This window comes from Mytilus galloprovincialis, chromosome 4, assembly GCF_965363235.1.
Source record: "Mytilus galloprovincialis chromosome 4, xbMytGall1.hap1.1, whole genome shotgun sequence".
Classification (NCBI taxonomy): Eukaryota; Metazoa; Mollusca; class Bivalvia; order Mytilida; family Mytilidae; genus Mytilus; species Mytilus galloprovincialis.
In genome coordinates, this window is record NC_134841.1 from 11385090 (window position 1) to 11457178 (window position 72089).

Genomic DNA, 72089 nt, shown 5'->3' on the forward strand with positions numbered 1-72089 from the left:
GGGTATTTACTTACCTTTTCATTTGATTGATTGATTGCTGTTTAATATCCAGTGGCAGGTGTTGAATGCATATTCAGGATAAAAAATTAAGTTAAAATGACTTGAAAATAGTAGAAATGAGAACAAAGATTCAGCTACAAAAACATACAGTATTTTAAAATCAAACAGGAGATTTGAAAAATGACTTCTAATAAATGACCTTTACAAATGAAAATTGTTTTGTTTTTAAAAAAAAATCTTCATAGATATGTACCTTACTAGGTGGGATAATTGTATCTGTGAATATATTGTGTTTTGATGATAGAGTCTAATGTTGGGTTTTTTTCGGCAGGGAAATTCCGGACACTAGATAAACGATGCCCTATCTAAATAATTCTGAGTAGTGATAAACATATCACAGTATCCACAGTTAAAGATGTTTACCTCTTCATTGGAAGAGAACTAGAACTCAGGGATATTAGTTTGAAGTTATCAGACACGACATTTTCAGATTAACAATTCCAATCGTTTATAATTCGTTAGGACAAATGTTCAAAACGAATTGATGAATTACATCGAGGCTTTATAAGTTGAAAACTGTGTTCATGAGTTATGGAAGTCAAAACAGGAATGGCCCCAGGAATTGTTTATCTTGAAATTCTTTCAATTTCTGGAATGTTTGAGCCATGTCGCCACGATTTCTACTATGTGCTAATTTAGGTAACTTTAAAGATTACAACCTATTTTCAAAATTCAAAATATAACTACAAAAATGTCATTTCGCAAGTTTCTGCTTAAAATCCAGTCTAAACTAATATATTCCTCTATGCAGGTAAAACACCATAAAGAGGGTTTGTTCCTGTTAATGGAAAAATGAAATACTACATAATTATTTTTATAAATGCTTAAGGCATGATGAAAAACAGCTGTTATAAAAAAAAAAAACACTACAATTTAATTAAAGTTACAAACAACAACAAAAAACGATTAGTTCCCTATCCGTTCCTAATATTTTGCGAAGCTTAAAAGTTTTCAATACATTGAATGAACTGAAAATATTTTTGTCATCCTTTTCTCCGCAACATCTGAATTACTTTTTGTTTTGTCTGCAGCTTGACAGTGATGAGTTGTCATGTGTCAGCACATTTGAAATCCATCGGTTACCATGTTCCTCATCACCAATTATAGGTTTAACCAAAAATTAAATTTTGTCACACATTTCTTTTGTTGTATGAAGAGTGGAAAATGGAGGCTTGATCAGCAAATAGATCTAGCAAATGACATTGAAATTTGTTTCCTTCTTCTCGACCAAGTCGACTTTCACCTTGTACGATACGGAAAAAATCAATGGAAAAAAGATAATACCCCTGCTAATAATGTTATAAAAGGACTAAACTCAAGACGCGAAAAATGACGCTATCCAAATTAACTTGATCTGATTTTAGTGGTTATAAGCATTGTGTTTATGTTTCATACAATTTGTTTGAGGTAAACTTACATTAAAACCAGAAACGAAAAATTCTCCAATTTTCCCATTTGTAAAGGAGCATTACTGTAGAATGGTAAATGTGCGCCCAAAAAATCCAACTGGATCTGTTTTTGAGGTAATTAGTATCGTGTAAAAGATATTTTCTAACTTAAAATCTTAATCTTCTAACTTATTAAAATCTTAATTTTCTAACTTATTAAAAATTTTACTTATTAAACGTCTTTTGAGAGTGAAGTTATTCATTTTTGTGTTTACAGTTTATTATCTGGTCAATGTCCCATCTTTTACTGATCTAATCTTATTACATTTTTGAATGTAATAAAAGCTGTCAATAGGATTTAAACAGTTGTCACAAATAAAATTAACAATCAGATATTTTAGCCAGTTTCGGGGGGGGGGGGGTTGTCTAATACTAATGGCTCTACATTTTTGAATTTTTTTCTCTAGATGTACTTTGCTAGCTCACAATCATTCCTTGCACCAATAATAGCTGACCTTTTGCTGATATTATCTGAGAAACAAACAAAACCGTGAAAACTTAACATTGACCTATTTAACATGAATAAAAGATTACAGTCAAATGAAACAAGACAGAAGACATGTAACTCTTACAACCATTACATATGCTAGATGTACGGTTTCGATAGGAACATAATTAGAGTATAAGTTTCTCTTGGCTGTCGTTTTAGAAGGGAAAATGGTTTGATTTTTATAACTGACTAACTTACGTCAGAAAACAGAAACGAAAAATTCTCCAATTTCCCATTTGTAAAGGAGCATTACTTTAGAACGGTAAATGTGCGCCACAAGAAATCCGACTGATCCTGTTTTTGTGGTAATTAGCATTGTGTAAAAGATTCATTACATTCGGTTGAGGCAAACTAAAGTTGAAGAACTGAAACGTAAAAATTCTGCAATTTCCTCATTTGTAAAGGAGTATAACTCTAGCAAGGTAAAACTGGTGCCACACAAACTCAAAGTTGATCTGTGTGTTGTAGTAATAAGCATTTTGTATGAGATTTATAGCATTTCGTTGAGTCAGACTTAAGTTAGAGAACAGAAGGTAAATACAGCATTTTTTTTTTTTATTTGAAGAAGGGCATAACTCTAGAAAGGTAAAAATGACACCACCCAAATCAAACATTATCTATGTTTTGTGGTAGGTATCATTGTGTATAAGTGTCATAACATTTGGTTCGGTCAAACTAAAAGGAGAGAGCTAAAACCAATTTGGGACGGACAAAACGTATGGACGGACGCACAGGCGAGAAGGGGTAAAACCTAATGGTCCCTCTGCTACGGCATTTGGATCAAAACAACTGTTATCTGAAGTCTAATAATCAATATTTCATGTTGAATTTGACTGTTTTATGAACAGATCATGCACATAGGCCTTCAACATAGCAACATAAACTGTTATCACAGATATATGTCTCCCTTTCTTGTAATTGCGATAATGCAAATGTTGAAATTAAAATAGAAACACTTTAACATGTAAGTTTTGCATATATTCAAAGTCAATGAACCCTGACTGAAGGTACATGGCTAAACTATCTCAATGGAAATGAGATGTGTAAATGCTGATAAAACTGCATACCAAATACTATAGACTTGTCATAAGTTGTTCCCTTTAAAGAAACCTAAACACAAACTAATATACAATGTATGTACACTAAGCAAAATCTCAAAGTCAATAAACCATGACTGAGGGGGCGGTGTCAAATAATCTCAATGGAAATGAGGTGTCCTAATGCTTATACAACTGCATAACAACTATCATCAATTTTCGATTTATGAGTTTGACTGTCCCTCTGGTATCTTTCGTCCCTCTTTTATCACTAATGGTTCCATATAAACTGACCTAATCACAAACTAATCCATGAAAACATAGCAATAATTTCAAAGTCAATAGACCAACACTGATGGGGCGTGGCCAAATAATATCCAAGGTAGTGAGATGTGCCGATACTAATACAACTGCATACCGAATATTTTTGACTTACCACTAGTGGTTCACCATAAAGTAGACCTAATCACAAATAATACATCGTTGACGCCGCCGCCGCTGTCGCCGTCGCCGACGCCGGAAACAACATACCTTTATCTAGCTCTTTGACTCCGTCAAGCGAGACAAACTAGAAGCTCTAAAGAGCCTGTGTCGCTCACCTGTATTTTCTAATGCTTTGGAAATCATGTAAAATAAGGTTAAAATCATAATTTATAGTATAAGATATCATTAGATATTGTAATAATATCTAAGATAATAGCAAAAAACTGCAAAGTTTCCATAAAATAACTAACTCAGGGGGAGAAACCCAACAACTGGTTGTCGAATTTGTCTGAAAATTTCAGGGCAGATGATGATTGTGTACAAGTTTGGTTACATTTTGTCTTAGTAGTTTCAGAGGAGAAGATTTTTGTAAAAGATTACAAAAATTTACGAAAAATTGGTAAAATTTACTATAAAGGGCAATAACTCCTGAAGGGGTCAACTGACCATTTTGGTCATTTGACTTATTTGTAGATCTTACTTTGCTTAACATTATTGCTGTTTTACAGTTTATATCTATCTATTATAATATTCAAGATAATAACCAAAAACGGCAAAATTTCCTTAAAATTACCAATTAAGGGGTAGCAACCCAACAATGGGTTGTCCGATTCATCTGAAAATTTCAGGGCAGATAGACCTTGACTTGATAAGCAATTTTAACTCTGTCAGATTTGCTCTAAATGCTTTGGTTTCAGAGTTATAAGCCAAAATCTAAATTTTACTACATACCCTAATGATGATTGTGGACAAATTTGGTTAAATTTGCCTCAGTAGTTTCAGAGGAGAAGATTTTTGTAAAAGATAACAAAATTTATGAAAAATTGTAAAAAAATGACTATAAAGGGCAATCACTCCTTAATGACTTATTTGTAGATCTTACTTTGCTGAACATTATTTCTGTTTACAGTTTACCTCTATCTATGATAATATTCAAGATAATAACCAAAAAACGGCAAAATTTCCTTAAAATTACCAATTTAGAGGCAACAACCCAACAACGGGTTGTCCGATTCATCTTAAAATTTAAGATCAGATAGATCTTGACCTGATAAACAATTTTACCTCATGTCAGATTTACTCTAAATGCTTTGGTTTCAGAGAAATAAGCCAAAATCTACATTTTACCCCTATGTTCTATTTTTAGCCATGGCGGCCATCTTGGTTGGTTGGCCGGGTCACCGGACACATTTTTAAAACTAGATACCCCAATAATGATTGTGGCCAAGTTTGGTTTAATTTGGCCCAGTAGTTTCAGAGGAGGAGATTTTTGTATAAGTTAACCGTAACGACGACGACAACGACAACGACGGACGACGACGGACGACGGACGCAAAGTGGTGAGAAAAGCTAACTTGGCCCTTCGAGCCAGGTGAGCTAAAAAGGGAAGTTACACTTCTTCAAATTGTGTCGATGAAAACCGATCTATAGCTGACCTACTACTCATAAAATTTGAGAACCAAACTTAACAGCAAAAAAATTGATCACTTATTCCTGGCATGAGATTAAAATCCTATTTTCATAAGTCAGTTGCTTAGATAAACTGATGATACACATACATAGCTCTCTTGTGTGTAATTTTGGTGGTGAAATGGTAAAACTTTGTAACATGTAAACTATGCAAAACTCTAAAATTATGACTGAAGGTGCCGGGGCATATAACATCCATGGAAGAGAGATTTCAAATTCTTATACAACTGCATACCAAATATCATTGACATATTATAAGCTGAGCCAAATAATTTCCATAGATATGAGATGATCTAATGCTGATACAACTGCATACCATATACTAATCATGAGTGGTTTTCCTTTCACTGACCTATTGTGAAGTATTTGGAACTTTATTTCAGCGTAAATATATATCGTTGCTGATCTGACTAAATTTAGAAAGATAAGGGTTCTGCCTTTAGGGTTGGAATTGAACCCATAATTCCAATCTTTCCATAATCAGTAAACTTAAAAATAAAGATTTAGCAACAGGCCTACAGAGAGGTCAAAGGTCTTGTACCACTAGTTGTAAATTTTGTGTTGTCGATTCAAAGATATTCAAGTTAATACCTGGTGATATGTAGTATAAGTCTGTTGTCATTATGTAATAAATTATTTCTATTGTATAAATTCTTTCTTGTAATTGAGAAACTAAACTGGAATTATCAAGTTCAAAAACTTCATAACCAATATCAATGTGGAGACCAACTACATGTGCGACACTTTTAGTATGAGCTTGCAGTTTCAATGAACAAATTGACTGATAATGGCCACTAGTTAATCTAACGTGCCTTACAAACTAACATGTAAAATATCCAAAAGTTTCGAAATAGTATAAATGGAAAAATTATATGTCAAGGCTATTACAAGTTGAATTTCATTGAGAAGCTTTTTTTTAATTGACAAATTCGCAAACTAATAAATTGTTGACGCTGCTGACATCCAAAACACAACACCAGTCTTGCTTCAGTAATTCCGCATGCAATGCCAAAAAAAAAACCAAATAGCATTATTCCTTGTTTTAGTGACTTGCACAAAATCCCTAGATGAACAACAGATCAGAAACAATCAAAAACCAAGAAACCTTCAAGTATGTTAATATCACATGTTTTTCATTATGATTATCATAGGCAGATCTACAAGGAGGGGAGACAGAGGAATCCCCCTTTCTTTGGATTTTATTTTGCAAATTTGGTGTTATTCAATCAAATATATCAATAATGTACTTATGTGATTTTTTTTTTTTTAAATTGATACCAACAGTCAATGATCGTCAATAGTTATCAAAGGTACTAGGATTATAATTTAATACGCCAGACGCGCGTTTCGTCTCAGTACATTAGACTCATCATGACGCTCAGAATGAAATAGTAATAAAGCCAAACAAGTACAAAGCTGAAGAGCATTGTGGACCTAAAATTCCAAAAAGTTGTGCCAAGGTAAAAGTAATCTATGCCTGGGATAAGAAAATCCTTAGTTTTCGAAACATTCATAGTAATGTAAACAGGAAATTTATAAAAATGACCATTCTCAGATCCGGACATCCTGGCATTTGAATTTTTCTAGGGGTGATGCAGATAGGATTTTTCATCTATTTGAAGGTGATAACTGATTATTTATATTGTTGATTATTTTTTAACCAGAGGATATAGTATGATAAAAATCAAAATGTAGATATTATATAGTGTCTTTAACAATATTAAGTGGGTAAAATTACTAGATTCAACTGGTGTCAATATATATCAATTAAATTAATTTGCATTGAAGTCTATGGAAAATCTAGAGGATTCTTATCCGCATTACCTCTCAACATTGTTTATATAACACACATGCTAATCATTGATTGGTCAGTTACATGTTGTGATGTCACTGCAGATCTGAGAATATAATTGATATTCATGTCAACACCGAAGTGGCGACTACAGGTCTGGTGATACCCTGGGGGGCGAAACGTACACCAGCAGTGACCACAACCAAGTGGTGTAAATTGTTATAAAAGGTACCAGGATTATAATTTACATAAGACTCATCAGTGACGCTCAGACCAAAATAGTAATAAAGCCAAACAAGTACAAAGCCACAAAAGAGCATTAGTTATAAAGGAAATAATAAGCTAAAAATATTAAAAGATTATAGTGCTCCTTTTCGAGATATTAAATTTTTCAAAAATGGCTGGAATAGGCGGATTCAAGACTTTAACCTTATATTTGCATTGGTATTACTTGGGTCTCAAATTGAAAGGGAAAAAAATCTACAATCTTCTTAATTATTATGGAATAAAAGTTTCACAGATGATATTGGATATGTTTCTTGCCTCGTTACCACAACCCCTTCCCTTTTCTTGAATGTGACCTTCCGAATTAGACTATTTACTGGGTTTGTCATAGTATGAGCAACACGACTGGTGCCACATGTCGAGCAAGATCTGCTTACCCTTCGGGAGCACCTGAGATCGCCCCCAGTTTTTGGTTGGGTTCCTGTTGCTCAGTCTTCAGTTTTCTATGTTGTTTCTTGTGTACTATTACTTATCTATTAATGTTTTTCATTTTTAGCCATGGTGTTGTCAGTTTATTTTCGATTTATGAGTTGGACTGTTTCTCTGGTATCTTCCGCCCCTCTTAAAGTAAAAAACCTATTATGAGCTATTGAAGTCTTATATGAAAAGATAAACTGTTATCACAGAGATATGTCTCGCTTTTTTGTAATTCCGATAATGCAAATGTTGAAATTTAATAGCAACACTTTAACATGAAAGTTTTGCAAATGTTCAAAGACAATGAACCATAACTGAAGGAACATGGCTAAACAATCTCCAAGGAAATGAGATGTGCCCATGCTAATACAACTACATACCAAATACCATTGACTTATCAGAAATAGTTCTCTTTAATAAAACCTAAACACAAACTAATACATGAAAACTAGGCACTATCTCAATGTCAATAAACCATAACTTAGGGGTGGGGTCAAATAATCTCTATGGTACTGAGATGTGCCAATGCTAATACAACTGCATACCAAATATCATTGACCTACCACTAGTGGTTCACTATAAAATAGACCTAATCACAAACTAATACAGTGTTGACTTTGTCGTTACCGCCAACGCCGGAAACAGCATACCTATGTCTCGCTTTTTGACTATGTTAAGCGAAACAAAAAATAGGTGTTATGGAGGAAAATATTTTACACTGTATTGTAGGAACAAAACAAGGAAGTCCGAACATTTGACAAAATTCCTGAACCTCACCTAAGTTCATCGTTAGTTGAAACACAAAATGTTAGACTAGAAAATAAAACTAACATGAATTGCTAAAATAAATTCTTTATTCAGCAGAATATCACAAATATGAATCTCACACTGCTGAAATATGGTAAACATTATGCACAGTTAAAGACATTTGTAAATATTCAATGATTTATATAAGGTTTGATTTATCATGCTCTGTATGGATAGTAATTTACATCTAAAAATAACATTTGTTGTTGTAATTTACATCTAAAAATAACATTTGTTGTTGTAATTTACATCTAAAAATAACATTTGTTGTTTTAATTTACATCTAAAAATAACATTTGTTGTTGTAATTTACATCTAAAAATAACATTTGTTGTTGTAATTTACATCTAAAAATAACATTTGTTGTTTTAATTTACATCTAAAAATAACATTTGTAGTTGTAATTTACATCTAAAAATAACATTTGTTGTTGTAATTTACATCTAAAAATAACATTTGTTGTAATTTACATCTAAAAATAACATTTGTAGTTGTAATTTACATCTAAAATAACATTTGTTGTTGTAATTTACATCTAAAATAACATTTGTTGTTTTAATTTCCACCTAATGTCTGGATGTATTAGTGTTTTATTTGTAATCAAATGATATAGGCTGACCATGACTTTTAATCACTGTTGAAGCAAAAGGTTTACCTAAAAATAAAAGTAATTAAGGATGATAAGTTCTGAGGTGGACAACTTGACATGAAGAATCAGGTGGAAGATTGTAATAAATAGCATGTGGTAAAAAATAAAATAAAAACAGCAATATATGTTAGCCGTTAAACTTGCAATATTATTCCATGGTCATCACATAACTTATAATGCCAACATTTAGTGAGATTCACACTAGCTAAATTATAATTTACATAAAACATCATTGCACTGGTTTAATCAAGAATCTTAGTTTACAATATGCATAATTTATAAGGCCTACATTTCACAAAAAATCCTGTGACTAAAATTGATTGTAAGCATACTCAAACACATGCCATACCATATTGAAAACTATAATGGCAAAATTAAATAATCATAATGATGGACATCACTAAAATTAAATTAAAATCAGATGCACCTAGTTTTCAAATTTTGTAACCTCTAAAGAAGAAGTTATCTCCCTTTAATAATTAGATACTTATATAAAACCTAATCACATTGATTATCATAATATGTTATCTTACATTTAGAAATTTAAGTTAATAATGTTGAATTTCTTACAATCCATATTTAAATTAATCTAATTATTAATGAATTACTTTTTTGCTTAAACAACATGTCAGCTAGCTAAAGCATTTGATAATGATTAAACAATGGTGTTACATAAATTTGTTAACATCTAATGCATAATATTGAAAAGCATGAAAAATGATAAGCAATTCTTTCTGATAACAGATTGAAAGATTATGGCAGTATTTTAGTTTCATTATTACAAATCAGAATTTTCACCTTATTAAGACTGAAAAGACAAGTAAAAGAGGAAAACAAACAGATTTTGTGTCCTTTTCTTCATGTAATGTCCATTAAATGATTGTTCTGGTAAAACAAAGAAAGGAATCAAATACATGTACATATATTTGTATACAAATTGATATTGATGATCAATGAATGAAGGATAGCATAATTTTACAGTAGAAAACATTTAGGATGATAAAAGACATTTAAAAACTTGTAAGTTCATGTATACAATTAAATAAGATTCATGCAATTCATCTATCACAGAGCTGGTCTTAAGAATTATCAGCTAAAAATACTTTGGTGGGATATTTCAATCTAAAATCTATAAAATAATATAGAGCATTGCACACAGCTTCAAAATTGTAATTATATAGAAAACATCTATACAAAACTTGTTCTAACAACTAAGCTTAGAATAAACAATGAAACAGATTTTTTGATTTCTCTCTCATAAAAGTGTTTGATATATTTTTATATACTAATTAAAGAAGATATCCTGTATGTAAATATACCGTAAATTCAGTGATTACAAAGGGACATAACTCAAGAACTTTGGAAGTGATATGCCCTGAATATGAATTTGATCTGTGCTTGGTGGAATTTAGCATTGTGTATAAGTTTTTTAACATTTGGTTGAGGCAAAGTAAAGTTGGAGAAGGGGAACCGATTTTCGGGACATACATACAAATTGCATTGACATACAAACAGACAAATGTAAAAAATATTGTCTTTTTCACTTAGTGGCATAAAAAGATGATGTGTGAAATGTCAATGAGACAGCGACCTAACAACACAGAGAATCAAAAAGTCATCTAATGTTTAACAAATATAAAAAAAAGAAGATGTGGTATGATTGCCAATGAGACAACTGTCCACAAGAGACCGATTAACAACTATAGGTCACCCTACGGCCTTCAACAATGAGCAAAGCCCATACCCCATAGTCAGCTATAAAAGGCCCTGATAAGACAATGTAAAACAATTCAAAGGAGAAAACTAACGGCCTTATTTATATAAAAAAATTAAGTCTTTTACAATAGACATGTTGCTTGATAAAAAAAACTTCATGCAGGGTAAATGTTTATAAATTAATTATAAGGCGGATACCAATTTTGGTTCTCACTATAAGGCTATCAATGCATATAAATCTATTTGATTAAATTGGAAGCTTTTAATTTAAAAGGCTATCACACAACTCTTGACTACATGGAAGGTAAAAACAATGAAAATTAAAAGATTTCAGGAAGAAAAGACTAAAACCTATGTGACTGTATTTCTTTTAAATATGATTTATGTAAGGCACACAAATATGTACTGACAAGGTTAAAAACTATATAATAAATATTATAGTCAATGTATTCAAAATGTCATCCAATGCTTTCAGATGCTTTATTCTAATTCTTTGAATTCTTTGAATTATTTGATTAATTAGTTGATTGTTATTTGCCTATGTCATGTATGTCAAATGGTAATTATCTAATGCATATTCAGTATGTATGTCAAATGGTAATTATCTAATGCATATTCAGTATGATTTCAACAATTTAGATAGGTCAGAAGAGCAACACTACCATCAACAACTAACAATATGAAGGAAAGTTGATACTAAAATTAAATGCTATTAAAAATATACTTTCTGTAAAGGCCATGTTACAAGTTTATACAACCATACTTGGTCTACAAATTAAAATACTTTATACAATACAATACTATACATGACACAAATGCACAACATTGACTAAAACACACATACACATACACATTAAAACAATTGTATTTACAAACACACAAACATCAGATTTTTTACGCAACTATTCCAACAGACACACTTAATATTGTAAAGATATTTTAGCTTTGAATCATCATGACCATAGTGAGAATCTCTCACATCAATTTCAAATATTTTTGGTAAATTACTATTAAAATTATTCATGCCATGATGCTATGTATACAACTCATTTTTGGTGTAAAATAAGTTTTAAAACCAGTCTTTGTTTCATTAAAATATGGTTTTAAATAAATGTTTATTGTTTTAATTGGTATGTCATCAATAAACTGAAATCTAAACTTAGTCCTATCAAACTGATGCTAGAATACAGGAACATTTCTTGATTATTCAATATTTCATTGCAATTTCTGGGAAAACTGAAATGGCTTTCTTTATCCATCTCATGATTTTTACAAAGCCAAGCAGTGTACATTTTAAATGATCAATTATGTAAAATTTATACTAACTACATGTATGTCTTCTGACTCCAAGAATAGAAAAGTAAATGAAATTTATTTGTAGTTAAAATATTACATGACTGACTTTCAAGATGCAAACTATCATATAGGAGTGGATCTCATTGGGGTCTAAGCATGACGCAGGATTGCCGATTTTTTGTAAGCGTGAAACGTGAAAGTCAAATTATTGTGTCCTGAAAACGGGAAATGAGGTCTAGTGGGATCCGGGAAATGACAAAAAAAGGAGAATTGCTTACGTACATAGTGTAAGCGGGAAACGGGAATGTGACAAAACAGTAAGCGGGATCCGGGATCGGCACCCCCAATGAGACGCCCATAGGAAACTGCTCTAGTTCTAGAAAATCTACCAAACCATCATAAAGAATTTAAATTAACATGGCAATTATACAATCTAAATAAATCTTCACTGTACATACAGATTTATGTGCACCACGGGTCCCAAAATGGAAAACTAAAACGGATGGTGTGAATAATATGTAACTTTATAATTACCACACAACTATAGTGTAGTCAATCAAATAGTAAGGAGAATATCATCCAAAATATTATGACGTTGAAAAGAAATAAAATATAATGCAAATCAAATACTTGGTGAAATGATTATATAGTTCATAAGAGTTTTGATACTAGATAAAAGTTTGACTGAACTCTATCATGAGTAAGGAAAACAAGTCAATCATCTCAATGTAAATGTCTCTTTGCCTTACACTTTACAGTTGCCTACTCCTACAGTGAAATTTGGCATAGGCCCCTCTCCTTTCATGGGAAAAAAAATTGGTTGCTTAAATAGGGAATCACTGAAGCGGGACTGAATCAGGCCCCCACCCCCTTTTGGTCAGTCAGCTTACTAAGTTATGAACAATTTGAAGACGGTTGGTAAATTGTGTCTGTAAAGTCACAAATTTTAATTTCAAAAGGATAGTGTCAGCACCAAAAATAGTCTTATATCCTTCTTATAAATGACATACTATCATTTACAAACTATAAAAATATTTCAACAATTAAATAAATACAATAAAAATAATTTGGCAGCTTCGTGCATACTAACCATTATACACCACATTTGGCTATGATATAAAAATATCAACCATGACAAAAACACATGTATTTACAAAAATACTGACGTCATACAACATCATTATACACATTTTGATGGATAAAATACTGATAATGCTGGATGGTAAGTATACAATATTATAGTCATTTAAAAATACTTTTACAAAAATACATAAGCCTGTATGCATCATCACATTTTCACATATATGTTTTTTTACATAACAAAATATATTAATTGAATGTATACATGTGTGAAAAATGACAATGAAATTAAAATTGCTAAAAATCCTTAAAAAAAATAACAATAAATTTCTAATAAAACAACTCAATATTATCTCCTTCCATCTTTCTTGTCTAAAATGTTTGGTAAACTATATACAATATTAGAAAGCTGCCATTGCGATCCAAAACTAGATGCTTTTGATCCTATACACATCTGATACTGTGCATCATTCAGTTTAGCATCGCAGATGACCTGATGGAATGCATGGACTAACCGGGGATCTATGCTACGATATAACGTTAAATTACTTTCAACAAACTTTGTATAAAGGTCAACATCTTCTTTTCCCCATCCTTTGATGGAAGTGTCTAACCCACCAACAGATATAAGATCTTGTTTGTAGGTACTAACAATGCCATAACCGAAGCTTCTCCAATATCCAAGATCTGAAGTGAAATTGGTCCACTTAATGTCACATGAGTTTGAATTTGAACATATTAACGATGGATCATACTGACTAAAGACTATAGGATAATACACTTGTATATCTTTAATTGTATTAAAGCGTATTCTTAACAAGGCATCTGTATCAAATAAAATGTCTACATCTATGAAGAAAAGAAGCGAGTCCTCATTCAACTGAGACATTCCAAGATCCAACGCCCTTGCCCTGGCAAATGGACCATCAGCATAAATGACTTCAATGTCAGCACCGCCGTACCTTTTTTGATATTGACCAACAATACTGATCAGTGATTTAATTGATGATGAGTCTGACTCACTATTGAACACAACAATATGAAGCTGTGTGGCTTCTTTGGTTTTGAGACATACTTCCTCATAGTTTTGCATAAATCTTTTAAATACGGGAACTTTGCCAGCCAGTGGCAAAATGAAATGAATGATTTCTGATGATTTTCCACCTTTACCTAAACTACTAAATGTAAATGGTGAATTTGATTCTTTGTGCTCAATGTTTGAGGAAGCTGTCGAGGGATCCTCAATGAATTCTACTTCCCCAAATGTCTGATGAAGATATGCATGCCTTCTTACTGGGACTGTCATTTTTCTACCCTTATGCTTCCTGTAGGTAAGTAATAAATCTAAAATATAGTCAGCTCCATAAAGGGGACTAACTCTACGATATCCATACCATAAATCTTTATAGTCTATTGTCCTCCCTTTCTGTCGTGCATTTTTGTTCATGATTTGTAAAACTTGATTAATATTATCTTCTAAAGCATGTTTTAATGGTTTATTTATACCACGTTTAGGATTTAGATTATGATGAGACATCATAGATTTAGACAGGAAGTCCCATGTCAACACCTCATCTCTTACTTTTGGCTTATATTTAGTCAATGAAGGCATCATCCCTTGTCTTGTAATACTATCTGCAGGTTTCAAAATGCCCAAATTTTGTTCAATTTGAGTTATCTCTCTTTGTAAATAAAGCTCTTTCTGATGGAGATCTTGTATGTGAGAGGAATGAAGATAATTTTGTATTCTGTACTGGTGTTGTGGATCCTTTATAGAGTGTAGAGTTAATGCTTTTCTCACTGATTTGTCTTTAAGTGTTGTTTTAAATGATCCTTTCTCTTCTTTATAATTCTGATAAAATAAACTCTGCATCTAAAAAAGATAAACAAAAATAAACATGAAAAAAGGTTATGTGGTTAGATTGAAAATGTGACAACTATCCCTCAGATACCCAAGGACTAGGATGAGGCCCATGCATACTTTGTATACCTGTCACCTTTAATAATAAACATTATTAACAATGATTAAACACATTAAATCTGAAGTATTGTTATTTGTCAGTGAACTCTAAAAGGTATTCAAGAATTTTTGAACTATGTATTTGAAAAATGTTTATGAATAAAAGAAGATGTAAACCAATGACATTGTCATCAACAGTAAATTCTCATTATAATAGCAATCATTAAGTTATCAAAAATTCTATGTGAAAAACTATTGAGTAGTGTTTCCTTCCATCAATCTGCAGTAAACTACAAGCAGAATGCTGTGTTTTATTTCAAAGTTTTGCAAAATAAATTTTTATTCTATGCTGCATTAAGAGTTGTTAGCTATTTATATGTCAGGAATATGCTATATATCTAATATATATATATATATTTTTTTTGGTGTGTTGTATATTTACTTGCCTTTCGTTTTTGATAATGTGCTTTGTCTGTATGCCTTTTTGTTTATCTTTTTGTTGCGTCGTTTGTTTTCTCTTATTTTTGAGTGTAAATTGACATTGCGATGAGACGTGTCACGGTACTTGTCTATCCCAAATTCATGTATTTGGTTTTGATGTTATATTTGTTATTTTCGTGGGATTTTGTCTGATGCTTGGTCCGATTCTGTGTGTGTTAGTTACATTGTAGTGTTGTGTCGTTGTTCTCCTCTTATATTTATGCGTTTCCGTCAGTTTTAGTTTGTTACCCTGATTTTGTTTTTTGTCCATGGATTTATGAGTTTGAACAGCGGTATACTACTGTTGCCTTTATTTGACATGTTTGCTTGTTTTTAACATGATTAAGAATATAACATAATGCTGACTGACTGCTGTCCCCTATTTTTATCATTTTCACCTCAGAGTTTGGAATTTTTGTTATTTCACTTGTTACTAGTGTATATTTATGCTGTATTGACAAATGTAATCTGTATTTCTTGTTGTATCATCACTATGTAACATTTTCTGATGTGACCAGTATAAACCATCATTATAATACAGCTCAGTGGGAGATAAAGTTATACTAAACTATTTTCCTGAATAACACTTTCAAGCACCTGTTCATAGAAGGAGCGTGTGTTTTAATCCATGGAAAATCATTAAACAAAATATCCTTAAAATTAAAAAACTTTAGTTTTGTTTTCTAGAAATCTTATTTATGTCAGTTGATTAAGTATATTAAGACACTTGTAATGCTAGATAACAGAGGTTTATAAACTGTATTTATAATTCATTACATATTTTTTTCCCTTTCTACCATATCTATAAATAAAACATAATTTTTTGTTCACTTGTCTTTTCAGTAAAGTCTGAAACAAAACCTAAATATAGTTACAGACAGATAAATTAATAATCTTCTGTACTACATGCCCATAAATGTACAGATAACCATGAGAAGAACAGAACTGTTAACTGTTTAATTGTTGATAAATTACTGCAATGCATAATGTTTTATTAGTTGTTTACCACATAGTAAAACATACCATCAAAGTGTGAAAACCACAGGGTTCAAAGTGTCTGCTACATAGATATGTTGTTTAATTTCAATTTCATGTTAAAAAGTCTTGTTGAAAATATAATTTGTCTTCCGAATGTCATGACTGTCTGAATGTCATTAAGAACATAATTATTTTGTAAAAAAGTTATTTTTTGAAAAGCATGATTTGCCAATTCAACTGACTAGGTACTTGTATTAAAATTCTCACCCTACACACATTGTTTTTTTAACTATTACCCAACATATTGAGTAAATTATCTGGGGCCTTGTGCTGTAAATAGGGTAAACTGTTACTGCACGACTGTAGAACTCCATTAACTAATACATATTTAGTAGTTGGTAAGGTGACACCACTTATAACAGTACAAATTAGTTCTTAAGCTAGAAATCACGAGTAAACGAATTCTTCTTCCACAACTTGTAAGATAAAAGACTCTTAATCTAAGATAACTAATTTCAATTTAAATAGCTCAGCATGACATTTATGCCGAAAATATAAGTCAAATTATTTCAATAGAAGAAATTTCAAACATATAGAGCATCTTTCTGAGCCTGACTTCAGCATTGATAATGAGACATCATAGGGGAGGGAGGAGCTCCAGGTCATTTATTTGTTTTTAAAGCATTTTCTAAGTTTTAGTCTGCTAAGCCCTTCACTTGTTTTTCAGTGTGTCCCTCTTTCCACCCCATCCCCCTTTTTACATCACTGATTTTCAACTGGACATCAATAATATCTGTTCAATGTCGACTTGTATTTTAGAATGCAGAATTTAGAAAGTCTGAAATATTTTGTTTGTACAAAGTTGACTAAGGTCAAATAAGAAATTAGTTAAAGATAAGTCTTTGTTCAGATGTCCACTTTGTCAGAGCCTGATCAGTTGCTAGACATGTGACCCAGTAGCAAGGTAAAAATCCTGACAGAGAAACAAGTTGGTCAGAGTGACACAGACTACAATAGTTGCACTTTTATTGCAGTCTATTCTTAATAAGAATGCAGGTAATTGCTATAAATTGTATGAAAGTAAATATTTACATAAAATTGAATAAATAAATTAACCTTATCTTCAGATATTTGCAGGGGAGGATGGAGAAAGCATTACTAAATACCTAACAAATTATTACAAGACAAAAATGTTGTTTAGAAACCATTTATCAGATTGCTTTAAGTGTGATGGAAATAAAAATATTTTGTCCTATAATTGTCAAGTACAGAATATTAATAACATAAATCAGACAGAATACACATTAACCCAATAAGTCATAAAGTAGCACACATATTTTAAGATGAAAAGAACTAGATCTAATACTACTGTGAACATGTGCAGATCAGACAAAATTATAAGCAATAAAAATATAGTTTAGCATTAATGTGATATGTTTTTTTGATAGAGAGTAACATTTTTTCATAACAACTTAATAAACGCATTTTCATTGATTTAATGTCTAATTTATTTCATTCAATAAAATTTGTATGAATAAAAAACTAGAGGCTTATAGAAGATCACTAAGCAATCATAGCATGAGTTGCATAAATCTTATTTTAAAGAGTTTCCGCAGTCAATCAATATAATTATGTATATGACAAAAACTTTTAGATATTTTACAGTTGTATAAACAGTTCTTCAGAAGAAAAAAACACCATATATATATTGTCTCATAAATTATAATTTGTACAGTAATTTGCAATGATAGTATTTCAATTGCACCAACTCTACAAAATGCATAGGTGGATCCAGGGTGTTGGGCATGGGCCCCCTCTTTCGTGGCAAAAATTTGGTTGATTATATAGGGAATCATTGAAGCATGACTGGAGCGGGTACCCCCTTAGGAAAAGTTCTGGATCCGCCACTGAAATGTTTGCTTCCAATTAGAATTGGAAAAACATAGTTTTATTAAAAATACTCATTAATCGTTATAGCAACATATATATCAAAGTCCTTCAAATTTCTCAAATTATCATATACACATTTACTGCTGTCTTTTCTTGTCAACTATACTATTTCCCACTTTATCACAAATACAACCTTTGAATTACTTTTCAATTTTTCAATTTATCAGAATTTATTCAAACCAAAATTTGTTGAGTACAAACCTCCAGAATCAAACTCAATAATTCAATCTTATTATTGAAATCATTGTCATTGAAACTCAAAATTTCAGGGTCATATTTCATAAACATCAACATTTTTTTTATCCTAGACACAAGTGAAAATGTACAATATAAACTAACTGAGAAACTCAGGAAAAATGATACATTATGGGAAAGCACTGTTTTGGAAGGATGTGGATTGACCAAAACAATATAAAAGAATGGATTGTTGAATTTCTAAGCTGATCATTTCATAAATGATAAGCGAGTGAGTGCCAGGAAAGATAACTCTTGTACAACAATTCATTGGTTCATACATGTATGTGACATACCAGGAAAGTCATACATGTATCAGCAATTTAGAATAATATTGATCAGGTGGTTTTCAATCAACTGTTTTTGGTTTAAATAAAATCTATAATCACAATGTGCTTCTTCATTATATAGATAAAATGTGTCAGAGTGACATCAAGAATTGTCAAAATTGGTGCAAAGGGGTCATCTCGAACTTTAAACGGTTTGAGCTTTTTTGTGTTGAAGACCTCACTGTAAAATTATGGGATTTGATATCGCATATCCATTCTTTTCCAATTCTAATATAAGGAAAGTAAATTGGAGAGAATGAATCTAGAGAATATCCTATGGATTTCTTCACATGGTCCTGTGACAGATGTTAAGAATGTATGTCTTTCAGGTTAAATGTTTTCTTTGTCTAATAAATATGTACATATACTGCACTAATTAAATCAAGACTAAATGTCATTTAATCTTGAAATTAAATTACCTAACACTATGTCAAGATGAAAGCTACAAAAATCTTTCTTGGTAGATGTCAAAGGGTACATCAAAAGAAGTTAAGTAGAATTATATTAGATGTATGATCATCTATCCTAAGTCTATCAAGAAACATGGGAACCTGTCTTCCTATCATCATAGAAACTAAACCCAACACAGATCACAACATATTCTGTTTTTAATCTGTGTTTACATTCCAGTAAGTGTTATTTGTTATGATGTAAATGCACCAATTAACACCCAGACAAACTGAACACATGTTAAACAAGCATTAAATAGCGACCTGATAGTAGAGCTTTAGGGTCAACCCTCTATATAATGGCATTACCACATGACAGCTGGTGGTCTGAGAGGTCTGATATGGTCATTATACACCTGGACATCTAATTATGTAGATTATAGGAAATGAGTTATTATTGTTAAGATTTATATAAGGTTACATGTCTGTGAACTTTGAATACTATGGGTTCATGTGAAGGGTACAGCTTCTGACTATGGTTTAACCAGACCATGACAAAACATCTCATCTTACTTATCCTAATGATGATGAGGCTGTTTATCATGTAGGTAACTGACTTGTGTTACTCATGTCAAGCTTTTTTCTAAAACTGTGTGCACAGCAATCTGATGTCTTTCGGACTCTCACAGTTTCCATTAGGAACATGAGAATAAGTTACCAAGACTGTTCTCAAAAGTTATGATTTTGTTCAGGTAATTTCAACAAATGGCAACCTGTGACAATTCACCACGTGGAGAAAGGTCATTTTTATATGCAGGATTTTCAACCCACAGCAGTTTTTTTCTAATTTGACTGCCCACTACGTAATACTTGATAATTAACTGTTTTAACATTTTCTGGCAGTAAAACATAAGATATGATATAGGAATGAAGTCATTTAGATAATCGTAATTATAAATGAGAAGCTTTAAAGAGTTGGTTTACTAGGTCTAGCTAGGTGCATCTAAATCCCAAAAGAGATATGATATGGGAATGAAGTTTTGAAGATAGTCTTTACTATCTATTAGTGGCTTGACAGAGTTAATTACCTATAGGTCTAGGTGCACCTTCTACAATGACCACTCTTAAAAACGTAGACTAGACTATAATTCATGAATAAAATCTTTGTTTATTGATCTTGTATTGCTGATCATTCTATCTGTTTACATTTCCCTCTCCTATATCTTATTTAGTTCTTTTCCTAAAACACATAAAAACAGAGGTGAATTAAGAGGGGGGGGGGGGGGCAGGATTTTTTGGTTGATTACACATAGGAAATCACTGAAGCATGACTGGAGGCAATCTGTGGGCACCCCTTTTGAAAATTTCTGGATCCCCCACTCAAAAGGGTAAAAAAAAATCCCATTTAAGGGCAATAACTCTTATAAAAAGACAACTGACAATAGTGTCTATTTTAATGTTGTCAAAATAAAAGGTAAATATGCCATCCTGGTTGACTGGCGAGATCATGGCATATCTTTTAATCTAGATGCACAAGGATGATTATGGCAAAGTTTGGGTCAAATGGCCCAGTATACGTAGTTTCAGAGGAGAATTTTGTAAAACTGAAAAGTTTATGGAGGACAACGACAATGTGAGTATCTCACATGGTTATTTGGACTAGGTGAGCTTAATAGGTAGGTTCCCTGGTTGTTAGATAAAAGACATCCTAATGGAATCATACTTAATCACTAGCTACTTCCTGACAAAAACACTACATCAAACTAAAAGAAAGCAACAATACGCTTATATTCAAAGTTAACTTAAACAGGAAATTTTAAAACAAGAGAGAAAATAAACATATATTACAAAGTCCATTATAACAGACAAATGATTTAATCTTAATCTACTGGCCGTGTGCCAAGGATCAAACAATTTTAGTTACTAGATTCCTTTTTGTTCATTATGTTAATGTCAAGATGTTCAGACTAAAATTCACATCACAACAAAACATTATGTAATCTATTTGGCTTAAAAAGATAGTCAGGTGCAGCAACATGTTCAATAGCCAAATGAAACAAACAATTATGGTATGTAGTAAGCAGCGATACATCATCTTCATTCTTTGGTATCTAGTAATCCTTATCCTTCCTTCCTTCGTTCTATGGTACATCATTGTCTATATATGTTATATATAGTTGCCTCATTGGCAACAATACCACATACACTTGTTCAGATTGCACTACTTGTATATACCAAAATCAAACAAATTGGAAATAAAAGTATACAGACATTATACAGAAACAATCATCAAAAAATTATTAAAAGATCTTTGTGATGACAGCTTTAATGAAGGCAAGATTAAAGATTCAAGTAGGGTATTAAACTGCAAGTATGTTTGCAGGATACATTTAATTTTTAACAAGCAAATTAATATACATGTATAACACAATTATAATGATAATTTATATATGTAAGTAATATTCGCAAAGAGAATATTTTCCCTCTTCAACCTATGTCCACTCTATTTATGGCAACAACACTAAACAATACTGACACTAGAGAAATCCATGACACTATTTTCATTGATTCAGCTACATGTTTTACTCCCAGTCAAAAACTGCAAAGTATTCATAAGTTCTCAGCAAATTCACGATTGATCTTTTTTAATCACTGTCTTATTGTGAAATAATTGTGTAAGTATTTCTACTTAATTAGTACCTTTGGAGAGGTTTAGAGTGGAAAAGGAAAGGTCAAGAATACCATACAGTTCAGAATGCTTTGAAGTCTGACCGCATTATCACAGACACCACCTTAGTTGACCTCTAAGTTAAATCAGTGACCTGTGTAAGCAGTACAGACACAGAAAACATCAATCATCTGAGGACAGCAACCTCTTTATGTATTAAACAGGTGTTGTAGATGCAGGCAGGGAACATATGAATGAAATCATAATCATTACTATAGTTATTACTCTCTACATCGTAGAACCTTCATGGTTTTAACCACCTCTAAACAGTTTGCAGTCTTACTTATACAATTTCATAACGTAGGCAACAAAAAATCAAAATAACAACATGATTAATATAGGTAAGTACCTTTCTGGCTAGTCCTAGAGGCTATGATGCCATAGGGAAGTAATGTAAACCAGGTGCTCCGCAGGGCGCAGCTTTATACGACCGCAGAGGTCGAACCCTGAACAGTTGGGGCAAGTATGGACAAAACATTCAAGCATGATACAGCTCTGAATTTGGATTGTGATCAAATTTTTGACATTACATGGTTTTTTTTTACACAAAACAAATGCCAAGATTTTACAAATCAATTAAAGATTTCTTCTTCAAACTTTTTAAATCTAAAATTAAATAGTTGACACAGCATAGGTTTCTGACACAGAATGAATGTGGTCTAATGAACTTAAAAGGTTTTTTTTGCCTTTGAGCAAATCACTATGCTGTTGAATATTAATCCTCTCAAAAAAATGTTTGAAGAAATTTTCTTTTTATTTATGAAATCTGAAATGAGAAAAATTTAACCCCCCCCCCCCCTTTTTTTCACATCCCCGTTTCCCTTTTTCAAAACTGATATCAATTCAAATTTCTAATGGAGTTTGCAACAATAACTACTCATTTAAATACATCATAAAATATTAAGATGTAAAAAACCTGCTTGTTATCACTGAATGGTAAAGATTATTTAAATTTATCAGTTGGTAGTAAAAAGTGTATATACATTGTATATTGTATATAACAAAGATTTAAGTTGATTCTGGACAAAGAAAGATAACTCCAATTAAAAAAAATTCTTGCTATTGCACAAATAGGATATTTCTTGCTTACTATTCTGGACAAAGAAAGATAACTCTAATTAAAAAAAAATTTGCTATTTCACAATATTGTGCAATTAGATATTTCTTGCCATTGCACAATACTGTGCAATTGAAAAGACTTGCTATTGCACAATACTTAATATAATAATTTTAGATCCTGATTTGGACCAACTTGAAAACTGGGCCCATAATCAAAAATCTAAGTACATGTTTAGATTCAGCATATCAAAGAGGCCCAAGAATTCAATTTTTGTTAAAATCAAACTTAGTTTAATTTTGGACCCTTTGGACTTTAATGTAGAATTTGAAATTTGAAAACAGGACCAAAAATGAAGAATCTACATACACAGTTAGATTTGGCATATCAAAGAACCCCAAGGATTCAATTTTTGATGAAATCAAACAAAGTTTAATTTTGGACCCTTTGGACCTTAATGTAGACCAATTTGAAAACTGGACCAAAAAAACTTCAATAATCAAGAATCTAAGTACATTTTTAGATTCAACATATCAAAGAACCCAACCGATTCATTTTTTGTCAAAATCAAACTAAGTTTAATTTTGGACCCTTTGGACCTTAATGTAGACCAATTTGAAAACGGGACCAAAAGTTGAGAATCTACATATACAGTTAGATTCGGCATATCAAAGAACCCCAATTATTCAATTTTGATGAAATCAAACAAAGTTTAATTTTGGACCCTTTGGGCCCCTTATTCTGTTGGGACCAAAACTCCCAAAATCAATACCAACCTTCCTTTTATGGTCATAAACCTTGTGTTTAAATTTCATAGATTTGTATTTACTTATACTAACATTATAGTGCGAAAACCAAGAAAAATGCTTATTTGGGTCCCTTTTTGGCCCCTAATTCCTAATCTGTTGGGTCCTAAACTCCCAAAATAAATACCAACCTTCCTTTTGTGGTCATAAACATTGTGTTTAAATTTCATAGATTTCCATTTACTTAACCTAAGGTTATTGTGCAAAAACCAAGAAAAATGCTTATTTGGGCCCTTTATTGGCCCCTTATTCCTAAACTATTGAAACCAAAACTCCCAAAATCAATCCCAATCTTTCTTTTGTGGTCATAAACCTTGTGTCAAAATTTCATAGATTTCTATTAACTTAAACTAAAGTTATGGTGCGAAAACCAAGAAAATGCTTATTTGGGCCCTTTTTGGCCCCTTATTCCTAAAATGTTGGGACCAAAACTCCCAAAATCAATACCAACCTTCCTTTTATGGTCATAAACCTTGTGTTAAAATTTCATAGATTTCTATTCACTTTTACTAAAGTTAGAGTGCGAAAACTAAAAGTATTCGGACGCCGGACGCCGGACGACGACGACGACGACGACGACGACGACGACGACGACGACGACGACAACGACGCAGACGCCAACGTGATAGCAATATACGACGAAAATTTTTTCAAAATTTGCGGTCGTATAAAAATAATGTTTTCTCACAAACTTTTATCTGTAAAGTAAGCAGACACACCCACAAATATAGAACAAAGTCAGAAGGTATTAAACTATGACCTGGTTTACATTCATCCTAGTCAATATATTCCGTAAAAATGGTCAACTTTCAAGATATTTTAAACAAATTGACAGATATTACCAGAACTTGAAGTTCTCTATGTTAACATGATTAATTAACATTATTTGATTCCTTGAATTTTTCTTTACTAGAAAAAAATATTGAACTACAAAATTATCATATATATTTTTTTAATCGTTCACTCATAGATATATATGCTATTATATCTATGGTACACTTATGTTAAGATAACTCTATCCACTATGCAAATTGGCCAATAAAATGAGGTCATTATGACAGGTCATCTGACCTCAAGTACCATGGTACATAATTATCGGTCCAACGATTTACAGAAAAGAGCGACGATTTACAGAAAAGAACCGAAAAGAACCGAAAAGGACAAAAAAGAACCGAAAAGGACCGAAAAGAACCGAAAAGAGGATACATATATATTTATTAAATAAAGTTAAAACCATGTATATTCACGGATTTTTTTATATTGTTAACAATTCTTCGTAATAATAAAATTGAATGCATAATTCAAAATTTAGATTGTGCATTTATAGGGATATGTGAATTTACAAAAAAGAAACAATATAACTTGGTTTTTTTAGTAATATTTTTTTAAATATATGTATGCTTAATCATCATTTATTTTTCATCAAGGATTTTAATCTTATCATTTAAATATTTGTTTTATAGATATAAGAAGGTGTGCAAACTCCCAATCAAAGTCATAATTTGTACAAGTAAACTATTATAGGTCAAAATACGATCTTCAACAGGAAGCACACACCAAACAGCAAGTTATAAAGGGGCCCCCAAAAATGACTATTGAAAAAAACATTCAAACGGGAAAACCAACGGATTAATCAATATAAAAACGAGAAACAAGAAACACAAACCACATCAACAAACGACAACCATGCACTGAACATCAGGTTCCTAAATTAGGACAGGTGCAAATATAAATGCAGCAGGTTTAAACGTTTTAATTAGCATATTACATGTTTTTAATATTACACAGTAAAAATAAATGAAAAGCAAATATCATCGTACTACAAATGTTTTTTCCTTACATTAAAAAAAAAATATTTCCTTTGTTTATATTTAAGATGCATATTGCCGGGTGGCATTAGGTATGGTAATATAAAAAATATACATGTCAGCATCACCATTTCCTCTCGGATGTTAAATGTCAAATATACATTTGTTACATTTAATCACGATAATCGTCACTTTAACAAAAATAAAAAGGCTTGTTTCCTCACTTGTTTTCAAAATTACAAAAAATGGTGAGAGCACGTAGTTGTAAATCTCGATATCGAAACAGTACCCCTGCTGTATCTGTAGTAAGGATTGTGAATGTACAGAATCCTTCCTCTGCTTTGGGTGTGGAAAATGGGTGCACAGTGGCTGTTTCGGCAATCAGAATATTAACAAAACAATGGGCAACGAGAGGACTAAAATTTTGCTGTTTTGATCAGGAAAGTTTTGACTGCCAACAGTCCTTGTTAAGGTAAATATTTAGAAAATAGAATTATAAAATTATTGGCCGAAATTTCAAGTCCTGCTACATGTAAAACTTGCCAAACTTTGCGAGATTCTTGTTTATTTTCAATTTCTTAATTCGTATAAAACAAAGGGCTACATGGGAATAAAAGAAGATTTATTAATAAAAAAAATTGACATCAGTATTCGATCGGATTATGATACTAACTTAGTATAATAGTCCCAATTATTAGTATTTTATAATCTTTTCATTTCGTCTTTCATAGGAAATATAAATAAATGAAAAGCTCACCCGTTCTCGGTATAATTGTTAATTGTTTACCTTATAATTAGCGTATAGATAAAAGGGTGCGAAAAAGTTAATGACCTGTGGATTTCTATCTATTTTATCTAATAAACCACTTAAAACAGATATGTAGATTAGCGAAACGATGTCCGATAGTGATAAATATTGGCCTACGCTACATGTATCTATTTTAGATAAGTTTGTGCATGGAGATAACGGGATATCTTTAACGATTTCAAATCATAGACAAGTTTAACGTATCAAAGTCATAATTAATACACATTAATTTAACATGCATGTAATACACACACACAAAACACAAACAAAGGCAAACAAATAAAACAAAATACTAAAAAAAGTGTGAAGAAGTCAAAGAATTCTGTAAGGAGAAATTTCCATCATTGAAAGGCTACTTTTCAACGGTTTTGAAGCCAGTACTTAAAGGGAAAATACATGAGCCGCAAAATGCGGGAAGAATTGAAAGAGAGTGGACTAACAACAATAGTGAATCTTACAATCATGTTCTTAAGATAGCTGTTGATTGGAAGCCTCAGTCATTAGTTGACTTTGTGATAAAGATGACAGACATGGTAGAGGCTAATTATAAAGACTTACGGAGAGCAGTAATAGGGAGAGGACCTTATACGCTTAAAAAAACAAACTGTGTGTAATTCAATGTATTTATATGTGTATATATATTTCTCAGCACTAACTACTTATACTTCTTGTTTTTCTTTTTATAGGTAAAATACACTAATAAACCTGGAGCGCATAAGTCAATGTCAACACTAGTATTAATTGAATTATAGTATATTGCTATTATTTTGTTGCGTGTTTCCTGGAGTATTTTTTTTATTACTCATATTACATATCTATTGTCTGTGTATTGCATATGTTATTGTTTGTATGGCTATATGCCCTCCTAGGGGCCCTTATTTGTTGAATAAAAAAAATCTTTTCTATATTTCTATTCTATAAGATAGGCATCCAACCCTACCTGTAATTTTTCACATACATGTGGGTTAAAATTAGTCCTGTCACAGTATAAGGTTTTCAATGATTTGCAATTTGCTTATTTCCTTCGATTACAAAAAAAAGTCGATATCCTTTTCGGTTCTTTTCGGTCCTTTTCGGTTCTTTTTGGTCCTTTTCGGTCCTTTTCGGTTCTTTTCTGTAAATCGTCGCTCTTTTCTGTAAGTCGTCGAACCCCATAATTATTAGATATATGAGAATTATAATCCCTTATTATAAACCATATTGCCAATAACTAGATGAAAATGTCTTCACAAACATTTAACCCAATATTTTATCAAGTAGGTTAATAGCTTTCGTGATAAATTTACAATTATTACCCTTTTCTTCAGTTATCAATAGGTCTGAATAATCAAATAAAAAATTAAGAATAGACAGATTTAAAACAGGTGTGTTTAAATGTATAGCCTGTTATTTTTGAATGAATGTAAACATTTCAGTATTTTAATTTCTAAGTAAGGATGTCTGCTTGCAAATTCCATCTGCAACTGCCAAAAATGTACACCTTATCCAAACTGATCACTTTTTTCAGCTGTTACAATAATATGAATTGTCAAAATAGCATGTTTCTGAAATGAACAAAGCTTACAGACAGGAGTACAAATGTTAAATTCTTGTAAACTGATCAGGGGCCAGTCAAGGTTTTAACACCTCTTTCTTAAAGGTCTTCCAAAAGGTAAGCCTTATGACTAATATGCCTGATAAATATTTCTTTTTCAATACCTCAACAGTCAGCACTGACATTCTAGTCACAGTAGAATTTGATTCAAACAACATTGCCTGAGCCTAACACATCACCAGGCCATATGCTAACGGGTTGAGTTTATCTTTTTCTTAAACTTTCCTTTAATCAAATAAAGTGGGACCTCTTTAAATTCCCTTCAATCTAAAAGCAGTGGGAATTTTATAAACCTCCCTGAAATGTAAAAGCAGTGGGAAGATTTCAATTAACATTAACAGTAGTGATTTTACAGCACCAAATGCACATTTAAGTAATTAATGTCTCATCGGTGATGAGGCACAAATATTTGAAAATCTAAAACCCAACTATATGTGTTAAAGAGCTGATAAAAACACAAGTGGACCAACAGGAAGGTTAACTGGGACATTAGACATTGACTTACTAAGCCTTAGAGCGTTGCTCACTATTCCTTCTTATCAGTAAACAATAGAAGTTTGATAAATATATATATATATACCCGTAAGAACCATGTAACAAACAAAAATATTTCAACATGTGGTTATCAACAATAACAATGCATACATGTTAAAATCATCCGGAACTAGGGACTATATATGTTAATGAGTTCAATAGAGACTGGCAAAAATCTGACAAGATCAAAGTCCTTAACAGTCGAAAAGAACCACTCTAGTATTGACTTTGATATAAACAAATATATAATATAAATAAACAGACAGACAAAGTCACAAACTAGTATATACCAGCTATAGGTTCACACCATATTGGACAGTTGAATCATCTTGATATTCAAGTAGTTCAAGAGAAATGAACTTATATACATGTACCATCATGATATTTGTACTAATTATTAACCACAATTCATTAAAATATTATGTGAATGAGCATTATATATCTTGACTTCATAAAGTATACATGACCTGTATACTTTAATATTTAAGTTTTGTTTACAAATAAGTTTTAAAATAAGAGTTTACTTAAATGCCTTCTTTATAAAAAATACTTGTGAATGAGTTTTATATATTTTATTTGTGTATGTACACGTTACATGTATTACAGTTACCACATCATGATATCATAGAGTAAATGCAAAGATCTGCTAACAAAACACAAACTATACAACAAGTTATTCTTTTTTAAAACAATTTGTGAATGAACCCAAAATTTGTATATGTATAGACAGCATAAAGTACATCTCAACTGCAAACAATACTAAATAAATTACACAATAACAGACTTCAAAGATATCAAATAACTTTATGACTATGGGACATGCAATGAGAACAGAAGACATCTAAATCAAACCAAGACATCTTAATTAAACCCAAAGGTATAAAAATTGAAATGCGTAGTAAAATAGTAAAATAACAATTTTGGGTGCACAACTCAACCGAATTTCAAAGAGTGTAAATAGTTCTATGACTTTTCCTCACGTCATTTATATGAGAATTATTAATAAAAATAGTGAAATCTATTAAAAATACATAATTACACTTGAGATCAAAAACAACAAATGTTTAAAATGTACTTCAAAAAGAATATTAATCTGAAGGGATCTTATTGACCTAATTTTCAGCCGATTCTAATGATAAATTAATTACTTTCCAAAATGTACAATAACAAATAGTTGTGAAGCTGGTAAAAAAAAATCTAAAATCTGCAACCATTCAAGAAGATCACGAAGCAGACATATATATATATATATATATATATATATAAGGTTACTATGTACGTCACATGATAATCAATAGTGCATCATAATACAAAATTTCAGATCAAATGGTGCTAACATCAGCTAGAAAATATTTCAGAAATAAAAATTAAGTCAAGAAGCAATGTTTTGATTCCTGTGACTTTTTTCGTGAAATATTTGCCACTGGAATTTGTGCATAACGTCATTGTTTGTATGCTGTTTATTTTATATTTTCAAGCATGCTAAAAGTCAACTGATAATGTGAAATGTTATAAAGGCTGATGAGATTCCAGGCTAGATAAGAACATAAGGGCATTGACCTTTCTAAGTCTGAGGTTCTAATTTGAGGGAGCACATCTAAGTCAAATTCAGGAAAAATTTGAGTCGGTTGTACTTGAATAGCAGATTAGTCATTTTGAAAGACATTAAGGCAAATGCAGTATCATATAAAAGTAGAAGCATTTGAAGGAATATTGTATTAACATGGTTCTTTTCATGGGATAATTGTTTTTGTGGTGCATAAACTTTTTGCACTGAGGTAAATTTGGCTCATCGAATGAAAGTGCATTTTTTACATCAAAATTGTTGATTTGTACAAACTATTCCTTAGGGGAATTTTCCCACAGTTTATGTGTTTGTGCCAATTAATCTTTAAAAAAAATACATGCTATGTTTACAGTTGCAAAATCCACTAATACATGCATGATTTTAAATGACAATTCTATTTAGAAAATTTAAAAAAAAATTAAACATTCTAATACTAAAATTATCATTGTGAGCTTTATAGATATTAATTTCATCACAAAAAGCATAAAATATGTTATTTAAGTGTGTCAAACAGTAAAACTCCAGTTAGAAAATAAATCAATTTTCAAATATTTGCAATTTATAAGGTTTCTTGTAAAGACATCTAAGAAAATGGTCCACTTTCAACATGACTTTTGTAAATATTCAAACTACATGTTCATGTACTTAACTGTCAAAGGTTAAATAGGCAAACAAATACACATACATTTGTACATGTAACCAATTCAAATATATATATAACAATTTGTTACACTTGAAAATAAATTGTCCCAGTTCAGGAACAAGTTTCCATTATCCATACATGAGAGTACAAATATACAAGTATACATTTAAGATACATGGTCAATTAACTAAGATTGCAGCAATGCACCATAATGCATTATATATATATGTATGTCCATTGCAACTAAATGCTACAAGTAATGCAAATCAGTGTTGTAATGAACATCTTATTTTACCCCCTCCCCACTTGTTCATGCTATACATGTATGTAATACCTTCTTAAAGGTTGCCTTATCTATCTCACTAACGGACTTTTTTCAGGTCTATACTACAGCTATTAATAATAACATGACTAATTCATTCTAGAAATAAATAACATAAGGTTTTATAAGCCAATTTTGCAAAAATTTCAAAAATATACTTTGATGTTAAATGTTCTCATTTTTTATGTGTAACATTGATAGAACAATTTAATTCAAGTAAATACATGTACATCAGCAGATAATCGTCATTGCTGAATTTCTGCATTTTGTAAAGATATAAGAAGATGTGGTATGAGTGCTTATGAGACAACTCTCCATCTGAGTCACTATTTATAAAAGTAAACCATTATATATGTCAAAGTAAGGTCTTCAACATGGAGCCTAGGCTCATACCCAACAGCTTCTAAATGTCTCAGAAGAGCTTTATAATGTTTTTCATTCTCTGCTTTCCTCTTTAAATGAACATTTTTAATTGTAAGCCTGGTATATATTTGATGACTTTTATTCCTGGCTGAACCAATATCCTTCAAGTAAATCTGTGTTCCTTCTTGAGACCAATCTGACTTTTAAGGATAGGTCAGTGAAAGTTAGAAAATAAAATTAAACCAACACTTGGTGAGTAACGATGAAAAGCAAACAGGAAAAAGTGCAATGTAAACCTCGGAAAAAACTTGATTAAACATTCAAATTACAGTGCATTAATCTTACATTGAAAAGGTGAGACGTGGATCAATGTCTGTAGATTTATGTTCTATTTAACAGTAATATGACGTTTGCCTATTGTGTAGAGGTTGCTCAGTTACACTGTAATCCAATGTCATTATGACATAACAAACCAAAGAAAAAATGATAGATTTTACTTATTGCAATACCCCACTGAAATGTGCACACCTGACTCAACTTTTAAAATACAGTCTAATCAATTTCCAAATGTTTGAATGGATATAAAATGGCATGAATTGCCAGAATTTAGCAAATTAAAAACATATCTAAGTCTACATGCACAATATTTCTTCTAAGATCTTATCCATCTGGGACCTTTGTTTAATTTTGAACAGTTCTATTAATTTTGTTGTAGCAAGAAGAAGACTTGTGCCTGTCTATATATATATATATGTCTTAAGGTAGATACATGGTATACCGCCATCTTGGATTGCACAATCACAGTAAAAAATCAGTCTAGTTATTTGCCTAAATCTGCAAATTTGGAGACAGATTTACCAATTTAAAGGTTAGGCTGTTTAATAATATAAAGAAAACTTGGTAATTTTTTGTATAATTCAAAATATTTAAACAAATATCATTTTTTTGTTTGTTTTAAGAATCATTTTTTTTTTCAAATGGGCCATTTAAGGGAAGATAACTCTTTTAGTAAAAAAATTATATAAATACTGGACTGTTAGGGAATTTTTTCTTTTTACTTGTAGCAAGAAAATAAGTTCAGTGACACCATGCATTTTTTCTTTTATTTTCTTAAAATATATTACAAAAACTATCTTTTCACAATTTATTTCAAAATTCTATCTCATAGATTTTTTTTATGCACACAAATGTGCTTTTCCATGAACAATCTAACCAAATTTAGGCAATTTTCAACGACATATAGCTTGAAAAATAGCACAGTGACCCATACTTTTTATTATATTTTTGAAAAGAGCATTATAGTAAAATCTTCATTTTGGCTAAGTACAAAAAAAATTCTGTCTCAAAAAATATTTATGATCTACCTTAAGGTTTTCAGTTGGGTTACTGTTTCAATGAATTAGACCCAACCTCTCCTTTTCTTCACATCATTTATTATTATTGATTATTAAATTATTTTTCCTTTTATTTTTTATATAATTAACATTTGAAATGTGTTTTAATGGATAAAATTTTTATTAACTTCAAAATAACATGTCCTTATAAGAAGCAGAAATATCCTAATGATCTATTTTGATACAAAAATGAATTGTTTTAAAATGAATAAAAATGTTTCTTTCTGATCTGACTAACACAACAGGGTTTTTTCCACATTTGATTTATTCAGATTTTTTAATTTTTATACAAATTTCAAGAGAAAACAAAAATACGTCATTGTATGTAAGCGATTTTTTTATGGAAATATTCTATATAAAGCACAAAAATGTCAGTATTCACCTCAGAAACTAACAAAACCTTTAAATAGACTTATTAAGAAGGGATATAGTTACGATACTGTTGTCAGGTCATTAAAGATTTCATATTTTGGCGTTAATATTGATTCACTTATAGGGTCTTTGCATCGGAACTAAACACATTTATTAAAAAACCAATTATTGGCATGACACGGGTTATGTTCTTCTCATATATGTTATGATGGTATGATACTAAACCCCTAACGGGAAGGATTGTGCCTGATATTCATATGATGAAATCATAATCTTTCAATCAGTTTAATTGAAGTCTGGAGCTGGCATGTCAGTTCACTGCTAGTAGTCTGTTGATATTTACCGGTATGTATTATTGTCATTTTCTATATTTTCTTTGGTTACATCTTCTGACATCAGACTCGGACTTCTCTTGAACTGAATTTTAAATGTACGTATTGTTATGCGTTTACTTTTCTACATTGGCTAGAGGTATAGGGGGAAGGTTGAAATCTCATAAACATGTTTAACCCCGCCTCATTTTTGCGCCTGTCCCAAGTCAGGAGCCTCTGGCCTTTGTTTGTCTTGTATTATTTTAATTTTAGTTTCTTGTGTACAATTTGGAAATTAGTATGACGTTTATTATCACTGAACTAGTATATATTAGTTATGGTGCCAGCTGAGGGACGCCTCTGGGTGTGGGAATTTCTCGCTACATTGAAGACCTGTTGGTGACATTCTGCTGTTGTTTTTTCTATGGTCGGGTTGTTATCTCTTTGACACATTCCCCATTTCCATTCTCAATTTTAATTATTACATAAATCTTATTGAAATATTTACAGTGAAATCATGAAAATGATTTTTTTCGTCTTTCTATATTTTTTTATTTATTTAAAATTTCGCTTTTTTCTGGCTTTTGACTACATTCATAAAAATATTTATGCATTAATATAAGAATGTTTTATTTTATCTGACCATTAACATGCAGTAAACAAAACTATAAAACTCATGACAATTAATAATTGTCACAAATATATATTTTTCATATTGACAGATACATGTAAGCTAAAAATGTGCAGGCATGATGCTTTTTCAAAATATTAGTAACATGAACCCCCGGTAATTTTTCTTCCAGTAGTGTATCAGCTGTCAGGTTATATGAACCTACCAGACAATGCAAAGTCATCAAGCTCACAACAGCAGAAGATTTATGGGCCTGTGTAGGATTAGTTAATCCGCATTCTCAGACTATCTTATTCTTAGATCTTAATCTTCAAAAAGAGTTATGGCATTTGGATGTTATATGATCATCTTTCTTGATGTTTATCACATCCTTCAGATACCTATACAGAGAATATACATAGCATATGACAAATCACTTCTTGTTTTTTGTTGGATCATCCGATAGTCAGCAGATTAGAATATTAGGTTATAAGGTGCTTAGCAGGGACTCTTCTCTTACCTCTTACCATGCTTACAGAGAATATACATAGAACCTGTTTCTACTTGTTTTTTTATTGGATCATTCAATAGTCAGTATATCAATGTATAAGGTCATGGGAAGGGTGCTTAGCAGGGACTTTTCTCTTTCTAAGACTCATTGAGATGGCTCTACAGAGAATATACATAGAACCTGTTTCTACTTGTTTTTTATTGGATCATTGGATAGTCAGTATATCAATGTATATAAAGGTCATAGGAATGGTGCTTAGCAGGGACTTTTCTCTTTCTAAGACTCATTGAGATTGCTCTACAGAGAATATACATTGTACCTGTTTCTACTTGTTTTTTATTGGATCATTCGATAGTCAGTATATCAATGTATAAGGTCATAGGAAGGGTGCTTAGCAGGGACTCTTCTCTTTCTAAGACTCATTGAATGGCTCTACAGAGAATATACATTGTACCTGTTTCTACTTGTTTTTTATTGGATCATCCGACAGTATATCAATATATTAGGTCATAGGAAGGGTGCTTAGCAGGGAATCAGGCTCTTTCTCAGAATCATTGAGATACATCAACAGTAACTATACATTGTACTGGTTTTTACTTGTTTTTTTATTGGATCATCCGACAGTATATCAATATATTAGGTCATAGGAAGGGTGTTCAGCAGGGACTCTTCTCTTTCTCAGACTCATAGAGATGGCTCTACAGAGAATATTGTAACATTGTACCTGTCTCTACTCGTCTTTAATGGATCATCCAATAGTCAGCATATCAGTATAATAGGTTTAAAGGTGCTAAGCAGGGAATCAGGCTCTTTTTCACAAAAAATTTCAAAAGCAAAAAAAATCCTAAGTTATGAAAAATTTAGGATAACTTCTGATTAACTTAAATCATAAAAATATATTTGAAAGGAATCACTGCCCTTCTCAGATAATTCACAGAACCAATCCACCTCACTAGCACAAGTTCCAAAATGGTTTTCTGTGTCCATGTGGGATGTAGTTATGGAAAGAATTATCAAACCTTGGTGTTGGGTGGTGTGTGTGAGCAGCTATGACAGGTTTCAGTAAATATCAACATGTGATTAATTAGTGGATATTAACAGCATTAAAGTTTAGTACAATATAATTTATAAATGACTGGAAAACTTATTATATATATGTTTTTCTTTTCAGTCTTTAAATACATGAAATACATGTACAATCAAAGAACAAGAGAAGTGAACTGTTTCAGAAGCTTTATATTTCCAATGACTTATCAGGATTTGATTCTTATTTAACTGTTTCAAGGGTTGGGTTGACATAATGGCTTCTTGACAGAATTTGAACATATCAGAGATCTATTTAAAAAGGTTTGTTATAAAGAACTCTTTCTGTAATTTAATGAAGTTCTTGCCTGGACATTGTTACTTACTTATAAATAATGTACTGTAGATGTAATTACTCAGTAAATTTGTTTACTCATTCATATCCAACGATAATGAGTTGTTTTTCAAATGTGTTGTTAGATTGCTGTCCCATCAAAAATTAACATCTTTAATTTACATGTACTTCAAACCATTTCTTTCTATGATCCACTTTTTAACTCAAATTTCCGTAAATTTCTAAACTTTCAATACCATATGAATGCAGTGTCCATCAAATGACAACAACAAATAAGAAACTTTTAACCTGAAATTACTCAAGAAACAATCTGTTCCCAAAACTTTAACAATCCAGTTTTCAAATTTGAAAAAGTTGGAAATCAGACCTTTTCTAGACAAAGGTGTCAAGTTAACTTTGCAATATAATTTAACCCCTTCTTTTAAGTCAAGGTTTTAATAGTTATGGATATATGAAAAACTATATTTAATTTATCTTCGGAAATGGTCTATTGGTACAAGTAAACATAAATCCACTCAATTCTTAATGACCTCTTAATGCCCCCTGACAAAATGACACTTTTAACAATGTTTAAAATAAATAAATACTTTCATGAATATTTTCTTTAACCTGAGGATATTTTTAAGACTTCATTATCAATTCAAATCTTAGGGATGGACAAATCATTGTCCAAAGTTATTTTCACATAAAACATTGTAAAACAAGACATGTATGTATTTCAAATATATATAAAGATGGTTTATCGTGAGGAAAATACACTTTTAGCAAAATCTTTCCATTTCGGACTTATTGTTTAACTACATGTACATCCATCATTTAAACTCTGTAGGATAGTTGTCTCACTGGACATCATATCACATCTTCTTAATTTTATAAAGAGAACCTTTCTCAAAATATATATATATATAGATAAATTTGTAGATCCAGCCTTTATAATATAAACATGCTATAAGAAGTGCTGTTGGAAATTTTAATTGTCAGATCAAAACTGAAAGCATGAACTTTCAAGCCTGAGAAAGATAGCGAGACATAGACAAATAGATGTCTGACATTTCATCTCCTCAATGCACATTGCAAGACCAGACCTAATTGTAACGCAACAGTATAATGTATTTATATGCTTATACACGTATCATTTACAAATTATAAAATAATTTTAACCTAGCTGTATACCAAATTGTTAAAATTACACTTTTTTATAGATGTTAGTGTGATGTTTTATAAAATACAAATGAATTATAATAGATCAAATTCAAATTAATGCACAAAGCTTTATGATATTATGAGAAACTGACATTTAATATGCAGAAAAAGTGAAAAAATAACAATAACTGTACATCATGTGCATGTGAAAAGTGATTTACAGGTTTTCCATTGATCAAATATGCCTTAGTTTTTTTGAAGGGCTTATTCACTCTAATGAGGCACATAATCGTTCAAAAAAGTTGATCCAAACAAAGAGTAATTGCAGGTACAGTACAAACAGACAGACAGTGAGTCAGTTAACTTAAAAGAGAGGGGAAAGTTATCAAAACTCAAAAGGATATATATTCAATCTCATAAGTCAAAGATATATTCAAACTCATAAGTCAAAGACTAATTGACAGCGTAATGCCATTGCAATTGCAGTGACTGGGTGATTCAATTAAATATCACTCTTGATGGTGATTTTTGTAGTAATTGTGGGTCAGTCATTACAATATCACTCTTAAGCTTGGTGGTGATTTTTCACAGTGATAGTGAGCTGAGTCATTCAATTTAATATCATACTTGGTGGGCTATTTAACTATTTTTAAATCATGGGTTAGCAGTTCACTAGTTAAAATCAAGTGTATGTTTAATTTCTGGAAAGACATGTCTTTGAGCACCACTTCTTTCATGTTAGTGTATTACGTATCTATAAGGTTAATATGCAAAAAAGACAAGTATTTCCCACTTTTGACTTGTTCAAATTTTACTGTTCATATTCTAAGCTTTGTCTAAAATCTGGACATAGATCACTATGAAAAATTAAAAAAGTTAATAATTTGAAACATGTATGAGTACTGTATGTGGCAGTTTTAGTGAAGTTTTCTCACTCAAGAACATAAAATTTTGATTTATTCACGCAGAATTCTAACAACGGAAATTTATAAATGTCTAACTTAATGTTTGTAAAGTATATTATCCACAAAACATGCAAAGCTAGCTCTTTTAGTCAGACACATGTTCTTTTGAGAAGTCTGCCTAAATAGGGTCTGTCTGCAAATTTCAAAATAAATTGTGCCGAATCATCGTTTGAGATGTTAATGAATGATGACGTTATGATGATCAATTAGCGACTTATTGTTTGTAGTAATAAAGAAAACATTTTTACAATGTGTTATGTAATTAACATTCTGTATCTCCTCATGAATCAATCAGGACAACGAACCCATTACAATGTATTGTAGATACAATAAGATACAGTATCAGTGGGTCCAACATGTAAACCACAATACAGGTGATTAATTTGCACGGGACACATGTAGAATTGGAAATCTATTTTTGGTATTCCTAATTAGAAAACATGTAAAAATACATTTATACATACAAGCACCTGTCAATTATCTACCATATGTTTGTACATTGTTCATGTATGTAACTGTTAAAGTCATTCTTTAAGTGATAAATTGAATAAAAGGTTATTTCCCTTTACCATATGGACAATTTTAATTTTTTTATTAAAAATGGTTCTTCTGGCATTGTGTCTGGACAATGTGTAATTTGACCTGTTTACAAATTATACATCGAAAAGAAATGGAATTAAGCAGTGTATTCAAATTTTTATACAAATGAATGCAAAATATATATGTAATAAAAATTTCAATTTAACAGACATCTTGACAACTACTAGTAATTAGATTTAAAGCATGGGTGCTTTTGTCTAATACATGTAATGATCATGAACTGAAGTCAGCTAGTGTCTTATACATGTAATGATCATGTACATTTGTACTGTCATGTGCATGTCTATCTCTTTATACATTTACATGCAGAAAATTAACCACTCTTAATGTTTTTGGTCAGATAAAAATTAATCATAAAGGTCTTAAACAGACATTTCATGATATCAAAAACTATAAAAGAATAACTCCTTTGTAGCATATCTTTCTTAAATATTCCAAATAGTGACAGGGATTGAGTGATATTAAAGTACAATGTAGGGAATACCAGGCCATGTATAAGACGTTTACAAAATGTATACAGTGGATTCATCGGTGTTGGTGGGTACCAATGTTCATCATTGAAGAAAACTTGCATATTCATGGATATTTTATTTTGTGGTTTTGGCAATGTCTGTATACATTGTACATTCCTTTAGAAAATTTGTAATTCATTGAATAAATTCGCTTTTCCCCTGTACCCACGAAATCCATGAAAAATTAGAATCCAACAAATTAATTCCACAGTACATATAACGCCACTCGGCCAGGTAAAAGGAAATCAAAGGTTTTGGTTACAATGTAGATACATGTATGCGTAACATTTATACTAACCTCAAATGCCCAGGTGCAGGATGAACCAGTATATCTGCGAACACATCTACCAACTTCAACATCTTCATGAGTTGTCAGCAAGTTGTCAATACAACTGTGTACATGTGGGCCAACATGCCTCAAGGTAGTGTGGCTGAACAGAATTCCAGGCCCTCCCATGCAAAAGTTTTCATGTCTGTTCAAAAAAAGTTTCCCTATTTCTTCCTTTTTTCCTAAACCAGCTTGACCAATGAAATGGGGAACAGAGCTGTTAACAGAGCGTAGAAATTTTTCAATTTTGTCCCCTTTAACAAAAACATCATCATCAGCACGCATGAACCACTCAAAGTTGTTTATATAGTTATCATGCATGTATTTCAACATCAAAAGAGACTTTCTCTGAGGTGGATAAGAATCATCAGTACCGTCTAAACTAACCAGTGGAATTTCTTTTTCGGTTGTTGATCCTTCACTGGAGAAAAAGATTACTTTGCAGGTTCCACTACAAGAATTGGTCCAAGTATTAAAGGCAGCAACAGCTCGGGTATCAAGATATTTTTTTGCTGTAATCACACCAATAAGAAGGAAATTTTTGTCATTTTTGTTGATGTAACTGTTTAAATCTAAGCCTTTGTTTGATTTCTTTACAACAACTTCTGGTAAAGCATGATTGTTGTGAAATTCGAGGTGATCAACAGCAATGTTGACATGATAGTTTACATGGATTGTACGACAACATTTACCTGCCAATGGTGCACATGGTAATATCTTATGTCTACACCAAGATGACAAAATTATTCCAAAGCATAATCCTAACAGAATTCCTGCAAAATGGTGTCTTCTCAGTCCATTCTTTTTACCCATGGTCCACATTCCCCAAGACCAAGTCTGTCAAGAAAAACATTCCAAATTGGCCTATATCATGTAATATGTTCTCAGTAGATAAAATAATTAACTTAGTTTTTTAATCATCTGTATTCATTGTTTACCCTTGTATAATCACTTTATCAACAAAATAGTTATAAATTATTAGATAAAAAATAGAAAGCTAATACCCCATTGTTGTGTTGTGGTTATCATACGTTAATCGCCTGATTAAAAGGTCGATAGGTTCACAGACGGCTTAACATTTCTTTTATTTATTCATTACTATGCGAAGCAAAACTTTTACAATCATGTTCTTTGAAAAATTGTAATAAATAAATGTATTTATAAAATTTTCACTCAGAAAATGAAAGAAGAAAATTAAGATTACCGTATCATTACGAGAAAGTTAAGTAAATTTTATCCATTCTTATTCTGCCTAGCTGTAAATACATCAAAGCTTTTCACTTCAATGAACAACATGTTTCGTTATGAATGGAAATCATTTACTTCCGTTGAGAAAATAGGTGAGGGGGCTAAAAGTCAAAGGTCGTCCGAATTTTTCTTATCATCTGGTTTCTTAGAATATATTAGTTTTTGATACCAGTTGTAAAGTTGAGACTGGTACTATAATCAATGTTAAGCTTTTCCCCTTCTTTATTTATAGATCTTGTACCAGTCAAAAAGGGTCTGTTTGTTTTAAATTTTCTACATCTTCCAGTTTCAGAATGCCTCCGTTTATGACGTTTGGTAATATCAACATAATTAAATATACTAAAAATAGTATGACTATATTTGCTATTTACTTTCAATTCTTAGTTTAATTTTTTTATCATCCACATAGATTTTCATTATATTATATATGGGACAATAATATATATCATGTACAATATTATATTTGTTCTAAATAAAAGTACATAACAATATGCAAATAATTGAAATTAAAACAAAAACAAAAACAAGCAAAAAACGAATTTTGGGAAAAGGGAAGGGGTAAACTAGACAAACTATAAAAGGCCTGAAATGACAAATGTAAAACAATTAAGATGAGAAAACTAACTGCCTGATTTGTTCATATATTTCAATTCAAAGGGTTACATTAATTCAGCTTAAACTGAAATCAAATAGGGTCAGGACATTTTAGCTTTCTGAGCAAAGTGCCTTTATATAGATATTTTGAAATTATTTTGACAGAATATTGTTCAAGATAATACATTTTGTTGTTGTTGGAATGACTCATTAAATGAAGTTCTTCTGGAAAAAAAACAATTAAAAAAATGTATCATTGTTTACTGGTAAACGAATATTTAAGGTCAAAAATGGTGAAAATCGTGATTTTTTGGCTATTTCCACGTGTAAAATGGCATGTAAAGTTTCACCTCCTCATATTTTTTTTTCGAATAAAATTTTAGAAAAATATTTTGTGTTTTCGTTTAACCTTTCCATATGTACTATCTGGTAAAGAATTCATTTGATTTTTTAAAAAGTACTTTCGGACCATTTTGCATGGTTTTCTGTGAGACTTGCACCCAACAGACCAAAGAAGTATGAAAGTGAATATAGTGAGAAGTGCACACTGATGTAGTAATAATAGCCAGTTTTCCTGTCGAAGGTCGGTGGTTATCCACGTAGCCTACTATCTGTGACATTGACCACCAATGATCGCTGAAAGCAGCGTTAAACATCAACAAATATACTCGCCGATACCCAAATGGTGTTAAACAAGTTAAATATATAAATTACGTGTATTTAATTTTTAAAGTATCCAATTTAAAGATACGTGAGAAAATACCAGTTGAAATTTCTAGGTCCTCTCAATCTATCAATATATATATAGACCAAATGTGCACTGGTCCCTTTATAAATCAATAGTTCTTTATACAATAGTATATGAAAAATTATGTTGAATAAACCAATCCTTCCGATTTGCAAATCAACAACATGATCTATATGCCTTTTGATAATGATATAAGTTGTGTTAGGACCAAAACCATGAGTCTTTGACGATGATGTATTCTTTTGCTGTTGTTCCAAAGTATCCCATCCAATCTAATTGCTTTCCCTAATTACACAATCGTGCTATACTTATCATCTATCATTTGATTTGCGATCAGCCTATATGACGTACTGTAAAACATGGGTGGAAACAATTGTCTCAAATATCTTTGTCTGAAGAACAAATAATGGACAACACATGCATGGAAATAAAATCATAAACAGATAAATATCGTTACACCTCCCAAAACTTCTTATATCTTTCTTTCATTAAGTACAATGAAAAAAACAAAGAAAATAGTTTTAGTCTGAGCCGTCAAGTACATGTCTGGACTTTGTTGTAACTTATATACATGTGCCAGAGACACATAATATATGTCTCTGCATGTGCTAATATACATATAATATTAAAATGTCTGCAATTATATGATGGACTAATTAACGTCAGTCATGTCTTACCTTGCTTATGTAACTATCCAAAGTCAACTTGAGTTGATTAACTATCCAACACAACCTTTTTGCCATCGATTTAGAATTTATGAGTCTATCAATGTCAGTCATTTTGTCACCGTAATCTTGGACACTTATATATATATATTATAATTTATCTCTTGGCCACAGCTTTAATTTCATATAATTTACTGTCACTAAAATAAGACATAAACATTATTTTTAGCGCATCTATATACAATTATAAATATTCTATACAAATCCTAATGATTTAATATCACACATCCTATTTATATCTGACATTTTTATTCATTTTTTTTTTATATCTTTAAAAAAATAGTTTTGCGCCATCTTATATATATTATAATTTAGAACACTGTTTTAAAAAAATACTCTACAAGTATAATCTGATTGAGTAGAACGAATGTCTGATGTGGTACGAATTTCAGTAAAAACTTTTCGTGAATCCCCCCCTCCTTGAAATGAATTCAGGGCCAAATTGGTTATATACTGCTTGAACGCTAACTTCACAGTGGAAATATATAGATATTTCGCTTCATGCAGAGTCAACTGTTTGGAATAAAAATAATCCAATTTAGTTAATTAGTTAATAAATGGTAGTGGATCATCCAGTGGCGGATCCAGAAATTTTCATAAGAGGGGGGTGGCACAAACCGTCTAGGCCTGTTCCAGTCACGCTTCAGTGATTCTCTATATAATCAATCATTGTTTTTTTTCATAAACGGGGAGGCTCCCTGGTACTCTAAATTCGCTTCTAGATCAACGACGTGCTGTTTTTAGTGGTGTAAAGTGTAAACCATTTTTTATTGATAAAGATTAGACAGTACTTCACATATGAAGGTACAACTCATGTTACGTGGTGGACATTTTGATGAGTTTCGTAGTTGACAAAACCGTTTCGTAGTGGACAAAAAATTTCGTAGTTGACAGCAACCCTACTATTCTATGTTAATAAAAACATACTGAAAATTACATAACCCTTGTTATTTGTTTTGCACGAATATAATTGAACAAAGAGGAATAACTGCATGGTAGTGGTAGTGTCCACTACGAATTAAACGTTTTTTCTCCCATACTTGTTTCGTAGGTGACCGTTTCGTAGTGGATATATTCACATGTTTTATTTCCCCCCACAATCCCTATATTGCAATAGTAACAAGAATGATACTGTTCATCAAAGCACGTACTAAGCTATACACTAAAATGTTTTTCATAATTTTAAAACCAGATACTGAAGGAGATTTGACTCGTTTCGTAGTGGACATTAACAAAAATACGATATATCAGTCTGGTCCATTTGATGTGCTCATTTTTCTTGCCAACAATTTAACTGCTGTTATAAAAGCATCACTTCTTTTGTAAGACCCTAATCATGCTAATGTTTGTATCTCTTGCAAACATTGATTTAATAAAACTTTTTTATAAGCTAAATTTAATTACTTCGTTTCGTAGTGGACATTTTCGTCAGGAATGTCAGGGACACACCTTCGAAGTTTAAAAATCCTTTGTCATAATATGTTTATTAAAATATTTTGGCTCTAAACATACTTTTGAATAATTAAAGAACTTATGTTAAGTAAAAATAACATTTATTTCTCCTTTTTTTACAATATTTTAGAGTATGAATGTTGAACAGGAGGTCTAGGGACATGCCATTTAGGTCATTTTGAACCATTTAGGAATCAATATCTTATTAATCCCTCTAAAAATGTTAAATCTAATTCAATGTACTGACTGCACAAAAAATTACTTGTAAAGACCAAACACATTTTTTTTAAAGTGGCTGGGACAAGGAATCACGTTTTTATTGAAAAACGCATATATATATGTCTTTTCTCAAACTATAAAACATGGACACCAATTCCAAATTTATGTACTATAGGTCTTTGTTCTAATTTCCTATTGCAAATTTAAAAAAAGGATGAAGATCATAAAAAAGGCAGTGAAAAGCAAAAGAAAAGCCGAAAACTGACAGAAAATACCATGTCTAAAAGAAAAAGAGAGACAAACAAAAGTTTATAAAACACTTTATAAATAATAAACTTAAGATTGATCAACTCACCATCAATAGTTGAACTCATCTTTGGGGGAGAAAGCAATTCCTGTTTTACTGGTGGCAACCATTGTTGCAAGTTTATCATAAAAGTCTGGTGATTATACGCACTAAGTCATCTGTTTCTAAATTGCTACATACAGCTTTAGTCAACGAAGAACAAAATCAGGAGCCTGTAGTTCAGTGGTTGTCGTATGATGCTGTGTTATATATTATTTTCGTTCTTTATTTTGTACAGAAATTAAGCCGTTAGCTTTCTGGTTTGAATAGTTGTACATTTGCCATTTCGGAATCTTTTATAGCTGACTATGCGGTGTGGACTTTGCTCATTGTTGGAGGCTATACGGTTACCTATACGGTTGTTAATTTCTGTGTCATTGGTCTCAGGCTTATCAAGAGTTGTCTTATTGACAATCATACCACACCCTTTTTTCTATTGTACGTCTTGATTTTTAAATCCATACTGCTTTTCTCTTCTTTTATCATCAAGCTCTCTATTCATACATATATTTTTCCATTTTCGTTGATAATTTTAGTTAAATAAGTATAGTTTTAACGTAACTTTATATCATTGCTGCTTAAAAGTTTAAACCATGCTATAATACCGTCCTATCAACATTCGTTTTGCACATCTACTAGAGAGCAAGACAGACTAAACCCATTAGTTGCGTTAAAACACCAACAAGCAATCAATCGTCAAATTAGCTATAACTTTTGCATATTTGAAATACAAATATTGTACATTTTATTCGATATCTCATCTGAAATATAGAATATATATATATATCCCATTTCCATTCCCAAAAATGCTCAATCCTCCGTTTCATGTTTCAAATGACCAGTACTTATGGTTGGTGGGACTCTATGCTTAAATAGATGAAAAATTCTCTCTGATCAGCTTCACATTTCCCATTTTAGGACAACTTTACAGCGTGTAATATACGGTTTTTTTTTCTTATTTAGTGACTCTTTATAAGAATCAGGCAGTTTCAAAAAAAAATCAAAACATGACAAAAAAAACCCAACCACTGACCCGACCCAACCATCCTTTTTTGAAGTTAGTTAATACCCTGATCCTGAGATGGGAATGGTATGACTTTCTTTTATGTATGTCTGTTAAATGGAGAAATCTCGCTGATTTCCAGAAAAGGACAAGGTATTTGTGAAAAAAGTAAAATCACAAAAATACTAAATTCCGAGGAAAATTCAAAACGGAAAGTCCCTTAATCAAACGGCAAAATCAAATGATAAAACCAACCAAACGAATGGACAACAACTGTCATATTCCTGATTTGTGATTCGATATCTAATATACTTACATTTTTAAGCCGTTGTTTTATTTCATTTAAAAAGTTAAGACGAATATTTGAAAATGTATGGCCCTGAAGAAGAAAATGAATTTCATCCTCAACCTCAGTACCACACAATTCACAGATATGTTCTGATACTGTCAGATTTTGTACCTTCCTCTCTCAATGTCCAAATCGTGAGCACTGATACGGAATTTTGTTAAGTTATGTCTATAAGTAAAAATTTTCCTGCAAAAGATAATTTTCGAAGCAAAACGTGCTTTTAAAAAGTCTAAAAGTTCTAAGCTTGTACCCATAGTGTTTATTGCATCTTAAATCATTATTTAGATCAGTTTGCCATATTAAATCCTTTTTTTTTAAGTTTAACCTTGTCTTTAAATTAAGTGCATAATTTTTATTGATGCTAAAGAACTTGAGTTTGAGTTTGAATACTTGTATACCAGCCTCTTTTTTCTGCTCATCATGAAGAGACATAATTTGAGAGGTTGAAAGCCTCTTTTAATAATAAATCATTTGGTTTTTTTTAAACCATAGGCGGATCCAGGTGGGCATTCGTGGGGAAAATTTGGTTGACTGTATAGGGAATTACTGAAGCATGACTGGTACATCCCACCTTAGGTCAGTCAGCGGGCCCCCTTACCGGAAAAGTTCTGGATCCGCCACTGTAAACTGTTATTTTACTGTACAGAATATGCAGAATTTGTTTCATTATATTCATATATTACCAGTTATTCTTCAGTTAAAATAGAAGTGGATTCAAAGGAATCATAGAGCTTTTATAAAATCTAAAATATTTAATATTAAACATTACTAATTTAGGCTTTTAAAATCTAAAATATTGAATTTTCCTTTTTTGTGTTACTTTGTCCATTTTAGTTTACTCTTAAGTTTCCTTTTAAGATATATGTCTGATAATTAACTAACTTAATTTTTTAAAGTTTATCAAATTATATATTTGCCGCGGATCTTACATAAACGGGCTACTGAGTAAGTATCCACGTGTAATCCGGTATAGATGAAGCAACAACCGCCGTACTTTTCGGAATGTTTCGCGTGTTTTCATTAAACTGACAAAATTATTTTTATTTTTACCGTATATATTTATCCTTTTTACAGATTTGTTTATATTTATGTAAAAAAATCAATATACCCACTTAGATTTAAAATATAATTCAACATCAAATTAAAAAAAATAAAAACCCGAGACAACGTGAGGTCCCAAAATGGCTGCCAAACATTGAAATGTGGTCGCCTATATTTCCTGCAAAATATGACCTGTTTTAACATTTGTTTACTTAATGCATCTAAAAAAACAAGCAAAAAATAACCTTATTGTCGTCTGAAATTGCCACAGCTTCATTTGAAGCAGAAAATCTAGGTTGTAGAGACACTTTGCAAATTTTAGGCCAACATGGCGTCCGTGAACGTTGAAAATATTGAGCGTAAACTACAGGGTGTTTCAAATACACAAGACAGCATACAGAGTCTCTCATTATGGGCTATTCACCACAAAACAGATGCAAAACATATCGTGGAGATGTGGTTGAAGGTTGTCAAGAAAGGTACGGGGCAATAAACTGGTTTAAAATGATCAATAATTACAACATCAGAAAAGTAATCAACTTATTTTGATTCATACATGTATACATGTATTTCGCTTGAGGGTTTGATTGGAAATTATAATTCCTCCAAACAGGGCCACACAGTCTAACAGAAGTATATCCGTATGTTTTTTATTTGAAATTCTTAATTTTAACTAGCTTTTTATAGCTATAGGTTTCCTATCCATGATGTCTTCACTGTAGTAGTACATGGCTAGGCTCAACCTTTTCTAGGGGGTGGGCTGGAGCATGCCCCCATAAACTTTTAAATTAAATAAACAATTTTTTGTCCGGCCTTCGACTTTTGTCGAAAAAGCAAGACATAGCAAATCCTACCATAGGTGGATCCAGGGGGAGGGGGGGCCCGGGCCCCCTTTCGTGGGAAAAATTTGGTTAATTATATAGGGAATCACTGAAGCATGACTGGAGCGGGGCCACCCCTCCCCCCCCCCCCTTAGGAAAAGTTCTGGATCCGCCACTGCCTACATTCTGGCGTCGTCGGCGGTGTTCACAAATATTCACTCTGTGGTTAAAGTTTTTGGAAATTTTAATAACTTTCTTAACCTATCCTGGATTTCTACCAAACTTTGACAGAAGCTTGTTTATGATCATAAGACATTTAAGATAGTATCCAGAAGTAAGTTTTGTTAAAAAAAAAAATCTGTGTGTTATTTCTGTAAAGTATCAAAATGAGTATAAAGGTATGCACTTGAAGCATACAAAAATGAAATCATTTTTAGACATCACACTTACTATTGTCTTCAGTTTTTTTTCAGTTTGACATGAGACCTTCCTACTTTCATAGCTATATATATATATATAGTCTCCGTATTAAATAAGACATGTACAGGAACTATACATATTCAACAAACAAATGTTTTTAAAGATTTTACAGTTGAACATACCAAAGCTTAAGGTCAACAATGTCTACTCTTAAGTCTGTATTATACAAAGTTATATATATATGAAAATGAACCATCAAATTTATTATTTTTTCAGCCAAAACAAAGCAGAAACTGGCATTATTTAATCTTTGTAATGACATTGTCCAGAATGGAAAACGCAAGAAGGCTTCAATATACATTGAGGTTTATAAGGATGTTTTGAGAGATGCTATTGTGCTAGTCAAGTAAGTTGTATTCAAGGGGGGATAAATTAATTTTAAGTTCCTTTTTCATGCCTTTACAAAGATGTTAATAAGAAAATGTTGAATGACTGCCAACAACTATGCACCAAAGTTCAAATGAAGTGGATGTAAATAACGAGCTGTTTATCTAAATTACAATAGGTTGCTTCATTACTTATCTATATGACCTTGTGAAGTTTTCTGAAAGTTAGATAAATTTATAGCAGATCTTACTGAATAACAGACTACTGTATTTTCTGTAAATGAAAGATGAGTTAACTCCCTTCTAAAGATGGTGGTAAAAATATTAATGCTGTACATGTACATGTCTACAACGCTAACAATGATAAACATCAAATCTCCTGTATACCAACTATTAAAAAAGATTTAAACACTTTCAACTATTTGGAAAATGTCAATCACAAAATGATTTACAGAAGAAACAGAAAAAAAGAAACTATTACTGTGCTTATCCAGTGACCTTTGGGGTATCACATCAGCAAAGACCAAAACAGTTTACCAAATTGCAGTCAGATTTCTACTCCAACTAACTGATCAACTGGTAAAATATTTTAGCAGATTGCTCAAGTGAAATGTTGTTAGTATGAAGTGAGTGCTGTAAAATAAAAAGTTATACTTACCATCCAGATCCAGTCAGATGTTACCTTTGTCAATCATTTCTAACACAAATAATATCTTACTATAGTATGAGTCACTGAATAAAATGGTCTAATTTTAACATGGAAACTTCTATCATAAATAAATATTATAAATGAATAGTTCAAAACATTGTTTTGTAGGTGTATATTCTATAGCTTTGTCTTATAAGATGAAGTTATTGTGCAATTGTGATTCGAATAACATTTTGTATACAAATTACTGATCTGCTGGCAATAAAGGGAAATAATTTACATTACAAATAATCAGCAAAATTTTGTTCTGTCTGACAAATATCAAATTTCCCCATTTAATTTGTTGTAACATTATTTCTGTTATTATTTAACTTTTATCCTCTGTTCTAAAACGAACAATGAAACTTATTTAATGATGAAAGACGATTAACAGCTGTTTTGCAAAATGTTGAATTGTTCAAAGTATAAAGGATTGTCTACCAAGGAGTACAAGATATCTTATAAGCAGTATTTTGCAAAACCTTTCTAATTTGTGTTTTACATGCCCTTCAATTTCATACTAATTTTGCATTTCATTTTTTTTATGAATCTTTTGTAGGCAAAATCATAAGCCTCGTATCATTGATTAAATTTTATGTGTACATTTGAACTCAATATAAATTATTTCCCTTTAATGACAGCAGATCAGTAATTTGCATAGAAAATGTTATTCGAATCACAATTGCACAATAACTTCATCTTAGAAGACAAAGCTATAGAATATACACCTACAAAACAATGTTTTGAACTATTCATTTATAATATTTATTTATGATAGAAGTTTCCATGTTAAAATTAGACCATTTTATTCAGTGACTCATACTATAGTAAGATATTATTTGTGTTAGAAATGATTGACAAAGGTAACAACTGACTGGATCTGGATGGTAGGTATAACTTTTTTATTTTGCAGCACTCACTTCAAACTAACAACATTTCACTTGAGCAATCTGCTAAAATATTTTACTAGTTGATCAGTTAGTTGGAGTAGAAATCTGACTGCAATTTGGTAAACTGGTTTGGTCTTTGCAAATGTGATACCCCAAAGGTCACTGGATAAGCACTGTAAGAATAACACACGACACCTTGGCCTATAACAAATGGAGAAAGGTCAGTCCACAATACACTATGCAGAAAACTATTAAAACAAAACTACTAAAAGCAGGGGTGACTGCCAGTATACCAGGAGGTTTTAGGAGATCCTTCTCCACTTGTTATATCCGTTTTGTAACACTGTAGGAATTCTTTGACACATCATGGGAAGGAGATTAATCAGTTGGATTAATATGATCTAGAGGAATATTCCAGAAAAATTGGAAACTAAATGTCATGCCTTAAGCTGATTATCATGCATTGCCTTTGACTAGGTAGACAAATTAGGGAAAGATCTTTCTCTATTTGGGTTTTAGCTATGTATATTTTATGGTTTATAGTAAATTGATTTGCTGTATTTAGTGAGCTTGTTTCAATTTGTGCAATCACATTTATGCATTTAAAAATTTGTAAATTATCAACATGATCAATAGAAAATAAAAATTGTTTGCTTGAAAGATTGCTGATTTTGAAAGAAATGGGTAACTCTTTCAATTACTTAAAGACACCTTGAAGCATGCCCAAAAGTTCTATATAAAATTTGAAATTAAAAAATTTTTTTTTACTACATTTTTAAAAAAAAATTAAAAAAAATTATGTAACCAATTCATATTCACTGTCATGTTTTATAGAGAGGAATCAATTGCTAAAAATGTAACAAGGATATTGAAGATATGGAGAGAAAGACATATTTTTCCTAAAGACTTTTTAGCAGAGATTACAGAACTTTATGGTTTGTATTGTATAAAACTTGTTTTAAACAGAAATCTGCTGAATTGTACTGTATAAATTCTGACAGTTAAAGAATCTTAGTAGTCAATACTTCACACATACATTGACTTACAGGAATGGAAGATGTTGGGGGAAACATCAATGAGATACTGTTAATTAAAAAAAAAAACAAATGTGTGTGCATTTATTATTGTAATTGTTGTAATTATGAACTTAAATTTGATGTTATTGTAATTTCAGGAAATGATGCTCACAAAAATGATGCTGTCACTATTTAAATGTGTTATTTAGTTTTTATGAAACCGATCATGTCATATAAAAATGTTTTTTTTTCAGTAACCCAAAGACACAAAAAATCAACAAGAGACATGTGAACGTACAGTCTTATATTAAAAGATACTTGTCTCAACAATGTGTCAAGCTCAAAGTTAACCTTTATTTAAACAAGAAGTAAACAAATTTTACAGAGATAATAAAAGATCTGCCATAGACACTAAATTCCCTTAAAGAAAATATTTTTGGGATCTTTTGAATAAACTTAGCATTAAGAAGATTTTTAAAAAAGTCTAAAATTTTATGTTTCAAAGTTTAAAATTATGTGAGAATTGCAAAATTGATGGATATTCTCATTTCAATTCAGAATCAAAAGAAAGTTCTACACACAGTACTCCTACACCTGTGGCTAATCATAGTTCTTCTAGTACTCCCACAGTAACAGCAACCCAACAGCCGGTAGCTGTTCCTAAACCTGTTGCTACATACCCAGTCAATATAGATCCACAGCTTATAGCAGAATTTAAGGTGAGTACTAAAAAAACAACAATGATGAAGAAAGAACTGTTTAACCTTAACAGAAAAAATGGTCTCCAAATAATCTGAAAAGAATGATGCACAATTTATTTACCTGAAAATGTATTCATGACAATTTCAATACAGAAACTTGCCGTCCCTCCTGTTTAAAGTTTTTGACACATTGAATTACACATGTGATGTGGACTTATACTACAAAATACATGCCATATTAGGGTTGCAATTTATTCATAAGTATTTTGTGGATCTATTGTTCTGAAATTGCACCCCATTTACTCAAAAAATGAAAGACAAAAAAAAAATTGTACTTGCCTTTTTTTAATTGCTGTGCTTTAAGATATAGAACTAGTTTAACTTCCGGTAATATGACAATTTTTAAAAAATAAATCATGTTATTTAACACATTATGCTAGCTTCTGTTGTCATGAATAAAGATATTAATTTCATAATTGTTGACTTATTACAGCCCCAGAGTCTAATAGATAAGATTAACAACTACAAGAGATTTGAAGCTGAGGTAGAACTGAAAAGAAAACAATTGTCTAACATGAAACTGGATGCCTCAAGTACAGAAGCAATCAAACAATTAAAAGGTGATGATTTAGACTGACAACTGTAATTTCTGCCATTGATGGAACTTATTATATAACACTCAGCAAGGTGGCTAAAATTATTTCTTTAAAGGGGCACTAGCTGTCAAAATCATGGTCCCGATTGGACTCAAATTCTTATATTTTATTTATAACAATGTTAAACATTTATCCAAACTATCAAAAGTCTAAAGTAAACAATTTACAGAGCATAGGGTTGATAATATGTAGTTTTGTTTTGTGTGTATTTTAGTTCAGACACCATCTAATTAACTATCGAGTTGACCTCAGATGACCTTAAAAGTGATGTAAACATAAATATAGATATAAATAGATTAAGCCAGCTCGTGCAATTGGATTTTTATAGATCTGTTTTAATTTTATTTTATAGATTAATGATATATGTTTCTCATCATTTTTACCTGTATAAGAAAAAAAATTGTGGATCGAATCAGTCATCAAACATTTTATCTTTGTTTCACTTTCAATGTTGACATTCTTTTCCTTTGAATAACAAGTACACATACAATGCATGCATTGTCCATCTCTATTTAAGGGGTTGAATTGAAGTTCACATGAATACGAAATTAATGAGGCTGAATTATTCACTTGCAAGTGAATAATTCATTATCAATGTTATTTAGCTTAATTTGACAAAATTGAACCATTTTGGCTGGTAAAAGTGATTATTATTTCACTATTTTACTTTCATTATTGATTGAACAAAAACAAATCATACTTTAGATTTTTTATATATCTCGTAGCTAGTACCCCTTTAAGTTTGATAAACCACATATTGATTAGATTTGTCTTGTATAAACTTCCTGTATATCCTTTTGAACATTGACATGTTTTACAAATATGCAACATGAAATTAGAGAACACAATATACTCAAGCAGCATAGAAAATGTTAAAAAAAAAGATTATTTTTTGGATGAAAGAGAGTTAAGAATAATTTTGATTTTTATAAATCTAAAATTTACCTATTAAGAAAAAAAAATAATGTATTGTAAGTTAGGGAGATAATTGGTTTCTCCAGCATGTTTATCTATTTTTTTCTAAAATCCTATAACCGGACAAGACAACAATTGGTGGATGGTTTTTGAATATTTCGAAAATATCAAAACACCGAAAACACTCTAAAAAAAAATTTTTTTTTCATCACTCATACATTAGGCCACACCAATTTGATTAATAGTTCTTTGGATTTTCCCGCTCCTGTTTTGGAGAAATTGACTTTTCAATAAAAAAAAAATAATTACCGCTTCCGCTAATTTTTGGGCTACATGCCGCTCCATAATTAGTTTATCCTTGACATTTTTTTTCTCGTAGACGTTTTTCTTGTGCATATATCGCTCCAGTCAAATCAAAATCAAAAGATCAAAATAAATCGATTTGTTAATAAAAGGTCAAAAATCGGGATGCCAACATGAAGTTGTGTCAGATCATTGCATAGGACAAGTAGTTATTCAACACACAGTTATTTGAAATTGATTTTGTTTTACCCATTAAGACTTGTTTTAGAAGACAAAATAAAAAAAGTCTTTCGTTAGACGACCACAATCACGACAGTACTCGTTAGAAACTATTGTTATTCCCGATCATTGTTTCAACAGACATATTCCGAGACTAATCTGACGTACAACCACGGCTGTTTAGCCAGACATGATATGGTGCTGTCCAACGGCCCCAGCTTGTCAGGCAAAACAGTCGTTGGACGTCGGAGTAATCTCGGACTACAACAGACATAGATAGAGCTATCTGTCTTGGATGAAATTGATATTAAATTCACAGATTTAAAAAAAAAATGGCATAAAAGTCTTATTTTCAAATTGATAAAAACCCATATATCCCCTTGTTAGTCTATTGACATGCACTCCGAACTCTTATGTAATGGACAATTTAAGAGTTCCAATATTCGAGACCAAAGTGGTGGTGGCCTGCAAATAATAATAATGCATGTATTATTGGTGCAATCACTTCCAGTTTGAGATACATTTAGGTTTCAGGGACAAAAGGAAAATGTATTTTGCCAAATCAGAATAATGCATGTGAATGTTGTTTAAGGAGATAATGTATTTTAAGGGACTGAGATCAACATACATAGCAATATAAGTTGGTGTTGAAATATTCACCTCACTCATTATGTTGATCCTTTTATAGATAAATAGTTCCAACTAGATGCCAAGCAGCCAATAAACAATCACTTCTATATATGAAAACAACTGTATCAAAGATTTTTAATATTTTTTAGGGCATTTTTTGGAATATATGCACATATTTTAATTGTATTCCCTACAATATACTTACCTATTAAACTAACATAAGTCCTCTAGTTAAACTTTATCCGCTTTTCCTCCTTATTATATACATATGTGTGAATTTAGATAAAAATTCACACAGTTAAAGCTTATTTGATGAAAATAATCAAAATTATACTAAACCAAAGTAAACCAGAAAGTTGGGTATGGTAAAGTCTGTACTACAGGCACAAATACGTCAAATTATATGCATAAGAGCACGTTTCTCCTTCTTTTTCTTTGAAGTTACCCAGTTTTAACATGTACACAAATTTCTAAATTGCACAATTTAAAAAAAAATTATACCACTCGCTCCACTTGTATAGCACCTGCCTCGACAAAACTCATTTTCAAGAATTTTTTACAATAAAAAAAATTTCGCTCGCCTGCCCCATATTTTTTCCAAAGAACTATAAATCAAATTGGTGTGGCCTTAGTTAGGCTGTGCATTTATCTAAAAAGTCAATAAATACTTTAATATAAATATTGGAAATGTTTTGAATGTAACTGTTCTACAGCAGAGCTGTATACAGATAACCCATCAAGATTCTGATCATACACATTACACTATTGAAATGTCTTTGGTTATCTCTTTCCCCTTGGAAAGAAAAATGTATAAGAAAGAATGGAAATAGTATACATTTGTTTATTTGTCAGATATTTAGTCATCTGAAAATAATTCTAACTTTAAATTACTTATAGACAAGGCTCATGGTAACCAGTTTTCTAAGCAGTTTGAAGAATCATGCAACAAGTTAGAAGACTATGTCTCCAGTGCCAATAAAGACCTCCTAGAGAAAGCAGCACTTATAGAGATGTTAGAAACTAGTCAATTGTTTTATGAAGAGCAGTATAAAGAAGCTAAAATTGTGGCTAATGTAAGTAACTTGAGGATATTTATTATACCCCCACTTAAAAAAGTGGGATATACTGTTTTACCTCAGTCTGTCTGTACTTCCATCGCTAATGTAAGTAACTTGAGGATATTTATTATACCCCAGCTTTAAAAAAGTGGGATATACTGTTTTACCTCAGTCTGTCTGTACTTCCATCGCTAATGTAAGTAACTTGAGGATATTTATTATACCCCAGCTTTAAAAATGGGGGATATACTGTTTTACCTCAGTCTGTCTGTACTTCCATCCACCAGTAAGTCCATCCAATGAATATTTTCGTGGCATCTTTCTCAGGAACTACACCATTAGGATTTCTGAAATTTTGATTTCAGGGTTTATATAAGTCAGCTATACTGTGTGATGAGTTTTGAGACTCATCACCCAACAATTTATTGTTTACTGAAATGTTTGGATGGGTGTATTATCAGCGAGCTTCTGCTCGCAGTTAGAAACTCACAGTTTCACTTGTTAATGTAAGTTTTGTCTGTTGAAAAACCACCTTTGTTGTATTCTGATAAATGTTCTGTCCATGGAAACACTTTTTAGTGCCCTTTTAAGTTTTATTGACTTATCCAATATTCTAATAATTGAAGATGCAGACCAAGAGTGCAGTTACTGAGTGTTTATAGTCCCCAGGGAATACCTTGAAGAGGGAAATAGAAAAACCAAGCATCTGTCCGTCCAGTCTTGTTAGCTCTCTCACTAGTACAGTTTTTGCCAGCTTTGATAAAACTTATATCATTTCATATTATTCAGCAATGTCTTGGATGAAATTGATTACAGAGGCGATCAATTATTTTGTATAGAGTTATGCCCACTTGGAAACATTAATTCTATGGAAAATTGCATCCTTATTCTTAACAGATTTTTATGAAACTTATATCCCATAAAAATATATTAAAAGAAATTATTTCCAAGAAAGTTAATGCATAGTGGCAAGGCATATATTGCTGAAAATTCATTATTAAGGGCTGTTCTATTAAACATTCGTTCCCAAACAGGGAAGGCACTGTGAAATCTTGTCAAAGGATAGGTTTCAGATACTTTTTGTTCAGTAAAAATATATTGAAAGGGAATATTTAAATTTTCATCTATAGGTAATTTCAAAGGCCCTTAGAACTATTCATGTTTTAATTGAACAACCTTAATATAGCATACTGGTACTCGTCACTGTAATCATGATAACCTGTAGTAATTTTATTCTTCTTATCAAGGTTATTACGTAGAAGAGGAACATGTAATATATGTAACATCCTGATCAAAACAAGATTCTACAACTAAATATATTTTACATTACAGGCATACAAAAATTTTGGAACAAGAATAAACAATTTAAGAAAGAGATTAGAAGATTTAGTCAAGTCCTTGCCAAGTCCTGTACCTTCACCATCTAGAGACGCTCCCTCCCCAGGGAATACACCGCCTGAGGATACCCTTGATAATATTGAATCAGTAGATATGGATCTGGACGATGAAGCATCTAACAGCATTATACGTAAGTTTTATTAATTACATCCCACCTAAAATTTTATACAGGATTTGCAGTGTTTGTTGGGTGTCACAGAATTTAAAGTAGAAAAGTTCAATATTTCAGTTAGTTACATTTTGTGCCAATTTTACAATTACCAAGTATAAGTCCTTATGCACTTTTGGTAAACAGTTGTTCCCCTTTGAAGCATTGCACATTTGCAATACAATTTCTATTTAGAGAAGTATACTAATAACTGTTATAAAAGTTCCGTTCATATTAAAGTTATGAATTAATTTTAAATGTGAATAAAGTGTAGAAGAGTTGTTTGTGATGTTTCTTTTTGTTTTTCTACAGCTAAGACAATAACAGAAACTGCCTCTGTTGTATTAGAAGATGCTGACGAGAGTTATGATCCTGCAGCTGATCCATACCTACCAACACAGCCACAATTCACACAACCATTTACTGGTATGTTGTATACTCATTTGAGTAGTAATGTATATATTGAAAAAAATTATATTCCAGACCTTTGGACTACTTAAATTTCTATTTCTAAAAATTGAAGATATAATTGCTTTCCCCTTCAATTAAATCCAAGAAAAAACACTTTAAAAATATGTTGACCAACTATATGAGGCATTTTCATGAACTTAGAATTTCATTTACATTTTTACTGTACAAAAAAAAAGGACATTGTTAATATTGGCTTATTAAGGAATACATTTTACATTGAATAGAAAGATGCACATCCATGACATGACACTGGTAAACATAACATTCTCTGTAGGTCCAAGCCTTTGTTGGTTGTATATTTTAAGCTGTGCTGGCTTAATATTTTCAAACATATCACTTTCAAAGAAACTTTTGGAATCCTTACAGAAGCATGTGCTAAATTGAATTTATTACATGTAATTCAAGCACCTAGTATTCAAATATTTTTATCTTTACAGCCGATACAGATACTTTACAGAATATATCTTCAATGATGACATCACAGCATAGTGTAGCTCCAAGCCAGGGATCCACTTACAACGGACATGATCCGAGAAAATCTACTAATGGAGTAGAAATTCCCGTCTATAATCCTCCTCCAAAAGCTAGTGCTATAAAGGTTTTATCTAAACAGTCGAAAGAAGAAGGAGAAGGGACGCCTGTGAAAGATGAAGGCAGTTCTACTCCTGTAATGGATGAAAAACAGGACTCTCCTCCGCCAGCTAAACAACATCAAAATCCTATTGACTTTCTCACACAGATCTTGGCAAATACAGCCAAAACAACAGCAAGTGGGTCAAATTTCCTGGCAAGTTTGTCATTATTAACGAACACTGTCAAGACACAATTTCAACATAAAAAGGAAGATACTACAACTATGAACAATCAACCAATCATGTCAGAACAATCTGCAGGGTCATGGGCAGAATGGAAAGCTCAGAATACAACACAACAGCCGCCGCCAGGAGCTATTCCACCAATTTTACCACCTCCGATGTTCCCACAGATGGTTCAACCTCCTATGTCACAACCTCCTCCATTGAGTCGCTCCCAACCTCCTATGGTCAACTCCCAGATCCCAATATCATCTCAAAGTCATGTCCCTTCATCACCTCCTATATTGTCAACTGCAAACCCTCGACCCCAGTTGCAGCATCCTTATGGTCCAGTGTCAACCCCATATGGAAATCCGGTTAATTCCAACCCTGGCGGACCTCCTGAACCCTGGAGACCTCCTACTCTTGCCCCACTACAAAGACCCCCATTTCCTTCTTTTGCTGGACAACCGCCAGTGCGAATGGGAGCTGGAGACCACATGTTGTCACCCCCTCCTTGGAGACCACCTCCCCCAAATTCTCAGGGCCCTGTGAGGCCACCATTGCAACCACATGATGGACATGAAGTGTGGGGAGAATTTCAACATCAACGGCATAACACAAATCTACAGTCGCCACCACCTCAGATGGTGTCTCCTCCAGTTCAACCGAAAAGCATTTTAAGAAACCGGGCTTCTAGTTTGAGGGAAATTTCTTTGGTAGAAAATGACAATATGGCAATTAATCCAGAGCCTCCTTCAGAACCTCCAAGTCCAATTGAAGGTCGAAATAAATTTATGAAGCCAGGTTCTGACTCAGGTGGTCAAGTGGCTGATGACCACAGAGAATTTTTAGAGAAACTAAAGCGAAAGACAGCGGGAGGACCAAACCTTGTTTCACCGCCAGTCATTGATGAGGTACAAAATAACAATAAACCCAAGATGTTTGCTACAAATAGATCAAGACCTAATTTAACAACTATAACTCCCGTAGACTTTGATGAACCAGATCATAATCACTTAAATGAGAATGAAAATGGCGCAGAAGAGGAAGTAAACAATGATTCATTAAATGCAATTAGTGGTTATACTGATCAGGAGGAGGAGTATGATCCAGAGGAAGGAATGGAAGAGGTTATTGAGGAAGCATATGATGGGGAGGCTAATGAATATGAACAGCAGCCTGAAGAAGCTGAACAGTATGAGGAAGTGCCGTATCATCCTCCTCCTCAAGACTTTAGGCCGCCATTTCACAGACATCCTCGGCCACCTCCTCCTCATCATGAACCTTTCTTTCATCCACGATTTCCTCCTAGGTTTGAACGTCCGTATGGAAGGGAGCCTAATTTTCCTGATTTTAGAGACCCCTATGGTGGTCCTCCTCCAAAGAGGCCATATCATGATAATTATCGTCCCTTCAGACGACCTTTCAATAGGTATTAATGTTATTGTTATATTTTGTTGCTTGTTAACTAAATACACTTGGAAAGATGAAAAGCACCCAACACCACATTTTCTTTGGAATATTAAAAGGAACCATGTATTTTGCTCAATTATGAATATACTAATGTCATTAAATCAGACTTACAAAGGAAAGTAAAAAAGAAAAGCAAAGCAAAGCAAAAGATTCTTTTTTGAATTTTGATTAAGTCAAATAATTTTTGTTTGTTCTGGTGTTTTATACTTCTACCTACATTTAATTTTTATTTTTTTGTTATTTTTTAATCATCAGAGATCATAAAGTCTAGGAGGTCCAACAGAATGCTTTCCATCTTTCTGATTTGTAATTTGTTAGTAAATTGTTGAGAGATGGTATGTAATTCATGTTAGTGGTGTGTAAGATATGTTTATAAATAAAATTTCTTGTTTTTCTTGTATGTAGAAAGTTTTTCTATTCTCTAAAATATTATTTTTAATCAAAAAACTTCCTATAAAAATGTGCATGCATTAGCCCACTTAATTTTGAAAATTCGATTCTGGTCCATTTGACAATAATTGGATGTGAAAGAAAAGGTTAGTTTTTTCTTATCTGTTAAATTTATGTTAAAAAATAGATTCAACTACAAATGTACAATCACGAACAAAGGAAGGTAACTCCAACTCAAATTTTTAATTTGCCTGGAAAATACAAATAAAAATTCTTCTATTACAAACATGTTAACAAAACAAAATATTGCTATAAATAACAGATGTAAAGAACATAGAGTGTCAAATGCATTTTGTTGCACATTTGTTTCTGATAATAGGATTTAAATTTATGTATGTGGTATAATGTTTTGTAAAATCAGAAATCTGTGCAATGTTTTTATCAATTTAAAAGGGAGGGGGTCTGTAAATAAATGTGAATGCTTGAAATTGACTTTAAATAGACATTCCCATTTAATTTCTCCTGTTAGTTTTTAGACATATACAGGAAACATTTTATTGAACTTGCTTTATAGGGTTTTTTGTTTTTTTACAATTTACAATATTAAAGGCATGCATTAAATTCTTAATTTACAGTATTGAAATATAGATCTCAATTTATTTCATAAAAAGATTGTAGAAAATAATACAACTGCACTTTGATTTTTTTTCTTGTAATTCTTTTACTGTCTAGAACAAGTCATCAAAATACTTTATTTATGAAGACAAATGAAATATCTTGTGCTTCAGATTTCAACAAATCTGAATAAGGACTGGTCTAGAAATAATTATATAAGCATTTCAGAAGGCACTTAATAGTAAGTGATTAGCGGGTGGATATATTTTCTTGAAGAAATCTTTTGAAATGTATATAGAGTTTTATATGGTAATTGGTTGGAATTTGTTAAAAGTGCCTCTTGACTCACATGCAATAACAGCTCAAAAGTTTAAATTGGGGGAAAATATTTAGAAAAAGGAGGCTTTTATTTTTGTGTTGCTAGGTTGTTTCATCTTTTTGTTTATTGAGTTCCACAATCCATGTGGAGAATAATTTTGTTGTAATATATTTTTTGCGAAACCTGAAGCACATGTTATTTGATTTCAAAATGGTGTAAAATTGCCTAATTAAACTTGCAGTTTGTGAATTACATAGGTTACATTGTATATTATATACATGTATGTGGTGAATTCTGTTTGTAATCATGAAAAAGTGTGTAATATACACATTGTATCATTGTATGTATGTATAAGAGAATCATTTTGTATATTTCCCATCGTTTGATAGTGCTTTTAAATCATGTATGATAATATGTCATTGTCATCTTACTTGAAACTTATCATGTTGTCATGTAAAACTTTGTTCTTCAACAGCAGGATAAACAGTTTCAACATAAAATTTTTACAAGGTCAAATATTTCTGTTTTAGGACTTACCTTGTTTAATTACTATATTAAGAGTAAAAACATATACATTTAAGGTTCCTGTCATTTTTACTATGACTAAAAGTTTTTGATTGGCTTGTTGTCTTTAGACAGGATGTAATTTTATCTCACAATAACAAAAATTGACCTGTCTAAGTGAAATATTGTCGTACAAAGATTTTCGCCACATCTCTATGATATGAAATTGAAGATGCTGGACTTGCAAGGTCCTCATGCTTGTCGGATAGTTGTCACTTGACCTAAACCTCCTTTATTTTACCAGTTATCAAGGTAGATACTATAAGCAATAGGTCTACTATCATTGACTATATTTGATGTATGTAATGATTATAAAATTTATATGTCAAATTGGCAGGTGTCAAATGACCTTCACCGCATTTTCATTGTTCAGTGGATAATGATTAGTTATTATGGTTGTGGTCTATTTCTCAGATAAAAAAATAGGTTTATTAAATTTGATATGTATTAAACTTTGTAGGGTGTTCATGTATGGCAGGGTTCTCATAATTTTGACCTCATTTGCATGGTGCATTTTTCAAATGATAAGTTTTCATTTTTTTTGGCAGTTAAGATATTATATGAAAAAGGTTACCTATAGTTGGTATATAGATTTTAAGATGTACATATCAGTCTGGCAGGGTTAATTATTAACTGAATATGACCTTTACCTCATTGTCAAGGTTCATTGGTCAATGTTTAGAGTATATGGATTGGACTGTTTCACAGGTACTAGTAAACATTTTACACCTCACTTTAGCTCTGGTTTTACTGCCTGTTTAAAGAAAACCTTGTGATAACCATATTTCTGTTCATTGAACAGTTATGAAAAGATTGATTGAATGATTGCTGGAACTTCAGTACAGTGGCAAATATGTCAATAAAATAATTAGTATGAGAACCATTCAACTATACAGATAGAAGGCTCTGAAAAGTTGGCTGATGGAGAGAAAATGCAAGTTATTTTGGTTACAAGTTGTTAGCATGGATATGTTTGTAGTTCGCCCTGATGAACCCCTACAAAAAGTTGTTGCTTGAAAACATGAGATACCAAGCGGTCATTCAGATAAGTCTAATAAAAATTATACCATGGTAAAAAAAAAAATAGTGACAAACAGACAATCAACCATTACAAAATATCACATAAAAAACTAAAGCATGAGCAATACAAACCCCCACCGAAAACATGGGGCTCAGGAAGGTGAAGCACATGAGGTACTGGTCGTGTTCCTCGAGCAAGTTAACTTGTAGCTGGAAATGAGTAGCTTTCATTAAAGTTACAATCTAGAAAATAAGGAAGCTTTTATTTCAAACGATAGAAGAGCTGGGTTACAGCATATTGTAGACCAGAACCTTTAGTTTGATTAGATTGGATCTGATACTCTATGTCATCCTCAAAGATGCCTAAAAGTCTTAAATATTTCGCTTGAACCCTTGAAATGATTTATAGCAACAACCAAGAAATTGATTGCAATCTGTATGTAGGTAAGAAATTTCAGCATGTCTACTTCAGTATTAAGCAAGTGATTTTATTTATTAGCTATGAATAATAGATTCAACTACATTTGTTGCAATCTTACCATGTGTCATGGTTGACTGGACAAATATGGGGCAAGTTACTTAGATATTCTTATTCAATATGGAAATTATTGTGAACGGTTTATATGTCGATCTATTGAGGTTCATCTGCACTTTCGTCTTTGGGGTTTTTGTCTCGCCTGTGACTTCTGTTGCAGAAAACAAGACAAAAGGTAGATCGGGATATTGATTCGACGACTGAAGCGGCATTACATAGTAACTTTTAAGCTGAATGTTTCCGAAGGTAGATGACCTGGATGCTTTGTATACAGATGCCTTATATTCTGAAGTTTTAATCTGTCATGTCCTTTTTCATTGACCTAATTTTAAAGGTTCACATAACTACTTAAGGAAGGAGGTTAAAAGTTTTTGTCATGTTAGCTTCTCCCTTGTGAATACCCAAGTAATATGATTACTATATTTGGTATGATCATACCTTGTCAGGTCCTCATGACTGTCAGACAGTTTTCACTTGACCTTGACATCATTTCGTGTATATATATTGGTAAACAAGGTTGTTTTCGTGGTCAAGTCCCTATCTCAGTTACTATGAGCAATAGATCTACTAAAATTTTATGTAGGTGTTCATGTCCATCTGTCAGTTGAAATCTGACCCTGGCTTCATTTCCATGGTTCATTGAACTATATTTGGAAAATATTTTATTTCTCGGATATTTTAAACAATAGCTAGGTGAATTATATTTGATATATGGAACGATTCCTCGGTTTCTATGGTCTTGTATGGCATAGTTTATATGACCCTGACCTCATTTTCATGGTTCATTGGTCAATGATAAGGTTTTGACATTTTGGCGTTTATCAGATACTTGAGCGAAAGGTTAACTTATAGTTGGTGTATGGAATGCTTGTAAAATGTCTGGCTGGCAGGGTTCATATGACTTGGAACTAATTTTCCGGGTTCTTTGGTCAGTGTTTAGATTTAGAGATTCGCTCGAATACTTAAAAAAGGGCCACAATGTTTAACGATTTTCATGTTACATGTTTGTCTGGCTAGGTTTTATTATATGACAGTGACCTCGTTTTCGTGGTTCATTGGTTAGTGGGAAGTTTGATCTGTTTGTCAATTACTACTAGAAGCGGTAAGACTAGTCATTATTTGATGGGCCTTTTTGATGAATGTATTTATGGAATGATTGTTAGGTGTGCATGTCTGTCTGGCATGGTTCCTCAGACCTCATTTTCATAGAACATTGAAACAGTTCAATTTATATGATGCTTGTATAAAAACTTTCCTTTTCCTGACATTCAACATGAAATCAATGATATGAATAACAGGCGAGACATTGCTGTCTGGCAGGGTTCATTCACATTAGCCTCCTTATCATGGTTCAGTGACCATGAACGTTTATATTAAGTTTTCGTAATAACAAACGAAAACTATTTACAACTATATATTGGTCAATTATAGATGTGTAAAATAGAGCAACTGTATTGATTACAAATTCGTCTTCTTCGGTTTATCATTAGTTTTTTTATACGAATGCTTTTGGGATCGTAAAATAGTATCATGTCGTCGTCGTCCGAAGATCCGTTGATTTCTGGACAATAACTTTAATTGAAGTGAATGGTTTTCCATGAAATTTTTAAAGAAGGTTCAATACCACAAAAGGAAAGTTGGGGATGATGTCCAAACCGTTTAGGAATTGGGGTCCCAAACTGACGAGCATTTTTCAAGTTTCAGGATAATAACTTGTGTATAAATATTTTGATAGCTCTGAAATTGTACCACAATGTTTGATACCACACGTAGAAAGTTTGGATTCATTTTAGGGGTTATGGGGCCAACAGTTTGGTAAAGAAGGGGCCAAAAACAAGCATTTTTCTAATTTCCACACAATAACTTGTGTGCAAGTGTATGGATCTCTCTGGCATTGTACCACAAGGTTCCATATAACAAAAGCGAAGGTTGGGATTGAGTTTGGGGTTAATTGCCCCAAGCATGTAGGAATTAAGGGCAAAAACCAGCATTTTTCTAGTTTCCAGAAAATAACTTGTTTAAGTAAGTGTATGGTTCTCTCTGAAATTGTACTACAAGGTGCCATACTACAAACGCAAGGCTGGGATTGAATTTTGGGGTTATTGCTCCAAAGGCGTTTCAAAAAGTGTGGGTGTGTGTGTGTGTGGGGGGGGGTCCCAATTTTTAAAAGGGATTCATATTTTTTTTCAAAATTTTCGAAGTTCTGAAAAGTTTCAACGGAAGCAATCTTCAATTGCACAGTATAGCGCAATAGATTTGAAAAAATGTTTGACCACATTTATTTTGTATCAGAAAACTGAATTATGTCAAAAATTGAATCACAATCCAAATTCAGACGGTAGCAAGCTTGAATAATTTATATTGTGTCCAAATTTGCCCCAACTGTTCAGGGTTCAACCTCTGCGATCGTATCAGGCTGTGCTCAGCGAAGCATTTTATTCTAACACGAAGTTGAAAAGTCGAGGCATAGCAATTTTATCGTGGATTCAACAACTCAGTTCATTTTGGTGGTTATAACACATCTTCTAGGAATTTTAATATTATTTGGTCAACTTCTTCAAGAGAGATCACCAGGAACAAACATTTTTTTTTTGTATTCTTATTTTTCGCCTTTTCCGACAACTTTGTTTTGTAGACTACTAGTTACACACAGTTAGTTAATTTGTAAATAAAATAGACAAATAGACATATATTATGATAGCAGAATGTTTACTTAAAAGTAAATCATAACACAAACAAAAAGCTCAAGAAAGCGAAGTGTCATACAATTTGAATAAACTTGTAAAGAAAAGTTTAAAGGGAAAGAATCTGAAGAACATATCTCGGATAACTATATAGGCATGGTTTTTGTTTTTGCAGTTTACTATTTACATCAGTTCAATTTTTGACGTCCATCTCTCCGCCCGTCTGAAATTTATATTTCTAACCACATGCATAAGTACTGGTCAGATTAGGTACACCCTTTGAAGCTTTCTCCATTATGGCATTTGACGTTTGGTGAACATCATCACATGGTGTAAATCAAAAGTATTTGATTTTTTTTAAATTCCTGAACTATTCGATTCGTCGATATTGATCAAACCCATACTGAAATCCGTATGTTACGATGCATTCAGCTTGTCAAGTGCCAATATTGGAAAGAAAGAAAATTAAATGGGGAGTGTGTCCTTCGGACACATTTGATGTCCCTGATTGCATACAACGTTATAAAGGGACAAAACTCGAGAACGATAAGAGTGACTTTACCTATATTCATTGTTATCATATACTTAGACTAAATAACATATGAATGATAATAGCATTAAATTAATGTAAATTCCATATTTTTCGAATTGGTGCTTAGCGGGCTGATATGAAAAGTTTATCACATGTTTCGATTGTTATCACATGCCTTTCCGTAACGTTATCACATGGCATTCCGGTGATACTCGGCAAATTCCGGAAAATACACCTCAATGCTACGTTTTCAGTGAAAAACATTTATACGAAATAGTGTACAAAACAATTATTTAGATACTGAAAAGTAATTTGTGTAAAATAATAACAAAAACAAATAAAAAAACAAACAAATTATTAAATAAATATATTCTTTATAAGTTTCAAACATAATTTAGAAAGTTACTTTGAAAAGGTTGACTTTTCCAAACAGTGTTAATTATATATATTGTTGTTTTTTTTTGGTTTTTTTTTTGGTTTGTCGAGTCGTCCATATTAACAATGTTTTCTCCTCTGTTGAGGCATATGGTAGAAAGATTTGAAATCGAATGTACTAAATTTGGGTCCGACGTCCGTAAACTTTTCAATCATTGAACTTCTATTTGGGAACCACGTAAAAGGATCAATATATGAATCTGTTATTTTTCTCCATTGTTGAAGCATATGATAAAAAGATCATAACATGTCATTTTTCATATCGCATGTATTATCAGCCCTCGGTCAATATCAGCCCTCGAGCCATGCGGCTCTTGGGCTGATATTGAACCTAGGGCTGATAATACATGCGATATGAAAAATGCCATGTAATAATCTGATATTATCATATACTTAGGCTAAATAACATATGATTTTTACCGTATGATAATAGCATTAAATTAAAGTATTTTCCATATTTTTCGAATTGGTGCTTAGCGGGCTGATATGAAAAGTTTATCACATGCTTCGATTGTTATCACATGCCTTTCCGTAACGTTATCACATGGCATTCCGGTGATACTCGGCAAATTCCGGAAAATACACCTCAATGCTACGTTTTCAATGAAAAACATTACAAAGTAGTGTACAAAACAATTATTTGAATACTGGAAAGTATATTGTGTAAAATAATTAAATTTTATTTAAAAAAAAAAATATTAAATAAATGCATTTTTTAAGTTTTTCTGAAACATAATTTAGAAAGTTACTTTAAAAAATTTGACTTTTCCAAACAATGTTCATTATGTATATTGTTGAACTATTTTTTTGTCGATTCGTTTATATTAAAATCTGTTTTTTTTTCTCTGTTGAGGTATATGATGGAAAGATTTCATATTGAATCTATCAAATTTTGGGTCCGACGTCCGTGAACTTTTTACTCTTTCAAACTTCTTTTCGGGAACCACGTAGAAGGATCAATATATGAATCTGTTATTTTTCTCTACTGTTGAAGCATATGATAAAAAGATCATAACATGTCATTTTTCATATCGCATGTATTATCAGCCCTCGGTCAATATCAGCCCTCGAGCCATGCGGCTCTTGGGCTGATATTGAACCTAGGGCTGATAATACATGCGATATGAAAAATGCCATGTAATAATCTGATAATATACACATTTTGTAAAGTTTCATAAAATTTGGTCAGTGCAAACTTTAGTTAGAAAACGGAAACGAAACATCAGCATTTTCAGTTCCATTTGTAAAGGGCATAACTCTAGGAGGGCTAAAATGACGCAACCAAAATTCAAACTTGATCTGTGGTTTGTGGTAATAAGCATTGTTTATTTAAGTTTCATAACATTTGGTAAAAAAAGTAATGCCACCAAAATTCAAACTTGGTCGATGTTTTGAAAATTTGAAGATTTCTATGATTAACTATGAGTCTTTTATCCTTGATTCCTTAAGAGTTCAGGTTACTTTGATGTACTTAAAGTTACTGTATAGTATGGTCTTTAACAATGAGAACAACACAACCGCTCAACATACGAAAGTAAAAACGGTAAAAATTAGTTGAAAAATGTCTAGAGTCATCAGACAAACAGTAAGCACAAGCACAGCTATAATCATATAGACAAAAGTAACCGCTAGTCCGATCTCGGAGAATTTGTAGCCAATGAAATTTCACAAGTAACGGTTAATTGTACATATTTCTCACAACTAAAACGATTCAAATCAGAATAATCCTTGTGAAAACAAATTTTCGATTTGATACAATGTGTTTAAGGCTTATAGGGTACAACAAAATCAGGAATTATCAACCCAAGTCTCACAATTTATTATGGTTAATGCCAAGCGTTTTCAATAATTTCATAAAACAAAATGCATAGGAGGCAGTTTCATATTTATATAAATGCCCTTTCAGTTAGGTTTGGGTTATAATTGTTAAAGTATATGATTTTTCTGATAACATTTCGCGTAGCTATCCATTTATTATATATTGATTCAATCAATTAAACTTTGAATTATATTGTTATAATCTTCTATGGAACCCAATCGTATTGTCTCTTGAAATTCATCTATATAACCAACTTTATTCAGCTGTCGTAGCTGTTTTCCTCTGGTAGCCAAGTCTAAAATGCTACTTCCATCTTTAGCTATTTGTTGAACGTCTGCTCCATTCCTTTTGAGGAAATTAAAGACATCCCATCCACCACATACTGCAGCACAGCTAGCCGGATTCCACATGAAAGAGTTGCATGCTGATATCTTTTCTGGCATCTGGTTCAGAAGTCCTTCAAATTGTTTCAAGTTACCACTAAGTGCAGAAAAATGCAGGACAGAGTTATTGTTCTTGTCGGTGGATTCGATTTTAAAGCCATGTGATTTGGCAAATTCTATAATTTCTATTTCTCCACTAAGATAGGCTTTATGTAATATATTACAACCTTGTTCATCAGTATCGCTAGTGTCGGACCCAACATACATCAAACGTTCGACAAGCCTATACAATCCTATTGCACATGCTCTTATTAACGCTGTAGCACCTCTGTGATCACGTTCATTGGCATCGGCTCCGCGCATCAGAAGATGTTCCGCTAAATCTTCATGATAATTGTCAATTGCTATGTGTAAAGGCAATTCTCCACTTTGTGACTTTGATTCTACATCTGCACCTCTCTGTATCAACAAGTCGACGATTTCAGTACTTCCAGTTTTAGCGGCTGCATGTATAACCTTTCGCCCTTGATACACGTCCGCATCGCAGTCTATACCATCGCGAAGCAGATCTTCAAAAATGGATGCATTTTTTCCAATGACACTTTCATATAATGTGATACTATCTGGCACAGCCCCAGCTTGCTTCAGTCGGAGATAATCGTCAAACTTCCCGGTCGCAGCCACCCATTGCATGGTCTTATCCAGTTGTTTCTGAGTCCATGATTGGTGCGATAACACTCTGTCAAGGAGTATTGAATCACCACCCATTATGGCTGATCTAATGAACGAAAACGGAAATATCTTTACTCTAGGAGCGAAAAGCAGGTAGATCTCAATAAGCGATTTTCTACAACAATATTCTAATATCAATATATACTGCAATTCCATGAAATCTTTTGTACAGTATTTTGTCATGAACGTCAACACCGGAGCTAACATATTTTGTCTAGGGGGCGAGTGTGTGACAAGACAATAAAGAAAAGATTTAGGTCTTTTTTTTGTGGACTTTAAATCAACAACGGTAAACATTTTTCTTTCTTTGTCCTCCTCTGCCAGTTCATCCGCATATCGACTTATATACTTAAAGAATTTGTTACAGAAAGTGTCGTCAGTCCACATTCTATTAGCTAGAGTATTGTAGACGTGGCCTTTACAGATCTCGTCAATAAAAATCTCATATACTGAATCTTCGTCATGCTCACCAATAGAAACAGATACTTTTCGATCACCATAGTCATCAATTTTCATGATTTGTGGACGAGTGTGGCAATATCGGTACAGAAATACAGGTGTTGCTAGAGCCAATGCACGGTACTGTCTTTTACCACAGTAAGAATGGGTGACTGCATCTAAGATGAATTCGTTTAAGAAAGCATATTTTCCCCCTTCAGTTGATGGTTTTGAGAAAAAAGGTCCACGGCCTTCACTATCCACTTCTGTTAGTTTGTCAGCTGCTGTTTTAATCTGATCATGGTACAGAAACATTCTTTCCAAATCCATAGTCTTGGCAACGTATTGAAATGATCGTATCCATGCCTCTTCTTCCAATTCTTTCGGAAGATCTCTCCACTTGAACGATTTTGGAACCATATCTATGGAAAATGAGCCACCGTTAGCAAAAGCATACATCAAAACGCAGAATCGAATTCTGTCTTCACGTTCATTCCACAGTGAATCTATTGACCTTACCCAATCAGCTAGGTTTTTCTCTAAAAATAATTTTGGTAAAGGCGGAATGTCACAAAATGGTGGATCATCAGTTGGGTCTTTAATAAGAGATTGTAACACTGAAGGCGGTCGTTCATCATTTTCAATGTCAATATCTAGTGCATCATCACTTGAATTCATTTCCATATCAAATGCCCTGAAATAAAACAAAATTAAAATCGATTAATCGATCGTGATCATGCTAAGATAGATCTGAGTTATTTAGATTGTAACATACCAAAGCATCATTGATGCAGAATAACAAACATTTGAAATGTTTACCCATTGGTCTAATAGCTTCTAGCGTTATCAATGTACATCCTGGACTTTCAAATATTCGGGTTTGAGCGTTCCAGTATATGGTTATAGTTATACAGAAGTTAGCTTCAATCTCACAAAAGTGCTAGTTTCATTTAATCGTTTACATTTTCAAGTAACATAAAAATTAATGATCATTTTAATGACATCGTAAATTAATATTGCTGATTTTAGTAGGTAAACGTGTTGTTTTCAAATTTTTTTCTACATGTTATGAAAAAAAACTTATAAAGATTTGAAACACCATAGAATTTGATAGCTAGAGCAGAGAGGAAATAACACAACAAATACACGTCATGCTAGAATGAAAACAGGATACCTTGCTCATTATTTATAATACCAGAATCCA

At 31.9% G+C, this 72089-nt stretch overlaps 3 protein-coding genes across 3 annotated transcripts in view; 1 reads left to right on the top strand and 2 right to left on the bottom strand.

Moving 5' to 3' along the window:
• Window positions 1-11681: 11681 nt before the first annotated feature.
• Window positions 11682-41061, bottom strand: LOC143071344 (chondroitin sulfate synthase 1-like). Its single transcript, XM_076245593.1, has 3 exons — window positions 40909-41061; window positions 39675-40541; window positions 11682-14903 (listed from the first exon to the last, which is right to left on the bottom strand). Exons 2-3 carry the CDS (start codon window positions 40524-40526, stop codon window positions 13380-13382), a joined length of 2376 nt encoding a protein of 791 aa, XP_076101708.1. The 5' UTR covers window positions 40527-40541; window positions 40909-41061; the 3' UTR covers window positions 11682-13379.
• A 6483-nt stretch (window positions 41062-47544) lies between these two features.
• On the top strand, window positions 47545-62323 carry LOC143071345 (uncharacterized). Its single transcript, XM_076245594.1, has 9 exons — window positions 47545-47908; window positions 48947-49076; window positions 51469-51569; window positions 52209-52369; window positions 52845-52971; window positions 55972-56147; window positions 57465-57660; window positions 57991-58104; window positions 58587-62323. The coding sequence occupies exons 1-9, from the start codon at window positions 47758-47760 to the stop codon at window positions 60383-60385; spliced, it is 2955 nt and encodes a 984-aa protein (XP_076101709.1). The 5' UTR covers window positions 47545-47757; the 3' UTR covers window positions 60386-62323.
• A 6985-nt stretch (window positions 62324-69308) lies between these two features.
• Window positions 69309-72089, bottom strand: part of LOC143071346 (uncharacterized) — a 4472-nt gene continuing 1691 nt past the window's right edge. Inside the window, exon 2 of the mRNA XM_076245595.1 lies at window positions 69309-71579. Within this exon, the coding sequence (XP_076101710.1) occupies window positions 69500-71569 (2070 nt within the window). The 5' untranslated portion in view covers window positions 71570-71579 and the 3' untranslated portion in view covers window positions 69309-69499. The remainder of the gene's footprint in view (window positions 71580-72089) is intronic.

Bases quoted from the DNA above. Each gene is read 5' to 3' on its own strand.
- LOC143071344 (XM_076245593.1), bottom strand. From the start codon at position 40,526: ATGTGGACCATGGGTAAAAAGAATGGACTGAGAAGACACCATTTTGCA. The intron at 14,904-39,674 runs GTTAGTATAAAT...TATCTTTTTTAG, and splicing joins CCTGCACCTGGGCATTTGAG to ATGCAGAGTTTATTTTATCA.
- LOC143071345 (XM_076245594.1), top strand. From the start codon at position 47,758: ATGGCGTCCGTGAACGTTGAAAATATTGAGCGTAAACTACAGGGTGTT. The intron at 49,077-51,468 runs GTAAGTTGTATT...CATGTTTTATAG, and splicing joins GATGCTATTGTGCTAGTCAA to AGAGGAATCAATTGCTAAAA. The intron at 56,148-57,464 runs GTAAGTAACTTG...TTTACATTACAG, and splicing joins AAGCTAAAATTGTGGCTAAT to GCATACAAAAATTTTGGAAC.